We start from the raw sequence: 72089 nt of genomic DNA on the forward strand, positions 1-72089 counted from the left end.
TCAATGTCAGTCTAGATCTCATCCCCGCAATCATTTTCAACGGCCACAATGTCCAACGTTTCTTTGGACTACAGCCATTCCTGTTCAGCATCCCCCTTATTCTTATCACCATGGCAACCCTTCCATTAACATCTACCTTAGCTCCAGTTGAAATAGCCTCATCTTGGTGGTCTACAGTCCATTATGTCTTTGCTGTATCAGTCTTTGCTTCCTGACTATCATAAATCCAGTTTACTTTTTTTGGCATCATTACATTCCTTCTCCACTTCACTGTCATTCGCTTCTCTGTCATTGACGGCAACGGTTCCTCCTTCCACATCTTCATCATCTTCTTCTTCTCCATCCTCACTGTCATCTCCATCACCTATTTCCACGGATCTCTCTTCTTGGCCATCGCTGGCCCCCTCGATGGGGCTTCCTGTATCCTGTCCCCCCTTCTGCGCCCGTTTCTTTTGGAGTCGATGCCGCTTGTGGCCCTTCTTGGCGGCGAAGTCCTGGATCCTTTGCTGCTTCCGCCGCAAGTAGTCCGGCATGTTGTCGAAAGGTACCTTGTGGAGACCAGCGAACTCACTTGGGACATTACAGGAGCCTGTCATGGGATTGTTAAGGAGAAAGTAAAGAAATGACACAATAATACTTGTTGTTGAAATGCTACAAATTGACTGCGCATGCGTAAAACAGGATCTCATATACATTCTCGACCGAGAATTGCGTGATAAAATAATCTCATATACTTAGACAAAAATCAATCACCTTATCTACTCTATGCTGCAGTTTGTGTTTTTTTTGTTTTGTCTTTTTCATGGATTTTCCCTAGGGTTCTTACCCCCCTTGACTTGTCCTTTATAGGGTATTTTTAATAACCCTAACTAGGCTGGAGTTTGTTTCATAAAAGTCTTGTAAGAGACTTTTTGCTCATAAGACACACCTATGAGAGATAAATAAAATGGATGTTACTTCTCCTTGAAAGTCTCTCATAACTACATAATGAGTGCCATTGGGCATTCTGAGATTTACATATGAAGTCTTATATGTGATGCCTTTATGAAACAGACCCCTGGTCTATTTTAATACAATCTAGGTAGATGATACAGCTGGTCATCTTGTCACTTGCACACCTTAAAGGACAAGTTCACCTTCATAAACATAAGGATTGAGAGAATGTAGCAATATTAGTAGAACACATCATTGAAAGTTTGAGGAAAATCAGACAATCCGTTCAAAAGTTATGAATTTTTTAAGTTTTTGTGCAGTACCCGCTGGATGAGAAGACTACTGCAGTGTATGAGTAACTTAGATGTCACATGCGTACAACAATATAAGGAAAATATAAAGAGAATTTCACAAAATTCCATCTTTTGAAAAAAGTACACATTCCCCTGACTCGTTACCGACAAATGTTATGTGTAATATTATTCCCCCTGCCTTTAGAAAGAGGCAAGTCAAGTGCTCTTTTATTATGCCAAAAAAGTGAAAATATGTTGAATTTTCTTTTACATTTTTCTTATACTGTTGTACGCATATGACTCACAAGCTGTAGTAGTCTCCTCATCCAGCGGTTCCAACACAAAAATTAAAAAAATTCATAACTTCTGCATTGATTGTCCAATTTTCCTCAAACTTTCACTGATGTGTTCTACTAATATTGTTGCATTTTCTCAATCCTTATGTTTATGAAGGTGAACTTGTCCTTTAAACTCTAGTAGCTCCATCCCCCCCCCCCCCCCCCCCCAACGATTGCAAAACAAAGAGATCCTGATAAAAGGCGTGGCCTGTCATTTGAAAACCAATTTTCATCAAATGAACTTTGAATCCTTCTTAAAATTGCATGCTCTCTCATATTTCATAAGAGGTTTCTCATTATCTAACTTAGGAATGTTATAAACCTGAATCCTCACCTCAACCACTGCTGTACAGTCCCTTTAATCTTATTACATGTTTGTTTTGTTTTTTCATTGAGGTTAAAACGTCAAATGTTTAGTGAAAAAACACATTTGAGTGTGTACTGTTTGTCAATGATTTTCTTGAAAATTTTTGGGTCTGGGATGAAAGGTCAAGGATTTAAGGCCAGGTTAAATGTTAAGGTTTTATTTGTTTGTACAGTGTTTTCATCATATTCATATTCATAGCTAAATGCAATTTCTTATAATGTTGTTTATGAGTTTTGATGGTAAAATGAAAAATTTTAGCTTTTGAGCTGCATGTTCTTGTTTGATTGTGAATAAACCTATATTGAATTAAATTGAATTGAATTGAATTGAATTGAATTGAATTGAATTGAATTGAATTGAATTGAATATCCACCAGCCACAAATTGCAGGAAAGGGAGTCACTTTCAAAATAAAGGAATTTTACTTACATTTCAGGAATTCCCAATCTCCTGGACAAGCTAGCTTATCCTCTGATGATGCTTCCAGGAACTGAATAGTTACAGATGAGAGACAAAACAAATAAGAATCACACTACACAAGGAACACACATACAGTGGAATCTTGTTACAGAGAGGACGGATACAGCATAACAAAACCCTCTAGCAACAGCGTGACTTTGCAGGACGATCCAAACTCTTCACATTTCTTTTTGCACCCTGGTATGGTGAACTATCAAATGAAACAAGGTGATTTTCAAAGTTTTCAGTTCCTTGCAAAAACCATGTTCCCCTGAAATTTTAACAATTATTACAAAATGTATCTATATAAGCAGCATCCTCGCCAAAAAATGAAGTACGCGTGGCGGAAAAGTGCCGTCAGGTAGTTTGAAATATTTACGCGTGGTGGGTCAAACTGAACACGTGGTCGGGTCGTCGGGGGAAGAAATGACGCTTACACACCGACATGCGCGTGCACGAGAAGCATGTCAAAAAAAAAGGGAGGAAGGGACAAAACTGGTGCGACATCGTGCTGTCGACGCTGTGTTATAACATAATATAAGACGTTTTAGCATCACATTAACTAGATATATCGCTACGGCTACTGATATGCCTCCGCCATAATGCATGGTTCTCCTAATAGGTCTATAGTACAATGTCTTGACAATGTGTGATGACAGTTTCACACAATTGGCAAAATATTAAAATGACAGGTTTGACACAAATGTGCTGAATGTTCACTTTCCTAGAACTAGGTTCAATTGGATGAATGATTAAAATGTCAGAGTGCAGGCATTTGGGAAACTGATGATTTTTACTTGACTTTTGACCCTTTTATAAGTTTATGCATTGAGTAATTTTCAAGGTATTGAGAAAAAGTATAATTTCAGTATCAAATGGGAAAATAGCATTATCTAAACCTGGCCTTTGACCTTTGACCTCACAGTTCCAAAGAGAATCACTGTTAGGTTGAACATGCATAAATATGTAAGTTTCATGATGATACCTTGAGTTACTTTCGAGATATGGAGGAAAAAGTGCAATTTAGCACTTTCACTTGACCTTTGACCTTTTGACCTTTGACCTTTTGGCAAGAAACTTCCCCAAAAATATATATTGGGTAATACATGCCATACATCAAGTTTAAAAAAAGACCTTCAGGCATATTGCATTTTAAGGAAAGTAGTGATATTTTGAGGAGTTGACCTTGACCTTTGACCCCCCTCACCTTTGACCCATGACCCCCAACTTCCCTAGATAATCACTGCCCATCGGTACAAGCATATATACTAAGTTCCACGAAGATACCTTGAACCATTTGCGAGATATGGAGAAAAACATGAAATTTCAATTTTTTCACAAAATAACCTGTGACCTTTGACCTTTGACCCTGTGACCCTAAAATCCACACAAAGTATTATCCCCCAAGTATATACCCTCATACCAAGTTTGATGTAAAACCACCACACGGTTCTTGAGATATTGACAAAAACAAAACGGGACGGACGGACGGACGGACGGACGGACGGACGACCCGAAAACATACTGCCTCCGGCCACTTCGTTGCGGAGGCATAAAAACGTATATTCGTGTCCGATCAGTTTTCACTGTGCAACATGAGAGCATAGGCTACCATTGTTAGTAATGGCTCTATAATACATTGTATTTTGTCTCATCTGCAGACTCCAACCCAAAGCACCTTCTGATCTGGAGATTCTCCCACCTGAAACCCCTAGCAAGTTGATGTGTGCGAAGTTCCTAGGGTTCTAGATGCTCTCTGGTGCTATCTAAGGCTTATTTTTTCAACATACCATAGCAATAAAGTAAGAAATCCTTTCCAACGGGAGACACACAGCCAGGGCGGGAGAAATTAAATCTCAAGCGGGAGATCAGGAGATTTTGCAAAACTGGGTTTTCGGCGGGAGAGTTGGAGTCTCGGCATCTGTTGCGCGAGCGCTTGCTGAGTGCGCGAACACTTGATACTGCACTAAGTACGTGTCTGAATTCTCTTGTAACAACTCATGAGCGCACAAACATCTTGTAGCATGAACAAGTGCAAGTCACTCCTTTTGCAGTGCAGAGTCGACTTAACAGTCTTGTAGAAGAACAGTACACGTCGCACTTACATACCATTTCTGTAAAATACTCAACTTCTATGCACGTTTTGTTCACAAAACATTGCCTTAACAACTACACGGCCTGCCCAAATGTCAAAAACTGATGAAAACTAAAAGAATTTCTACCTAAGGAACTTAATTTGAGGGGGCAGGTGAAAAAAGTGTTTGTTACTGGGCTGCAGGGAAAAGAAATATCCATGAATTTCAATACATTAAAAAAATAAGTCTATTGTGTGGATACCTACACTGCACCTCAAATTTTGTACAAGATTTACACAGACACCCCTTGTAAACATATTTTTTTTCTGTATTTTACATGACAGAAACGGTCTATTGTGTGGATAGCTAACTGTATATCAAACTTTGTACAAGAACTACACAAACATGCCTTCTCAACATGTTTGTTTGTTTGTTTGTTTTCTTAATATTTTGTTGTTCTTGCTGTCCCGCTTTCCCGTACCTTCAACTTTCCGTCCTCGCACGTCTCCACCCGGTAGACGACGATGGGTTTGGTCGGGTCAGGGAGCAGGATCCATAACCTGCCGTCGGGGTCAAAGGTCAAGGACCACGGCGGATGGGTACACTCCAGTCTTACAATCTCCTCCATCGTCCATTTACCGTCTTGCTGGCCGACAAGATAGACTGGAACAAACGGCTGCCTGTAGCAGTATTCATGTAATGATGAGGTCGGATATACAACCCTCTCTCGTTATAATGAACATGGACTTTATGATTTACAACAAAGGACAAAATCAAGTCCCAAAATTACTATATATTTTTACATATTTTATTTGTTCTGCTAAAAAAAAAAAAATAATAAAAATAAAAATAGAATTTGTAACGACAGAAAACTGCCGATTCTGAGGACTTCCTTTTGACAAGAGTCGCATGTACCTGACAGAGGGTGGAAATTTTTTCAGGTCCCTCTTCTATGATATTAATTTGTTTTTATCCCTGACATAGCAAGATACTTGATAAAACATGGAAATTTCACTGGTCCCATCCACCTTGTTTAATCAAGGTCCCCCTGTACAAGCGTTGACAGGAAAAATCCCTGGTACCTTCACTCAACCACTTAACACAACACAAGTGCAACTTATAAGACTGTATTATTTAATAGACTCTTGCTGCGCACTAAAGGGGGGGGGGGCTAATCCAATGGCGTATTACTCATAAGGACTCCAAGAAGAAAAAAAACTTGGTCTACCACTCACGTAATATTGTATTCAAATTGTTTAACATACATTTTGTATGCATGTTAACGTTGGTATGGTATACTCTTCCTTCTTCTTCTTTTTTTCCTGTAATTTTGCTGTGAAGTACGCAAATCAACCTTGCCTATAAAAGTCAAATGCAAAGGGACAGGAAAAAACTATTTGACTTAATATGTAAATTTTGACTTACAAAACAAAATTATCACATGTTTATTTCCATCTAAAGTAGAGTGTTTTTTTTGTTTTTGTTTTTGTTTTTGTTTTTTTTTTGTTTTTTTTGGGGGGGGGGTTTACTAAGGCAATTTCGGGGCTTGTATGAGGTTGAATTAGGGGAGGGTGATTGTATATTGTGATGGCTGAATGCATACTGTATGTCAGCAATACATTTTTATCATTAGGACTTCTAAAAAGAAAGCAACAGGAGTGAAGCTCACTGTAGTATTGTCATGGCAACGAGACTGTGCCTGCAGCAGCAACTCAGGCAGGCGACTGTCGCATCCGTCTTTTCTCCCGCGTCAGAATCGCCGGCTTTCGCCCAGTTGAAGGAAGTTCTGCACAGTTCTGTCGCTGCTCTGTAGTCCCACAGCCTGAGACTAGAGTCCTGTCAGTATGGAATGGTGATTTATAATAAGCCGGTGTGAAGTTAGCTCATGTGCACACTGGTACAAATGACCTTTCTGGGTTTTTTTCTCAGTTATCTAGGCAGGTCATTATTACAGTAGAAGCTCTCCCGTATTGGAAATTCAACTGAAATAAGTGTTAAAGAAAGACGGGGGGTGCTTCAGACTTCTGAAAGTCTAATGGGGTGTTGCAAGAAAGTTGCAATCAATTTCAACTTGCAACTGATTGTCACTGGCCAATCAAAATCATTGTTGCATGCATGTCTTCTTCAAAGGGCAGACCCTGAGCCAATCAGAATGGTTGTTTCAAAATTAGCAATTATTTGCAATTGATTGCAACTTTCTTGCAACACCCCATACGACCCGCTTATTAACGTGATCAAGGAGAAGACAGATCATTCTGCCAATGAAGGCTGTGGCGTAGACAGCTAAAAATTCTAGAAGTAAATATCTTGTATTGAGATAAAAAGTTTAACACCAATTCTAGTTGGGTCATGTTTAAAATATCATTTTGCAGAATGTGTCAGAAAGAAAGGGACATTAAACAGGAAGTAAGATTCCTCACAATAACAATATAATAACAGGTGATACACAGAGAGTGTTAATGCCAAATTATTACTTTTTTTTTATTTATTTGACATTAGGTATCTGTTATTTGACTTAGTCAGCATGGGAATGCAGTTTTAAAACAAAACAGCTGGAACTGATGACTCTGCGAACATAGAGTTGTAGCCCCACAAGCAAATTAAGCTTTGGGTTGGTTTGATTTGGTTTATGCTACGTTAACATCATGTTCCCGGCGGCCACGGCTGCTCCTTTTCAGGCCACCACGGACAAAACGGGATGGACATGAGACAACACGGGGGGACGAGATGGGGAAACGTGACGAGCTATGATTACCATGGATGTCATGTCAGATTTTTAATCTGTCAAAAATTTTGCCACAGCAGTCATAGTACTGCCAATAAACCTACATTGTAGTAAACCATAATTAAACGGGCAAACGCAGTAAAACTTGATGGCTCGTAATAGGCCGCAACAAAACTTGAAGGCGGTCTGTAGTAGGAGCTGACAAGAAATATGTATAGTCTATCCTGACCAGACGCCTTGAAAACATCATCTGACAGCGAAAAAATTCACTGGAGTGAGGAATGGAACAAACATGAAGACTACATTACGAAGGGACAAAAGGGAAGAATAACTCCCCTACCCACGACACATTAATATTAAAGCGAATAAAACCGAGTGGACACTCACCCCTGCTGCTGATACCAAGAGATCAAAGGAGGGCAGTATGACTAGCCTGTTGACAAACCTGCAAAGTACCAAATACATTTTTATGAAATTATTTAAAAATTGAAGGAAAGCAACACCAATGGAATGTAAACATATCAGAAAAGGTAAAAACAGATTGGAATCACATTTGCAAAACTCTATAAATAATAATCATTTCTTGGATTTCTCTTCACAGACATCATAGCAATGTTGTAGATATATCCATAGGTGTATGTCATTAAAGAAAAAAACACAAACTAACAAATAAACAAAGTCTTCCTAAGCCCTGTTGAACCTTTAATTTTGGTGGCCTTCCACTTTCACCTTTGACCTTTCACCCCTGCCACAACAGGCAACTTGGGGATCATTACGTTTAATTTCTGATCTTCATATTACGTTCAATTACTATTGAACATTATCAGCTGGAGTAATCGGTGGAAAACAATATTTTCAATCAAAGTACAGTGACCTTTGACCTCACATTTGCCCTCTTCTCACTGCTGCGTACATGTGTCTGCAATTGGTTGTCAATTCATATTCACACAGTCCATCAACTTATATCACCACTGGGCTAGTTGTACGGTAGGACTGGGATAATGATTTCATGTCAAATATCTCTTTATATCAAATTCTTCATACAGGTAATAACAATGGTGATAAAAGTCAGCAAAAAATGTTTGCTGCATTTCCATTTTGTAATTCCCCCACCCCCCATAAAATGTAGGAGTGCAAGCGATGTGCACTGATATGGTTGAATGTGACATTTAGTGGAAATTTTTATGTTAAGTTACTGTAAAAGTGGAAATTTTCGCGCATTTCGCACAACCAGAAACCAGTGCGAAAATAAAACCACGCAAATATTTTTGCTTGCCATATGTTCCAGTAGTTGATGTCTTGATTCTGTGGAATTGAAAACATGCAAACCTCTTTTTACCCGGCCGAGCGCGAAGGATTAGTCATGCAAAAATATCCACTTTTACAGTATACGGATGGTTGTTACAGATTGATCTTAGACTCACTCTGTGTGCCCAAGGCAGAATGTGTGGATGCTATAGGCATTTGGAAGACAGCTCACCCGAATCTTCTCATCACGCTCAGCAGTGATGATAAATTGATTATCAGGTGACACAACCTATAGGGTAAGAGATGATTATGAAACCTCATTCTGAAGATGAGGGGATGGGCAAGGTGATGTATTCCTTTCTAAAGTAAAACTTCAATTCAAGTTGAATTGAGTACTCCAATACACAGGAGTACTAACAAACAAACAAACAAACAAACAAACAAACAGAATAGCGAACATACTGTTGAAATCAGACCAAAACATACCCAAGGTATACAATTTTCTTGTTTCTCAAGATTGCACACAACAAGCAGATGGCATTGGTACTTTTCATGAAAAAAAAAAAAGTTTTTGTTGAATTTTCCTCATGTTTTCATACATTATTGTCCATAACGATGTCAAAAAGGGTAGTAGTCTTCTATCTCATCCAGTGATGATGGCACCCAAAATTTTACGGTCTTATTTACCACATGGCGTAGTGATTTCGAAAATGTTTGGAGTTATCACATTTGATGCATATGTGTGTAAATCAGTCGTATCACAAAACATCCTACCATATAAAAATTTTGCAACGAAGCCTAAAAAATAAGGACATATCACTATTTTGGTCAATAAACCATAACTGTAGATGGTTTATTCTAGAAACAAGTTCATTATAACTATTGGTCACATTTTGCAAATACTTTAAACATTGATTATACTGATTACTATTTTAACATTGGTTGTTTCTATCACTAACTCAAATTTTGAAACTATTTTGAAGCACTAAAGTTGTGTTTCTGTTTTATCTGCAAATGGTAAACAATGCCTTTAACAATTCAAAATTTACAAACCTAGTGTCTGATTTTTCTCAAACTTTTACAAGTGTGTTTCATAATCATTGCTGCTTTCACTCAATCCAAATCTATATTTGGGTTTTTGTCTCCTTTATGCTGCATTTACACCATGTTCTCAGCGACCACAGCAGTCATGTTTCAGGCCACTGTGGACAAAATGGGATGAACGTGAGACAACCCAGAGGGACAGGATGGGCAGACGTGACAGGCCGTGATTGCCGTGGATGCCGTGTCATATCTTTTAAACTGTCAAAAACTTTGCAACGGTAGTCTCATTGCGAATGAGAAACCCTGTAGGTCATAATAAAACAGGGTGAACACAACAAAACGAGACTGCACGTAACAGGCCATAACGAAACTAGGAGGCGGTCTGTAGTGGAACGCGATGGAAAATACCGCGTAGTCTATCCTGACCAGCTGCCAAGAGAATGGCGTCTGATAGCTACATGTTCATCGGAGCGAGGACTGGAGAGATGAAAACTAGACTACAAAGGGGGAAAAACAGGAGAATTCCTGTCTACCTATTGTGCACTACGTTTCGTGCAAATGGGGCTGCCATGGCCGCTGGGAACATGGTGTAAATGCTCCATAAATGTAATAGAAGTACAAACCTTGGTATCTTTGTCTAAAACACACTCTCTAAAGAGAAAGTTTGTCAAAAACATGGGACTTACCACGTCTAGGAGCATGGAGACATGACCCAATATCAGAACTCCATCTCCAGCTTTATCCCTGATGTCAAACCGATAAACATCGCCTGCCTTGTCTGCAACAAAGAGGGCAGCCTCATGCATGTCAAAGGTCAATGCCATGCACCGTTTGGCAACAACTCTAAAACACAAAAGGGGAAACAGGCAAAACAATAAAACACAAATACAGAGAATAAGTCATACCTGTGGGTTTCAAGGAATGACTGATCAATGCGTTAACCCATTGAGGACGAGTCCCGAGTATACTCGGGCAGAGGTCTTTGGGAAATGTTTGTTGTAGCAAGATTAGTCCGTCTTCAACGGGTTAAGGAATTACATGGTTAATCCGTCATCAACAGGTTAGGGAATTACATTGCTTAACATTCATTATCTCATCTACAGGAATGGATAAAAATAAACAAAAGTCAGTGATTATTATTAAAGTTATTGATAACAAGTTATGCATTTAGAATGATCACCCAGTACTATGTTTTTCCAGGTGTTGTGTTGTTGTTTTAAAAACAAGAAAAGACGAAAGAAAAAAACTGGGACGCTACTAAAAAAAATAATAATAATAATACTTATGTAGCCCCAGACAATTCACATAAAATCAGACCAGGTGTAATGAATACTTGGAAAATGAGATTGTTCTAAGCACTATAAGACAAGTTCCTGAATTGTCTATTTCCTATTCAATACAGCATCTTTTCTTCCTCACTGTGCAAGATATGTACATAGTACATCTGATGTATTTTAAAACTTGTAGGACATGAAATGCTATGAGAAGGTGATTAATCATTAATCCATGAGTAAAAAAAAAATTGATATGCACTGTAGGTGGATCTCTCCAGGCCCAAAGAGGGAATAAAAATTAACACTGACAACAAAAAGAATGAATGACCAGCAATGATGGCATTTGTCCACAGCTGCCATCATGAAAGACCTGGTAGGTTGGGGATTCACACATAGGGGGGTTGATTCATTTGCTGTCACCCAGGCCATGAATATTTATGTGGAAAGCTTATTAGAAAAAGGACTCATGCACCTCAGTGCAAGCCTGCTCAGACTGCACTTGAATAAGCACCTTCATAAATGAAAATTAAACCAAGAAAATTTGTGTGGAACGTCCCTTTGAAAATAGACTCATGTAACTTGGTGCAAACCTGCTCAGATTGCACTTAAAAAAAAAAAAAAAAAAAAATGAGTGTGAATTGGGCCATGCTAACTAAACAGAAAACACCTCCATAAATGCAAACTAGACCAAGAATATGGCTAATGGAAAGTTCCCTAGAGAAAGGATTGATGTACATTGTAACAACGTGCAATTCTGCTCAGAGTACAAATAAATTTTCAGATGTAAATTGGGCCATGCTCACTTTGTCCACATTTTGGTCCAAGAGTTCTCTACGTCCCACAGCGACAGCTCCTTCTGGTCCGTGCAGGCAGCGAAGTGGCAGCCACTCTTGGAGAATGCCGCGGTCAGAACCCGTCCTGTCGAGACATGAGGGTCCCTGTGAAAGTGGAATGAATAATTACCCTGGATGACTTTGCATGGATTTTATGGAAACCTCTGTGTAGTTTAATTTTCATTCGTACAGGAAGAATTTCAACCATTAACCGCAAAAGGGCGGGGGAGGGGGGATCCATCCCCCCCCCCCCTTTGACGTTTCACAGTATAATTCTGTAACGCAAGAAGACCTCGTCACGAGGTTCTTGACTTTCTTTTTTCAAGTCTCATGCAACTTTTGAGACAAACTTTGCAGAATCCGCCCCCCTCCGGTTTTAGCAAAGCCAAAAAGAGCCCGGCCTGATTAGGGTTAAAGACTAGTCCCGAGTATACTTGGGGGAGGTGTCTATGAGAAATGTGTGTTACAGCAAATGCATGTCATTCTCAATGGGTTAAATTCAAAACTAGATAATAATCATTCTAATCATTTGGGATACAACATATGTTTGAGATTGAAGCTGCTCATATGAAAATAAAGAAGATCATTAAAATAAGTATGATCATTCTAAAAATATCTTCACAAATATTTGTCAAGTAAAGGGTGCAGTACCACTGAAAGATCTTTTTTTCTAATTGATGGCACTAACATTACTTTCAGAAAAAAATGAAAATGGAATTTATCCACCTTTACATTCACACTTTTTATTCATTCTTTCATACGTAAGCCAAGAATAAATCTGGGCACTACAGACGTCCCAAAAAAAATTACAATCAGATTTTCACATTGATAACACCCAATACAACTAAATTGTCTAAATGCTACTTCAGGGTCTTAAAATATAACATCTTAGCTCTATTTTGCAGAAAATTCCATTCAATTTGGTTAATCGGTCACAGAGAAATGTGGATTGTTGTAAAAGCATGTCGTGAGTTTGATTCTTCCAAGTTTGGCACTTGGATGCTACTGTGCATGAACACAATAGCTAGAACTTGGAGGGAAGAGATTCCTGACATGCTCTACAAAATTCCTCATTTAATGCAGCAAATCGAATGGGCTTTTCTGTAATATGTGGGCAATGAATTATAGTTTCGTACCCTGAAATTGTGTTTGGATTGATGCACAATTTTTACAGTCATCATTGCAGAGGGGCCTGTTGTAAGTTTTTTGGGGAAATACGGTATAATCTACTCAGTATACTCCATTCATAAATCTACTTGCTTTCACTTACATCTCAACAAGAGTTGTGTCTTCAGATCTCCTCTGCTGTTCCTGCTTCGATGCATTCTTCGACTTTTTCTTCGCATTCTGGCCCTCCGGCTCGACGGTACTCGCCCGCAGTTCAAACTTGTGCACTGTAGCGGGATCTCTGCAGGCCCAAAGAGAAAATACCAAATAAAACAACGACAAAAGAATGAGTGAATGTCCATGCAGTCATTCAGGGCGGTCAATTTGAAAGACCTGATGGCATGGGAATTCATATAGGTGGGTTGATTCATTCTGCCCGTCAGAGTACATTAAAAAACCAATAATAGCGCCGATCGACAAATATGTTCACTGAAGTGTACGTTCATTGGTAATGGCCTCACCAGTCTAGATCAGTGATAAAGCTGTATAGAATTTGTTACAGGGGTTCTCAAATGTATCCGAGCCGAACCAACCTCCCCACTCCATGGTACAATATCTCCACACCTAAGGTTCTTTACAACAGAAAGACCTGTGGTCTATTTCATGAAGTCATCATTTGAAAGTATTTACATAAATCTCTGAATGGCCAAAGTTGCTCATAGTATATAGGTATGACAGCATGTCAAATCCATTTCATGAAGCCTCTCATAAGTGTGTCTTATTTGAGCAAAACTGATCTAGATTATGGCAAGCAATCACTGAGATGCTGGTGTATCAGATGCATCACACAAGGTCAAAATATCACCCTCATCAGGGGGGGCTTTGGTATACTATTTTCAGTTGAAGAAGGAGTTTTTCTTCAGTGGAAACTATGGGAGCAGAACTACTGTATTCTGCGACATTCACTACACAGTGTTTGACATATTCAATCTCATATTACAGAACAGGGCAAGTCCATCCCCTGAGCTATCCCATCATACATTTAAATCACTGCTCTGCACACAACACCTACATAGTAGGTATTGGTGATACCGAGAATTGAAACTCAACGCCAAGCTCAACAAATGGGACTTGCTTGATAATGTATGAGCTTCTTGCCAAAAAGTCTCAGGAAGTATTATCAAACGACAAGTTCACCTTCACAGACATATAGGTTGAGTGAATGCAGCAATATTAGTAGAAGACATCAGTTGGAGTTTGAGGAAAATCGGACAACCCGTTCAAAAGTTATGAATTTTTGAAGTTTCTGCTCAGTCACGGCTGGATGAGAAGACTACTATAGCTTGCGATGTCACATGTGTACAACGATATAAAGAAAGAATAAAGAAAATTCAATATATTTTCACTTTTCTGGCATAACAAAAGAACACTCAACTTCTCTCTTTCAGAAGGCAGGGGGACCCACATGATACGTCAGTAACAAGTCAAAGAAATGTGCACTTTATTTACAATGTAAAGTTTTGTGAAATTCCCTTTTTTCTTTTTCCTTATAACGTTGTATGCATATATGACATCATACACTGTAGTAGTCTTCTTATCCAGCAGTGACTGTGTAGATACTTTCAAGTAATTTTCGTAACTTCGGTACGGATTGTCAGATTTTCCCAAAACTTTCACTCATGTGTTCTACTAATTATTGTTGCATTCACTCAATCCACATGTATATGAAGGTGAACTTGTCCTTTAAAGTTGGAGGAATTTAGATGTTAGTAATGCCTCGATTAACTTCATGTCCCTAAGAGTGCTGACTGGCACAGAAAACTCTACACACTGCATACAAAGTCCCAAGCACAGAAAGAGGTAACGGTCACCTCAAAGCAGAGACCCGAACTTCTGATCCACTGATGGTGACGACGTAATCTCTGCTGCACAAAATCTTTGCCATGTCCGTCAGTCAACATTAAGTGCAGTCACAGTGCCCAGATCAGCATGCCGTCTACAGAGCAAGACAAAATGAAAATAGTCTCAAGATAATTTTACTTGCCTCAGATTTAAATCCCGAGGACAATAAAGAGTTGGTGAATAATTATATAGATATAATATCATTATCATTTGACAGATTAGTATTGCCTTGATAAAGTCACAGACATCTAGAAGCTGAACAGACTGCATAATAACACAGAGTTATTTTGATGAAAATCAGAGTGGAATGTTTCTTCAGAATTCAGCTTGTCACCTCACATATCTTCTCTCAAAACCTGATAGAGGTCAAATCCAAAAGCAAAACATTAATATGATTGTCATAAAACAACAACATGCCTGTGATATGATCAAAATAGTATCAACCTGGACAGACCATAATAGTAGTAACTGCACAGGGATCAATTTAAAAACATGCTAATAATAAGATTTTAAGAATATTACTGGGATAGAATGTCTAGTAAGATATATGACTAGAATTCTAGTACAATGACTCTATGAGTGTGGTTCTTTAGAACTCACAGAGGGGTTTGTACGCCAAGGTGTAAACCCAAAGTCAAGTTTGTCATATTATTCAGAGATTGCAACACAGCTTCAGGAGTGCTTTTGGAAAACATTCCAAGGCCATAAATCTTTTAACACACGATCAGAAATGCAGCAACCTAAATGCTGGTCACTGTGCGTACATTCCCAGCTTCAGCAAAGTTAAAAATGCAGATAATCTTGCAAATGCAAGCTTTGATTAAAATCTATGTGAACTCGACTCGAGTTCTCACGTTAAAATTAATACATCTAATTTAACTTACTAAGTAGACTTTGAATTAATATTAATTTATAGTCTATGGCTAGTAGATCTACAATTATACCAACAAATGGTAACATACGGTTTCTCGTCGGTTACGATAGTTTCTACAGTGTAAATGTAGATCTACTGTGGCATGCAGGCGAGTGGCGAATTGCACCGTATATCATGTAGTAGTTTAATGTACTTGATGTACATGTGCCGTAAACTTACTGTAGCTCTAATTGTTACTTTTTACCTCTGCCAAGGGAGGAGGTTATGTTTTCATTACCGTTGGTTTGTTTGTTTGTTCGTTCGTTCGTTAGTTAGTTAGTTTGTTCGTGTGCAAAATAACTCAAAAAGTAGTCAACGGATTGGGATGAAACTTGCAGGAAAGGTTGAGAATGACACAAGTACCAAGGTAACAAACGATTAACTTTTGGTAGTGATCCGAGAATTTGGGGGAATTTACATGTATGAAGGATTTTTGCTATTTTGGCAGGTAGGGTCAGTATAATCGTGATATAGTCCCCACCACAGGCCCCAACGCAGTGCGCCTGCACCCACGGACTAGGGTTAGGGTATAGGGTTAGGTAGGGTTGTATTTAGTATGGACATGCAGCGGTGGGGACTATATCACGATTATACCGACCCTACCTGCCAAAATAGCAAAAATCCTTCATACATGTAAATTCCCCCAAACTGACTGTTTTGGGTGCACCAGGTGGGTTGGGGAGGATGGCCTGAGGGCCCAAGTCATTTAGTTGGCTCTTTCCAGACCCGGGCTGCCCAACCTGGTGCACCCTTACCACTCCAGTGTATGTTCTGATTTCGAAATATGTTTTATGAAATTTGTAAATGAAAGCCGAATAAATAATAATAATAATAATAATAATAATATGCTGGTAGGGTCCATGAACTTGGGAGTTCAGGCTGCGCTATTTGAGGCTTGCCTCCGTGCACTAAAGTGCATGCTCTAATTTCTGCCGGAGCGTGGCGCGCTGTGCAGCTGAGGGTCTATGACGTAACAAAGGCTTCTATTTTGGGAAATCGGGCCGCTTTCAGCACACAACGCTATAGAGTAAAATATCCCGTTTGCGGCAGTTTAAGTATTGTTAAGGGTTTTTCCAACTTGTAAACAAATCAGGCAAATTATTTTCAACCATTTCATGTATCATAGACAAGATTATTTATTAATGCAATTGTTTTCATAAAAGAAATTTACCATTGACCAACGCAGTTTTCATGATTTACCAGGGCAAAACCCAGCACAATTTTCGCCGATAAGGGCGATATGCGACGTAGTATTTCTGCTTGCGGCACGATGTACAATCCCTTTAGATGCAATACGCGCGTGCTCCGTGATCTTTAGCCGATCGCCTTCACATGTCTCGCGAACATTGCGTAAGCCCCAATTCCCATTGCGAAAGCACGTGAAAATAGCGGGCCCACATGCATTGGCCGCAAACAAGATCGCAATTCTGGCGGTGTTGTTGATGTTTCTCGTGTTTTTCTGAATTTTTTCGATGGTAACATCCACTTTCCGAACAAAATGGCGGCCCACATCGGCTCGCGAAAGTTCTATTTTATGTGAGGATATGTTTTCAAAATCCATGAGCATCGGGAAAACGACAAAAAATCAAGTTTCTTGGACCATTATTTCTTAATTGTTATGTTTAGAAGTACCGAAAATTTTATTTTGGATGCGATATGTTGTCATTCAGGTGAGAAAATTTCACTTTCGTCAGAGATCGTGCCCATTTTATTGGTTGGTTTTTGTTGATTGCTAGTGTGTTAGTATATGTGTAGTGTGCATGTAAAAGTGCAATGCTGTGTTTAGCGGTATATTACCGTGTATGATGTACCTGCCGCTAACGGCTGCACGGCCGCTTACTGACGCAGTTACTCTAGAGTCTAGATGTCTAAGTACATATACCAGTGGAAATCACTGATATCTCTATGGAAGAACAAGATCAGTGGTGGAAATAAGCTGCATGCTTGGCAGAGGTTTGACCGAAAGATCGGTCTGTATCTGTCCGTCGGGGAATGCTCCGCGGAGACTGCGTCTGGCTTCACGGATCCCCTCCGTTTTACGGAGGACGGCGTTAATGGCAAAAAAGAGTCCTCCGGACAGACGGATCTTTCTGTCTAGGCAGAGGTCTGCGCTCTCAGACTCTTGCAGAGTGCTTTTCTAGTATTACTATTACATAGGCCTAGTATTATTGTCACAGTAAAACTTAGATGCTATTGCGTATTTTAGCATTGCCATTGTGTGATTAGGCGGGCGGGCCATCCTATACTATATAAATTTACCAGTGCACAATTGCCTAATACGGCCAGGGCTAGCATCTTGTATTCTAACTATACACAGCCCATCGCTGTATAAACAGCGACAGCTGTGCTTCCACATATGCACAGCGTCTGGTCGGGCTACTTGTATACTTGTTTTAATACAGTCAGTGTCAGTAGCATTAGACCGTCTCTAACGTGTTAGCGGTAGGCGCTGGATCGCGAGACTGAGGTTACAGGGCCACACGAATAATAACGCCTGGGACCATTCATTCGGATTCACTACTGTTCATTCTCTCACCGGCCACAACCGAAATTTTCACTTCATGAGATCTATAATAATAAAAAAAAAATAGTAACGTATGCACACGTTTACCTGCAATTTTCAAAGAAAGTATACAAGGACCAATTACTGGAGAATAGCCTGAGAAAGTGGACTGTTCGTAAAACGTGGATGGAGACGCAGACAGTCCAGCTATGCTAGACTTCTTTTGTCGTAAGAGGGCGCCTTGTTTCACATTATCAGTGTGTTCTGCACTGTGCCTATTCGAAGTACGAGCAGACGCCACTCGGTCTGGAAGCGCCAGATAGTACCACTTCGGATTACTGAGTATAAAACCAGCAAGAAAGCAAGGAGCTCAGATGAAGTCATATCACATAGAGAAGTCGCTACATGCCTGGTAAATCAGAGAATGGCCAAAGTCGCTCAGGCTTCAGAGAATGGAGCTATGACAGACTTTTAAAGAGCTACAAATGCATTTCATGAAATTTCTCATAAGACTTTTTAACGGACCTATGGAACCAAATTGAATTACACCCAAAACGATGCGATTCGATATGAGATGCAGACAAATTTGGACAGTATCACATAGGTCCTACGTATTTTTTGTGAGGACAATCCGCTTAAATATTGGGAACTTTCACCATTTTGATCAAATCTGTACCGGGAATCTCCTGTGCCCCGTCATCGCTATAAGAAGGCTATTAATATTAGGCCTACACGACATATTTACGAGTGGAATTAAGGTATGGTGTTGAGACCTGGCTTCACGCAGGTTTCGAACTTTTTTGGTGAGCTTTGAGAAACATTTCGTGAAAATTTCACAGATCTTTCTCCGGGAGATTGTAATTCCAAAATGAATTCAACGTTAATTTGATGAAAATTGGTTTTCCAATGGCTGAGATGTCACAACGATATTGAATAAAAGATGGGACCCACAACCTTTTGTTAGGATCGATTTGTTTTAATTTGTTTTTTGATATCTCAGCCATTTCAAAAGCGATTTTTTATCCAATAAACTTTTAATTTCTCTTACAATGTGTTGCGTTCTATAAAATGCCAATCCATCTCCGCCTATATTCATCCCTTCAACAACTGAAGGGTTTGTTTGCAAAAAACCGATAAGTCCATTTTTTAAGATTTTGAAGTAAGATCTCTGTCATAAAGCACAAAATAATACCTTTTAAATGACATATTGGTCACTACTATACAGGTATATTCTTTAAGTTATGGTCAAAAGAAGCAAAACAAATCTTATTATTCTTTTTATTTTTCTTGACCTTTAATCGCAAATAATCGGCGATTTCTAAGATTCTTGAACATTTGATATATTCTCGTGTAGTTCTTAAATGAATGTAATATTTTTTGTGAGTCTCAATTTGGATTTAGGAAAAAACACTACACGCTGTGCTTGCTTTTGTAGATAAAGTAGCCCACGCTATAGACGACTCATCACATACTGTTGGTATATTCCTGGACCTGTCCAATGGGCCTTTGACACTATCGATCATGGTATTTTGTTATATAAACTCTCACTTTATGGGATACGTGGAGAGGCCTTAATTGGACTGGTTCAGGAGCTATTTAACTAACAGGAAACAGTTTGTAAATACCAACGGCTTTAGTTCCAGTCTAAAACACTATCTTGCGGGGTTCCTCAAGGATCCCTTTTAGGCCCACTTTTGTTTATTCTTTATATAAATAACTTTAGAAATGCATCTAATGTTTTGTCTTTTCTTCTTTTTGCCGATGATTCTAATATTTTCTTTTCACATCGAGATCCAACAACTCTTTTAGAAGTAGTGAACAGAGAATTAATATGGGTTCAAATGTGGATTCAAGTAAATAAGTTATCTCTTAATGTAAACAAAACTGTTTATATGTTATTTAATTTTAGTAGCTCTGTTACGCATTTGCTTGGCGATATAAAAATGAATAATGATTGCTTGACTCAAGTTGAATCGTCTAAATTTTTAGGTCTTTATATTGACCATGAATTAACATGGAAATATCATTTGAGTATATGAATATAAGAATGACCCAAGTCCATGGAAGATCATTTCGAGTAAATTAAAAAAAACTTCATATCTTTTTTATTTGTCCAATAATATTCTATTTAACTGTGGTGGGAAGGCAACATTGTATATACAAATTAGAACATATATTATTATGGCAATTAACATTTACATTAATTGTGGAGAGGATATTGGGTGTGGTGGACTTGGGTCGTTCTTTGATTCATATGGACTTGGGTCGTTCTTTGATTCATATACATGATATTCTGCTATAGAGATGGGAGAAGGATGAGAGAGGGCGCTATTATATGAATGTAAGAATGACCCAAGTCCTTCATTCTTACATTAATATAAGATTTAACTCATTCATTTCAGGCACTTCCGGGGGTAATTAGGATTTATCATTTGCATACAAGATGAGTCCATGCATAAGCTACAATTTCCCATGTCAAACTGAATTTGGCCAAAAATTGGACTTGGGTCGTTCTTATATTCATATACTCATTTGTCAAAGATGCTTTCGAGAAATACTGTGATCTTAAATAAGTTAAAACATTTTTTCCCAAGTATATTTTTAAAAATTTATATTCAACGCTTGTTTTACCCTATCTCAGTTACGGTATACTTTCCTGGGGCAACTTGTGCCAAATTACACATTGATAAAATGTTCAAACTACAAAAACGGGCTATTCGTTCAGTTAATTTAGCCGATTTTTATTGTCAGTGTGACACGAATCATTTTTTCTTAGAGAACAGACTCCTTAACCCTATAAAGCCCATATTTTCGTTTGCCACTCCTACACCCTTTACCCGATTTCAACCAAATTTGGTGACTTTTCCTAAAATCTTATTGCAAACATTTTGGCGTAAAATTTACCTATGTCCCATATTGCTGGTTGCCATGGCAACCGTAAACTGACAACCATGTTCGTCAGATTTTGCATGATTCTTCTGTTCCAATTTCAGTTAACAATATAATAATTGATGAAATGGGAGTTTTCTTGGCTGTAATTTGCTGAAGGACCAAATAATGAAGTAATTATGGTTGTGAATTACTCTGAAATGGTTTTCTTATTATTTCCTTTATTTCTATATGACATAGGCATCAAACAATAGATATAATAGAAATAATTGAAAATACAGCATTTTTATTTTTTATTTTGTGTTATCTTCACACAAGCTTTACCTGTAATATCATTTGTTTATCATATTATCAATCTGGAAACTCAAAATTTCAGTATTTTGGAAACATGAAATGTGATAAAAATATAATGTATCCATGCAAAGCAATACATCATAGATTTCATAGATTTCTTTATACTGTAATGAATAGCGCCTCCATATGTTGACCTTGAGAAATTTTAACCCTAACAAATAGTGAAGGTTGACTTGCTTTTCCTTTGTGGTAAATATTAAAATGATTAATATGAAATAAAAACATATATGCTGGGGATAAAGAAATGCAAAGAAAAACCATGATTTCAGCATATTTCCTATGTATTTTGTTATATTTTGGTAAATAGCGCCCTCAGTGGGTGACCTTGAGACCTTGACCTTGACAAATTTCAAATGTTGGGTCATGTAGAGTATGAGTTGTTCTATCCATGTGCCAAATAATTATGACGGTCATACATCATATGATAAAGAAGTTAAATAGGGGGGGGGGGCACAATGTGCCCCCCCCCCCCCCCCCCCGGGCCTGGAAGGGGTCAAAATAGTTTGGGCTCTATAGGGTTAAGGTTGCTGATTTGTTTTTATATAACTTTTTTTTAATTCACATTCCATATTCCACATTTCGTACAAGTTTTATATTCCATTTGATTTGAAGCAGAAAAGTTTTTTTCACACAATGGTCAGTTTGAACCAATAATGCACAAATGTATAAGGACATATAATTAACGTGTAATATGAGGAACCCACTAAAAAGTAAAGCTTGTAGGATGTGGGTTCCAAAAATATAACATGGGGTTTTAGTACAGTGTATCAAAGTCAGAAGTGACGTAACATGCAAAATTCAAAATATCGAGAATATTACAATGTTTACGGGATGTACAAAGTATAGTATATAATGTTTTATGATTAACTTATGGTATAAATGCTTAAAAAAGTAGCAAGTTAATCAAACTGGTGAGGTCATCCGAGCGAGGCATCATTTAAGTATATGCAAAAAAAAAAAAAAAAATTACCCACATGTTTCAGAAAAACTATGCCGTCCATGCTTCCAACAAGACAAAGAGATTCATTTCACCTTCCACGTACTCGTACACTCCTTGCTCAAAAAACAATTGTTTTTACCGAACCAAAATTCTGGAATGATCTTCCCACCGACTTAATCAATTGCTCTAGTATGTTTATATTCAAACAAAAATTGAAATTAAAGTTAACAAAATACTAATGAATATAACCTGCCTGAATAGAATTTTTCTTTGATATGTTATCTGCAGTATCCTCATTTAATGTATAATCAACCTGCAGTTTATGATTGTTTACTTCTGGTTTATGCTCCCACACTGCATCCGTACCAGTAGTAACATAATTATTGAACTCGTTATGAATTTGATTCTAGATATGTGTGTGTATATACTTGTGTATCTATATGTTATATTAACTTTTTTACCCTGTTGTTATTCCTTAGGTTCTTGGCTTTTTTTTTCCTTTTCTTTTTCATCTCTTTTATTTTCCTTTTTCCTTTGTACCTTGATAATTTAGTTTTTATATAGTTTCGTCATCATTACTTTGTGTCCTATCTCCATTGAATGCATATCAAAATTTACACTGGTATATTTTCTTGGAACCTGCGTTTACAAGCTTTGCTTTTGCGGTTCCATCATAATTTCACAAGTTATAGACAATTGTCTTATGTACATTATATACGCTGACACACTTTCTGTCCATGATCCGATTTATAACATATTTTGTATCTTGCTTGGTTTGTATTCTTTTTAATGTATTTCGATGAAATGTATCTCATGTGAAATATGAAAATAAATATGCTGGAACTGTTTACTGTGTCTCGAGTGTAAGACCGGTGCAGTTTCAGTTATTCAATTCAATTCAAATATCTTCATTTGGCAAATATGGACTTATCGGTTTTTGCAAACAAACTCTTCAACTGTTACACTTCCATCTTCATGAAAAGTACCGGTACGCAATAAAATTCTCTCGATTGACATAATCCAATTTATAAGTCTATAGCGCTTTTTGCCTGCAAGCCTCGAATTTTTAAAAGTCACTACGTGCTTTTTCGTCATAGAAGCTAGATAGTATTACACCTTATTACAAAATCCGTTTAACCCCCTGCGTGCCACATGACATTTCCCCTCCATAGGTTTGTGTGTGAAATTTTGTGCGCATTAACTGGACTCATTGGCATTATAGAAAGGGTTAATAAACTGGCCTACATTCGCTGCATAAGAATAGATAATGCGTGTTCTGCACTAGATGGCTCTTGCAAATGAAATCGAATCAGATGAATAGATTTCGCAGATGTTTCACCGAAATCGGACGATATGGAGTTCCATTCTTTTTAATTTGATATTTGCGAATATGTTTATATATATGCCCTCTGTTAAGAACCAGGGAAATGATTGGAAAGTGTTTGATAATTAACACCATAACTTTGATAAAGCAACAATGAAGTGAGGTATCACTGAAAAGGTTTTATCCTCATACTCTGTGAGGATAGATGTACTTTAAAATGAATACCTTGAATTTAAACCTTGAATTGCCACACCCCATCTTCACGTAGATAGATTGTAAGTGTGGCAGAGTTTGTCTACAGGGAAACAATTTGTAGCCCATTAACCCAAATTGGACAATTTCTATAGAATTTCCAATGGAGAGTTACAAATAATATCTGGTAATGAGTAAAAAAAGAAGAAGATGATAATGTTAATAATAATACTAGTAATAATAATAAACACTTAGGATTAACAGGTGTATTTCGTCACGTCACAATACAGTACATGGCCGGTGGAACCGTGGGGGCCGTGGGGGCTCGGGCCCCCACACTTTTTGTGCATCTTACAAAGGAATACATAAGGTGTCATCACTTTGGGCCCATATATTTTTTAACCCGGAAGTACGTAAGTGGCACTAAATAGAAATAGATAGAGATGTTGAAGTGTGAGCGGAGCGCGGTAAGGTGATGTTTTCCAATGAAGACTTTTTTGTGTGTTTATTAGCTGAAAAAAAAAAAAAACGAAAATGGAAGGGGAAGGGGAGAGATGAGCTGACTTTTTTTTTTTTTTTTGCTTGTGAGCTGAAGAAACACGGAAGTGGAAGGGGGAGAGACGAGCTGAGGTATGAGGACCTCTTTTTTCTTTCTTTCTTTCTTTTTTTGGTGGGGGGGGGGGGGGGGGGGCTTGTTAGCTCATGAAACCCGGAAGTGGGCTCCAACACTTTTGAAAACGCTCCGCCGGCTCTGAGTATTACGTGTATATCATGGACAATGAAGAATCATAATTACTTACTACCTCCCTGATTAGACCACCGCTATCAACATTGCTTCTCTTATATTTTCACTACTCTGATCTAACTACCCAGGTCGGAAATACCATAGAACCAAAAGAAAACCAACACAGCATTTCCGCTGGTTCCTAATGGTGTCTATTGGTTTCTTTTTTTGGAATCTTTTACAGTGGAGGATCCAGGGGGAGCGCATCGTCATGGCGCGTCCTTTATTTGTTTTTGCTTTAACAAAAGAAATTAAAAGAAAAAAATAAGGGGGGGCGTGCCCCTTTAATTTTGTACACCCTCCCCCCCCCCCCCCCCCCCCCCACGAAATTCCTGGATCCGCCCCTGTATTAATTTCTATTGGTTATAGTTCTTGGACCAACAGAAGAAAAAAAAAAGAAGCAAATAGAGTTCCATTAAAGAACAAACGTTTAATTACCTCCAGCAGATTCCAACATGTCAAACAGAAACATACATAAGGTCCTATCAATTCTATTGGAACCCTAATTGGAACGAATAGATCTCAGACCACTGTGATTTTAATTTGTTATTTTTTATTGTTTTTCTTTTTACTGGTTCTGTTGGTTTTTATTGGTTTCTGTTGGTTAGTTTTTACATTTATCATGAATAATCATCTTAAATTTGAATATCAGTGGAATTACAGCAAAAAAAGAATAACAACATTTACAACCCACACATTAATATCTTCAGTATTTATGTCAAAATGAAACTTTGAACTTTATTGTTTCAATTCAATCTTTATTTCCGATTCAATATACAGTATAGATAAAAAATACATATAAATAAGAACACATTGTGCAAAGGTGCAGAAATACAAACAAAAACAATGAAAACATTGACAAAACAGGGAAGTATTATGAAAAAAATAAGGAAAACAGATAGAATATAGGTACAATAAAAACAAAAGCTCATTGACACTGTGTATGTGGTTAACCAGAAAATGGTATGCGCGTAGAAAGCCAGAATAGACTTGTTATGTTGCACATACCCCGTAATATAATCGTTATAAAAACTAACTCGAATGCTATTATGATATGTATGTACCTAAAATCAATAACAGCAATGGATATACTTTATACAACATACAAATAAAAAAGAAGACTAATTATCCACATCCAAAAATCAATACTTACTAATCAACATCTTCTTATACTGTCTTTTAAAAGTATTATTAAATTGCACATTAAGTTTGCTCAAATCTAGCGTGTTCCAAAGAACAGGACCAGTATGGCGTAACGAGTATTTACATTTGTCAGTTAAAAAACGCCATCGATGAAAATGAGTTGAGGATCTCGTATAATAATTATGTACATCAGAGTTAAAAAAAAAAAAACATTTTGTATATAAGGCGAAATAGTTTTGGCATGATAACGTTGCATAAAAGAACATATTTGCATTTTATTCACATCTTGCAATTTAAGGGTGTGTAATAATTTAAAAAGTTTAGATATTGGAGCTCTATAATCTGATTTTGTACAAATTCGAATTGCTTTCTTTTGAAGTAAGAGAAGTCTTTGTGTTTGGCAAGAATACGTATTTCCCCAGATAGAGTTACAGTAAGATAGAACGGATAAAATATAAGCATTATAAAGAGTGAACAAAATGTAACCTGGCACATCATATTTCAGTCGATTTAAGATGCCAATAAAACGAGAAATTTTTGTACACACAAAATCAATATGATCATTCCAACTCAACTTACTATTCAGTATAATACCTAAAAAATTTACAGATTCATAAAATTTCAAACGAGTTTCACCAATTTTCAAAATTATATCATCAGTATTGCATTGCACATCTCCGCGTTTGAAAAATACACATTGCGTTTTACTTATATTCAAAGTAAGCATATTGCACTTGAACCAGTTATGTACTTGAAAAAAGACTTTTATTTAAAGATTCAGTCAAAACATTAATATCATTATGTGAGGCAAGAAGTGAGGTGTCGTCTGCATATAAAATGAAATGAGATTCATGGCAAGAGCTTACAATGTCATTTATATAAATTAAAAACAGTAAAGGTCCAAGAATGGATCCTTGTGACACACCCGTTTCAATATTCTTAAGAGACGAGCTAAAAGAATCATACACAGTAAATTGTTTTCTTCCATATAAATAAGATCTAAACCAATTAAAACACACACCTCTAACACCATAATATTGTAATTTCTGTAATAAAATTTTGTGAGAAAGACAGTCGAAGGCTTTAGAGAGATCCATAAATACTGCTAAAACATTTTTACCACCATTAATTTCTTGAATTATTCTGTTCTGTATTTCTATGACGCCATATCTGTAGACAGGTTTTGCCGAAATCCATACTGACTTTCATATAATAATTCATGCTGGAGCAGAAAACCATAAAAACGAGTAAAAACTATTTTTTCTAATATTTTTGAAAAATATGGCAGAATAGATATCGGACGGTAATTTGTAAATATTTTGGGATCATCTTTTTTAAAATCTGGTATAACTTTTGATACTTTCATTTTAGATGGTACAATACCAGTACTTAACGAAGAGTTATACAAAAAAGGTATACAATAAAAGGCAATTGAATCTAGGGTCATCAAAACCACAACTTTTTCCAGATTTCAATGCCTTTCCAATATCTAAAATTTCATCTACTGTAACTGGTTTAAAAAACAAAGTATTAGTGACAGGTTCATTCATATAAATAAGAAATTCCTCATTATTTGTATCAGTTGTATAACCAGCGGATATATTTGATCCAGTATTAATGAAGTACTCATTAAAATGTTCAGCAATTTCACTGGCATCATCAATATCAGTCCCGTCATACGAAAACGTTTGTTGGTCATTGGTGTCAATCTTTTTTTCCCAAAAACAGCATTGATGAATTTCCATGTCTCTTTTGTATTACTTTTAATCAAATCACACTTCTTCAAATAATAATCTTTCTTTGCTTTGCGTAAACAAAGAGTAGTTTTGTTCCGTATCTTTTTATATCTTCTATTATTAGATTCTGAGGGAAAATTAACATAAATCTTATAATATTCATTTTTCTTTTTGATATACCATGTCTTAAAAGTTCACGCGTGACCCATGGTTTTCTAATTTCTTGATTCCTTTTGTCCTTAATTTCTCTTTGGGGTAAATGCATATCCTAACGATTCATAAATATATCACAAAACACGTTATACGCCCTCTCCGGATCATTATCTTCATACACTCTTGACCAATCCGTGAGTGCTAGGTCGGCGGTAAAGGTAGCTAAGTTGTCTTTGGTAATTTTTCTTATTGTTTTTAACTTCTTTCTATTATGTTTCTCCTCTGGATATAATGAAATATGAAATATTGGTAAGTGATCAGAGATATCTGTCATCAGGATGCCTGACAGGCTGGGGGCGGTGTTATCATTTGTAAATACATTGTCAATAATTGTGGCTGACGTAGCACTGATACGAGTTGGTCTATCTATCAATGGGTGAAATCCAGAAGAAATGATTGTGTTCAAAAACTCCAATATGGGTGAACTTTCATCTTTTTTAATCAAGTCAATGTTATAATCTCCCATCAAATATGTGACTGTGCACCTCAAAAACGAACATAAAGTCGCACACACTGATTTTGCATGAGGACTGAAAATAAGTGAAATGGGTCAACCTAGCCGAACTTGACTTTTTCATATTTTCTGAAAGAGGAGGTCTTTTTCTACATAATGCTAAAATTTGGTATCATAAAACGGGCAGGAAAGTGTGTTGTTTTAGCAGTTTATATCGAACATTTTTGTAGAATAGTGTGATTAGGTGTGTCTTTAGAATCCCTTTTTCATTTCTGAAAAACCTTGTCCACACTCTTCAATTTTAACTCTAATAACTTTTGAAAGGATAATGCTACTGATTTGAAAGTTGGAATTAATTATGGACAGAATGTGTTAATGAGGCATGCTTAATTTCAGTTTAATCTGATAATCCCTTCATTGTTGTTACTCTGGTGTTTACTTCCTGTTTTTTGGTCCCTTTCATCGCACAGCCAGCACGGTTTGGTAAAGAATAAGCGCTTGAATAGACACTGTACTTCAGAGCCTCTTTTCTCAGTTCACACTTTTCCTGCGTTTGTGCTTTCTTTCCAATATTTAGATAGGTTAGGAGAGTCCATTTGATTTGAGTTATACATCATTTTAAAGCTTAAAGTCTGCCCTTTCAGGATATGGTCTTAACTAAAAATTCATGTCTGGCGACTTTTTGTTTGTTTTGAGGTGCAGTGTCACATATACACATTATGTTTTATATTGATTTCACTTATTATCTTTTCAAAATAAGGAGTGAATGCAGAAACTGAATAGTTTGGTTGACGATATATCACTCCGACCATAATATTTCGAAATTATTTACAATTAACTTTTATGAATAAATGATCAACTCCTTCACAATACTCCGTAGGCTCGTAGAGTGTAAAGTTCAACCCTTCTCGGATGAAGAGGCCAACTCCACCTCCACGACCGGTTGGTCGGTCAACATGGATGAATTTGTATCCTTCAAGAGTAAAAGGAGCATGTGTTGCTGAATTTATCCAAGTTTCAGATATAACCTATCACTGAAAACTTAATCTTAATGCATGAAAGGTAAGTATGAATCCTATCAAAGTTCTGAGACATGCTCCTTGCATTGAAATGGATCATACTGAAGTTTTTAGCCATTGAGTATTTTGCTACGGCTTCATTAAATTCAGAAGTCAAATAATATTCAATTGGGATGGGATAAAAAATTTCATCTTCATCTTGGTACTGATCAGAATCTAAATGTAGAAAATTCAATAATTCATGTTTGGATTTTTTTATCGGCGAAAATAAAGACTTAAATTCTGAGTCTCCAATTTTTCCAAAAGGTAAACAAGTCAAATGATTACTTTCATCGTTCAGATTTGAGCATAAGATTGTATCAGTTACATTGTACAGCTTTATATTTTCATTTTGTTTAATACGTAGGTCTTCTTTTCTCGCAAAGTCGTTTGACATTTCTAAAGAGTGAAAACACAAAACGGAAATGAATAACAGGACAATTGTGAAACAAAGAAAATCACAAAACAGTAACGCACTGGAAGGAAAAGTGAAGATGAAAAAAAAAATACAAATATATATATCCCGCCTATGATCAAAAAGTATCAAGGAGGAAAATTAATGAGAAAAGAGAAGAAAGAAAAAAAAAAGGTAAAGTTATAACGTATACATTTTTGGAATGCGTCAGTAGTGATATGCATGGTTTCTAGTGACGTCAGAGTTTGTCCAAGTCTGTTTTGCTGTGTATTGTTCTTCTGATCGTTTTTCCACTCGTGGCAGGTAACAGAACAACGATTCTTCCATCAGTGAACCACGCTTACTTCACCTTGTGACGACCCTTTGCGGCCGCAAGAGTTCCTGATTGGTGCTCGTCGAGCCTCATCTATATGCCCATGCCAGTCCCTTTCAGCTTCCTCCGAGCGCGAAGCACCGCAATGCGCATGTGTGTGTATTGTATTACACATTAGAGCGGTTAACCCCTCAAAATCATGAGCATTGTGCAAAATTTGACTAAAGTATGAAACTTTCACTAGTGTTAGCACATACCATGAGATCCCTTTTAAGATCGGGAGGTAAGTCTGATTTGACCTCTGATGACCTCCAGAGGTCAATGAACTTTAAATGTCAGAATATTGATGTTTGGTGGCATTTGTGAATGATAGGCTTTATAGATCTTGGTTACGCTGCACTAAATATACATTTGTACTACAAATCTTCTGATTCCACAGGACATTGACAGGTTTCTACCTTTGACCTCTAATAACCTTTAGAGGTCAACGAACTCAAAATACCATAACATTGATCTGTGATGTTATTAGTTAATGATAAACATGGTTAAAGGGGATGGCTAGTAACTGATCAGTGGGAATCAGTGGGAATGCTGGAGGATGATTGTTCCAATCATTGTGGGATTCATTTAAGAGTACATTATTATATCTATTGTTGTGTGAAAATTATTTGCATCAGAATGGTCTCATATTCAAGTAATGTGCAGTTTAATGTTTCCAGGTTAGCGTGCCTGGTCAGTGACGGGGCATTAATCTGCACATTACTCGAATATGAGACCGTTCTGAAGCAAATAATTTTCACACAACAGTAGATATATAATGTACTCTTAAATGAATCCCACAAGGATTGGAACAATCATCCCTCAGCATTCCCACTGATTCCCACTGATCGGTTACTAGCCATCCCCTTTAAAATGTGCAAAACAAGCATATCTGTTTTGCAATGAAACTGTCTTCATATTCCAAAGAGGAAAGACAGGTTTCTAACTCTGACCCCTGGTGACCTTTTAGAGGTCAATTACCTCAAATGTCATAATATTGATCTGTAGTGCCATTAGTTAATGATAAACACGGTTAAGATGTACAAAACAAACATACCTGTTTTACAAGAAATTGTCCTCACATTCCAAAGAGCACAGATAGAGCTCTACCTTTGACCTCTGGTGACCTTTAGAGGGTGTATAAAACAAACACAATTGTAGCCCAGATGGCTAGTAGCACATGTTTATAATAAAGAATAGAATAGAATAGAATAGAATAGAATAGAATAGAATAGAATAGAACAGAATAGAATAGGATAGAGAGTCAAGGAAAGCAGAACACTGCAGTCGTTTTCCTAGACACCCTGTGAGGTCAATATGCTCAGTCTTTTCCCCTTCTTTGAGTTTATGAAACCGTTTATCTTCCTTCCAGCTATTTCCTTTCTTCTCCTTTTTTGTTTGTTGTCAAAACCACCTCTTCCAAAAAAAGTCTATGGTCATAGGAATTTATGAGTTTGATGTTGGCTACTTTCACCGCTAGTGGTTAGCACTCTCCATCCCCAAAGCCCCGCGCCAACTTACGGGGAATGACGTGATGACGTGTTTTTACCCTCTGATCCCCAAACATAAATGACCCTCTGAGCTGGAAGGTGGCCCTCCTGCCACTTGTCCCTCTATTTTAGCATTTATTGTTTAGTGGAGTGGGTCACACAGGAACTCCAAAGACAAATTCAGGGGTAATGACCCAGAACAGCGATGACGTTGGTTGTCATAAGGACACTAATATTCATTTGGTTTATCATTTTGATATCCAAGAAACAATAAAGTCTTTACCAGTGGTTACAGAGAACAAGTGAATGAAGAAACTAAAAGACAGTGGGTGAGTTAATCAGAAATAGAGATGAATCATAGAAAATTGAGTTTTCACAGAAACGAATAGGAGGAGCAAATTGAAGATTTGAACAGCAAGGAATCAATTTCTAATGAACACCACACCTTAATATAAGATTGAGCCAATGAAATGCTTTAGGGAAAGGAAGTTTGTTAGTAAATTAGTTATAAAAAAACATGTCTCAGCCGAGAAATCAGTTAGAGTGGCAAGCACAGTGGGAGCGGCTTCACACTATGTAGTGATGCAAAGGCTGCAGAGTATTTTGGAATTTTGAGGAACTTTGAGAATAGTTATAAGAGACCACAGAGATAAAGTCAGAAGTTCCCCTTTCTTGATACATCATGCCCCCCCCCCCCCCCCTCCAAGTCAACCAACTAATCTTTATCGACGCTGAATGCACCATCGACCTACGCTGTGAAAGCGATGAGGATCTGACTGTCATGACTGAACTGGCGAGCAGCAGGACATTAGGAAAAACTGTGAGTCACGCACGATACGACAAAACTTTGGTTTACGCCAATTTGGAGGGCAATTACAAACTCCAAATGGTCAACTGGTGTCATCGGAGATGTTGAAGCGCCCTGTCAGACTGATACAAAGTGGACAGAGATGGTGACGAAGAGTCTAATATTAATGACAGCGTGACGGCAGACCGCTCAACGGACGGCCAAGTCACACTGACGAGATCGACAATGACATGCAGACGAGGACCTCATTCGTCGACGGAGAGTAATCATTTGAGAGGAATGACTTTAATTTACGTTTGAAGACATTTCAAGAGATGTAGTAGTCTGATGTTACTTGAGGGGCAAATCATTCTACTGTTTGCAGTCTTCTGAACATACTTGTATCTTGATAGCTCGAAAACTGTTCGAGTACATGGACAGTGATAAGTAGGCCCCTATATAAAACACTCCATCAAGTAGATTATATGAACCAAATGGCTTCGTTTGAACATTGTATTGTGTTGAAAAGTTCTTGGTATAAATTCTTTACCAGGCAAAATGTGTACATGAAAATTCCGAAGTTAAAAGCATGTGATGGGAAATGTAAACAGTATACGTGCGAATGCTTTGTTTCCTGCTAAACTGGTTTGTTACTGGGGAAAAGAAAAGAGAAGAGAAGTCTCGCTCTACCACTATACATACCTCAACGCCTATTCACATAACGTTAGTGGGGAAAGAAAAAATAAGAGAAGTCTCGCTTCATGACAGATGAAAGATCCCGCTCTACACCACAACGCCTACGGATGAAGGTGGGTTTGAATGTCTTCATAGGGTCAATAGAGCGCCAACAGTAAGTGCAGATTAATTGGCACGCCATCTTTTGAAGAGAAACAATAGGCCTACATGTTCTTTGTTTCACATAAGATGATAGCAGAAAGACAACTGATAATCATCCACTCATGTGAAATCAAGCAGAAGTTTTTCAAAACATTTTAAGGTGAGGCATCTTGGTGAGTTACAGTCTGTTAAACCTGCCAATATACTGTGAAAAACAAATTGAAGGCCACCTGCAATATTCCACCTGCAATAGGCCATCAGGTCCTGCAATACAGCCTCGCATTTTCCGACATCACAAAAAACTTTGATCAACACGTTTCATAATACTCGTGATGGAGAGGGAAAATAATAAACAACAACTTTGCAAGATTGATGCATTTCTGTCAAGACAACAGACAGGAACTGATTCCACGTAAAATACATAAACATGTATTTTGATTTTTCCATGCATTTTCCCATATCATTACACACAATAATTACACACGTATAGGTCCTACTTGATATGGTGGTCAGCTCACTGTGTGCAGACTGAGCACGACCCGATAATTCAGAACTTCTGCCTGAGAAACGATTGTAGCCACTGGGGTAGCCAGGGGGGGGGGGGGGGGCGATGGGGGCGGTCGCCCCCCCCCCCCCCCCCCAAGATTTGGACCGGGGATTTGGGAGTGTTATGACCAAAATCACTCCGAGAATGATCGCACAAAAAAAAAATCAACTGATGTTCAGGCGGTTTATTAACAGTGATATTGTGGGTACAGACTGGTAATCGGCGTCACATCAATACAACAATGATCAATAGAAACAGTTATAAATCGATAGTGGAATCACTTACACGTATTAAATAATCCTTTGAAAGTGTCCAAATACGATGTTCGATGCACAGACGAATGATCCTTGACGCACTGATGAATGATTCCTCCGACGTAACTCCAGAGGCGCAGGTTACGATAGTCCACGGTATAGATCCGGGGTAAAATCCACGATTATGTCCACGGCGAAACGTGCAGAGTCCAAACGTTGTGACGACCACGTCCAGTTGATGCGTTGAATGATGATTCACTTAACTCGTTCCATACTAAATTCTGAAATCCCCATAGACTTAATACACAGGCCACCATGTTCCCGTATGGAACGGGTTAATAATGTTCAGCTAAGAATCGAGCCCATCACAGCTTTGCCGTAGCAATGTCCATTGACACAAACATGGTGTCTATCTCCAATGAGGGCACATTAATTCTCTGCAGGCAAAATGTCTCCCAGGCCTTATCTCCACAAACATAACAGGTCAGCAGGTAACACAGGACTGACTATAACAAGTCGCTTCAGAGCCAGAAGTGACGTAACTCTCAGAGCAGAGGTGTTGGGTACTCTGCCTACTGCAGAATTTCTCTAGCTTATATACTATCTATTTACCCCTTCTAGCACATTCTGTAACTCTCTCCAACCTGGGACCACACATTCTAGCTAGTCCAAGTTCCACATATTGAAAACTTTCGCCCTAATTCACGCAGAAAATCCGACGTAGCAGACGCTGGAGAAAGTGAGTGCGTGTGGGGCGAGTGGCTAGTCGACATGTTAATGGGGGTGGCCTGCAGCACCGTGCGTGGAGGGACATCATGTTCACATAATTTCACGCGTAGTGTGTTGTGTGTAGGCGGCAGAAATCGGGTTAAATCTACAGTTGAGATACAATCTAGGACCTTATCATTCCTTTACAACATTATTTCAGTTGATTACCTGTGCACAACACGTGTTTATAAGCACCCGATTGCAGACAGCAGATGGCAAGCGACCGTTGCAACTACTTACATTATTACCACCTCCGAAGAAAATGCACCAGTCCGACTAGAGCCATCATCGAAAAATGAGAAGGAATGTGAAATATATTTGGTTGTTTTTGCTCCCAATCTTAGCAGTTATGTTGCTCATAAGGCTGCTACGTATCTAGATAATGTCTCACATACAACTGTATCTTGATATTGCATTGAAAATGATATTTGGCGAGAAACAAAAGCTTGAAATCACAGGAATTCACACTGCTGACGACGGCAGACAGTGAAGGTCAACGGCTCAAATTTTCGTTGGTAGTCTCGTCACGTGATAGCTCTGTGTGGATTGTACACGTTCCCTATGACAGCAATTGTGACTGGGTAGTCTAGCTTTACTGCTTATTTGCGTCAGGACTGCTCAACCAATGAACAAGATTCTTATATCACAAAAATGGGCAGAATCTCTACTTTCTAAAACCGTACGCCCCAAGTTCGTGCGACCTTCCGTTCTCGAGATATTCCGTGTGGAAGAATTGCAAGACGGCAAAATGTGCTCAAATTCGTCACTATTTGGACTCATTAGTGTTCGCCATAGACAAATCTACTCATAAGGTACTTTTCTGATCAAATTTGCGTCACGACTACAAATGTTACAATAATGATATATACACATAAATAATCCCTAAAGTGTCTACATTCAGAATCCGAGCGCCCCAAGTTTGCTTCTTAAATAGCTTAAAAGTTATGGCAGATTTTGTGGAAAAATGCGTCGATTTTTGACCCGTTTTACGTGTTGTAGCGTTCGCGCGGAAGCGCGGCTTCGCAGATGACCGAAAGTTTTCAATATGGAATCCTGGATGACTCACTGCCTAACTATGTACAAAACATCATTACCAAGAATAACTACCAATCACATTGGGCTACAGGGACAGTGCCTCACTCAGCCAAACATGTAAGCACTTCCCAGAACTTTCTGGAATGGGTGAAATCATTCTAGATTGAGTGAGCTATAATGTATTTCCTGTTACATGCATGTACTGTATAGCTACATTGTATACCACCTAGAAAATTCTCCACTTATCTGGTCAGCCTGTATGTACTATATCTATAGGTACCACATAGAATGTTCTCCATTAATCTGGTCAACCTGTGTACATACACATTAAAACAACCATGCATACAGTACATCATGCATCTCATCAGACGAGCAGACGGAATCTTTTTATGCCACTCTTAACTCCCAGATTGACCGATTTCTGCCAACAAAAATGACCAGAATACACTGTCGTGACAAGCAATGGGTTACTCCTGTCATCAAATCTATGATTAAGGAAAGACAAGCTGCTTTCAATAGTGGTGACAAGAAACTTGCCAGGAAACTTGCTAATCGTGTTCAAAAAGAGATACGTAAAGCCAAGCACAGTTATTACAACGACCGAGTGAAGAAACATAAAAAGGCCAATCCTGCAGAATGGTATAAACAAATAAAAATTATGACCAACATGAGAAATGTCAACTCACACATAACTGTTCCTGGAGTTAACAGAGATGACACCGCCGTCATAGCGAATATGATCAATGCCTTCTTCACCTCGGTCGCTGAAGATGTACCTGCTATGGACACTAAAGACTTACCTGCATACTTACCTGATCCTTCTCCTCCTCCCCGCGTTGAACCATGGGACGTCTATCTGCAACTTAGGAAGGTGAAGGTTGGGAAAGCGGTTGGTCCTGACATGATACCTTGCCGAATCATTAGAGAATTTGCATTTGAACTTAGTGTCCCATTGGCCCATATCTACAGTACTTCACTTGCTGAAGGTGCCGTCCCGACGATGTGGAAGAGAGCTGTAGTTGTCCCTGTCCCTAAAACCACTCCTGCGAGAATTGATAAACTCCGTCCAATCTCTCTGACTGATACTTTCGCCAAAGTCTTTGAGGGTTTCGTCTCGAAGTGGCTGATGAAGTCCATTGGATCGCAGCTTGACAACAAACAGTTTGGTAATGTGAAAGGATTATCCACTACGCATTACCTAGTTGACTTATTGCATCACCTTTATCAGCACGCAGAGACCAGTAAAGCTGTATCTACACTTGTCATGACCGATTTCCACAAGGCTTTCGATCGAATCAACCACACTGTTGCCGTCCAAAAGATGATCTCTCTGGGAGTGAAACTTACGCTGATTCGCTGGATAGCACACTTCCTTACGGACAGGAGCCAATGCGTGCGCTACCGTGGTGCCACATCCATGTGGGCGACTCTAAAGGCCGGAGTACCTCAGGGGACCAAACTTGGACCAATTGTGTTTTTAATCGTCATCAACGATGCGCTACGTGATAGTGATATAGCATATTGGAAGTATGTCGATGACCTTTCCATTGTTGACTCAAGATTCGCCGGAGAGCAACCCCTTTTATTGGAAGCGACTCTCAAGCGTTTAGCCGAATGGTCTACGTCCAATGGAATGTCTATTAACCCCGCTAAATGTGAGAGTATGCAAGTCTGTTTCATGAAAAATCCCCCAAACCCATGGCCACTGCAAATTGACCAAGAACCCCTCATACAATCCACTTCTGTAAAATTGCTGGGAGTCCACATTCGTCATGATCTAAAGTGGAATGATCATGTTGATTTTATGATTAAGCGAGCTAACGCACGGATATATCTCATTAGGATTTTGAAAGGATACGGATTATCAATTGAGGATCTCTGCACCATATACATTGGCTTCATTAGACCCCTTGTGGAGTATGCCTGCCCTGTTTGGAATGGTGGCTTAACTAAAGAACAAGTATACTGTTTAGAAAGGGTGCAGAAAAGAAGTTTGAAAATAATCTTAGGCACGAATTATTCATCATACGAGACAGCTCTGACTCTTCTGAACTTGTCATCCTTGGCTGACAGAAGGAAACAATTATGTCTGACTTTTGCTGAGAAAATGGTCTCAAATGATAAGGTCTCCTACCTCATACCCCCTTGTAAGAACATTAGAAATCTACGCAAATCAAATGTCAGAGAACAATTAAGATGCAAAACAAAGAGATTCCGTAACAGTTCAGTACCGTATTTCATCGATTTGTTGAATTCATGTTAATCAGGCTTATGATTATATATTGTAAAACTAAGTTGCATATTGGTTGTATGTTACATAATTCATATTTTATTGTTCGGTTGCACTATCCACGAGGCATTATCTCTTTGGACCTTTATACCTATCTCGCTCTCTCCTCTCCCTCTCGTTCTCGCTTCTCTCTTCCCATCTCTCTCTCTCTCTCTCTCTCTCTCTCTATCTCTCCCCTATTCAAACCACTTTTTTGTGACATAGTGCAAAGTTTTGTAATTACCTTACAAATATGGTTCTCATTGGTGTTCAGAGTACATTGGTTATCATTTGAGATTTGAGAACTTGTTTTCAAATGATAAGATTCCCTGCCTCATACCCCTATGTAAGAACATTAGAGATTTACGCAAATCAAATGTCAGAGAACAATTAAGATGCAAAACCCAGTGATTCCGCAACAGATCAGTACCGTATCCCATTGATTTGTTGAATTCTTTTTAATCAGGTTGGTAATGATATATTATTTGTATGGTATTTTGTACAAACTAAGTTGCAGATTGTTTGTATGTTACATAATTTACATAATTTATATTTTATTGTTCGGATGCACTATTTATGAGGCATTATGGCAATGGGCTTTTATACCTATCTCGCTCTCTCCTATCTCTCTCCCTCTCTCTTGCCCTCGCTTCTTTCTTCCTATCTCTCTCTCTCTCTCTCCCTCTCTTCAAATTACTTTTACGCGAAATAGCGCAACGTTTTAAAAATCGCCATCTAAATAATGGTTCTCAGGGGTGTACAGAGTTTATTGGTTGTCTTTAGAGATCTTTCTGCAATATTCATACCTCTACATCAAAAGAGTATACCAAGCAATATGACAATGTCCGTTTGATACGGTTTCATGGGGCGCCCTCCCCGTCCATCAGTGGTCATAATGATAATCATGCGATCGAAATTTAATAAGCCACATTTTTACAATATTTTTGTTGTGCAATAATTATTCCTGAATGTTATGATATTGTAATATTTTCTGTGAGTTTTTGGAATGTTTTTTTTTTCTGATCCATATATTTTGTGTGTATTTCACATCTGCATTCATAAGATTGATATTTTATATCTATTATACGATTTATATGGATAAGGTAGTTTGGTTTTTATCTAATTTTGATCAATAATGATGTACAGTATTGTTAAAAAGATAGCAAAGTTAAGAGATTATATGGATTGAAATGATGATTTTGATAGAAATAGAAGATGAAAACAAATATATTTGATATTTTATATCTTTTTGCATATCTCTTCCCTAGTATTCTCTTCTGTCTCTTTCTATCTTTCTTGCTATCTCCTTTTTACAAGTACCCCTTCTGTGTTTCTCTCTCTCCGTCTCCATACACAAGTGTTTGATATCTCTTGTTATCACTGCCCCCTTAAATTATTTCTCAGCACATGTATAAACAAAATATAAAAGTTGTTGCAGAAGTATAATGATTTGTGTGTTTATATATATATATATATATATATCTCCGTTTCCATACACGAGTGTTTGACATCTCTTATATGTTATCACTGCCGGCCTATTTTTTTTTCAGCACATGTATTTGATGTAAACAAGATGTAAACAAAATTTGAAAGTTGTCGGAGAAGTGTAATGATTTGTGTATTTTTGATATATTTTTGTCTATACGTTTGTGTATGTATATGATGGTGATATGAGGATTATGTTTAATTTTCCTAGCATATTTCTCAATGTGTGTGTATAAGTGTATTTGATTAATTCTGCTATTTTGGTTATCAGGTGGCTTTCTATATGTATGTATATAATTGTGTAGTTTTATCTTTTAATCGTAGACTGATTGTATGATTATGTATGTTACCATAAAATGAAATATTACACTGTACAAAATTCTGCAATTCAGCCATGTTCATGGTTGCAAATGAATTTTTTTAAATAAACCATTACCATTACCATTACCATTACATAACTACTAGTGTGTACATTTGTGACACCATCCCCCATGGGAAAAAGAAAGCCTTGCCGTAGCAAGGGTTTCGTATTTTACCTTCACAATGTCTCATTATTATTTATAATGAATGTGAGGTAAAATCCAAATCAAGCTACAATAATCACATACTATCACATGCCTTTTGGATAGCTGTATCAATTCCATGTTGTCTTTTCATGGATACCATTTACAATGATATTGCTTGGATTCTCGGAGCTTATACAATCATATTACACTGTTTTGCACACATTAATGAATATGCTAAACACATACACTGGAAATGATATGCGGTGAAAACTTTTCACCTTTGATACTCTCTTCATGTTACACTCTTGACAGAGCGTCGGCAATTACATTGTTTTTGCCTGCCACATGTTTGATTTTGAGTGCATATGGCTGCGTCATCATGCTCCATCTGAACAACCTGTTGTTCTTCATTTTGAACCGGTCTAAAAAGACCAAGGGGTTGTGGTCAGTATAGACCGTGATCTCCCCTTTGCTATTTGTCAAGTACACTTCGTATTGCTGGAGGGCAAGGATGAGACTGAGAGCCTCCTTCTCAATTGTGGAGTACTTCTTCTGGTATGCGTTCAATTTTTTTGAGAAGTAGCTTACTGGTCGTTCAGTGCCTTTTTTATCTTCTTGGAGCAAAACCGCTCCCACTCCTACATCGCTAGCATCTATTGCCACCTTGAATGGCTTTGCGAAATCAGGAGCTGCCAAAACAGGCTCATTAGCAAGGACTGCCTTTAGTTTCTCGAAGGCTCTTTGACACTCATCAGTCCATGTGTACTTCGCCTTGCCCTTCAGCAGGTTTGTTAGGGGGTGACTATAGTGCTGAAATTCGGTACAAATTTCCTGTAGAAACCAGCCATGCCCAGAAATCTGAGCAACTCCTTCTTGGATTGGGGGATGGGAAAGCCTAGTATAGCCTCTACCTTGGCTTCTCTTGGCAATACTTGTCCCTGACCGACTACATGCCCGAGATACACCACTTTGGCCTTTGCAAATTCACTCTTTGCCAGATTAATCACCAATCCGGCCTCCTTGAGTCGATCAAAAAGTTGCTGCAAGTGTGTAATGTGCTCCTCCCACGTGTCACTGTACACTAGGATGTCATCAATGTATACTACACAGTTGTCAAGTCCGGCAATGATTTGGTTTGTCAGCCGTTGGAAGGTGGCTGGAGCATTTTTCATGCCGAATGGCATTACTTTGCATTGGAACAAGCCATCTGGTGTAGCAAAGGCAAAAATCTCTCTGGCTTTGTCGGTCAAGGGCACTTGCCAGTATCCCTTTAGAAGGTCTATTTTATACTGACATACGCAGAATTTCCGACCCTGTCAATGCAGTCTTCTAGTCTGGGAATGGGGAAAGAGTCTGTTTTCGTCACGGCATTCACCTTTCTGTAATCTATACAGAATCTTTGAGACCCATCTGGTTTGGGCACCATGACAATTGGGGAGCTCCAACTGCTTTTACTCGGTTCTATTATGTCATTGTCTAGCATGTACTGAACCTCTTCCCTTACTTTTTGCAGTTTGCTCGGGTTTAACCTGTAAGGGTTTTGCTTGATAGGGTCAGCATCTCCCACATCAACATCATGTACAGCCAGAGGGGTGCAACCTGGTTTGTCTTTACACAGTTCTTTGTACTCATGTAACAGACTAGTCACATCTTTCCTCTGATTTTCAGGTAGGTAGTTCAGTGCCTCATCTACTTTAGCTAACATCTCTGAGTTAGACAACCTGGCACTAGAGGGCTCACTTCCATTCTCATCTTGAGCTTCTCCCTCTTCATCTACTTCTTCTTCTACCACCTGAGCTACGCCTACCGGCTGACTAGCCTTTCTCTCATAGTACTCTTTCAGCATGTTTATGTGACACACCCTCTGATCTTTTCGTCTGTCTGGCGTACTGATCACATAGTTCACATCATTGAGTTTCTTTTTGACATAGTATGGGCCACTGAACTTGGCTTTCAGTGGTTCACCTTGTATGGGCAGCAGTACAAGAACTTTGTCACCTGGGTTGAAAGTTCGGGCTTTGGCATTTTTGTCTGCCTTTCTCTTCATAGAGTCTTGCGACACTTTCAAGTGTTCCCTAGCTACCTCACAAGCCTTTGAAAGCCTTTCACGAAACTTTGACACATAGTCAAGTAGGTGGACCTCATCATCCTCAGTCATGAATTTCTCTTTGATGAGCTTCAGTGGGCCCCTGACTTCATGACCGTACACCAACTCAAATGGGCTGAAACCCGTCGACTCATTTGGAGAGTCCCTTGTTGCGAAGAGCAGGAAAGGGATGCCCTTATCCCAATCCTCGGGATACTCCTCACAAAATACCCTAATCATTGTTTTTAGGGTCTGGTGGTAGCGCTCCAACGCACCTTGGGATTGGGGATGATAAGCTGACGACTTCAGCTGCTTCACACCCAAACGATACATCACCTCTTGAAATATGCCTGACATGAAATTTGACCCTTGGTCAGACTGCACTTCCTTGGGCAACCCATACCTAGTGAAAAACTGCACTAGAGCATCTACCACAGTCTTAGCAGTGATATTTCGCAATGGAATAGCCTCTGGAAACCGTGTAGACATATCCATGATTGTCAAGAGGTACATATGACCCGACCTAGTCCTAGGCAAAGGTCCAACACAGTCAACTAGAACCCGACTGAATGGTTCTTCAAACGCAGGTATCGGAATCAATGGCGCCGGCTTCACTGAATGCTGTGGTTTACCAGCCACCTGACATGTGTGACAAGTCTTGCAAAACTCAGCCACATCCACATTCAACCCTGGCCAATAGAAATGCCTCATGATCCGATCCTTTGTCTTTCTGACGCCTAAATGGCCGCCAACAGGTAACTCGTGAGCAATCCTCAAGATCTCACCGCGGTAACAGGGAGGGACAACCACTTGACGGACCACCGTCCAATCCTCATCAGCTGGCCTATGGGGAGGTCTCCACTTCCTCATCAAAATGCCATCTTTGACATAATAGCACTCAGGGACCTTTTCAGCCTCAGCCTCAGAACATATGCCGTCTGAGACAAGCCTTTCAACTCAGAGTCTGCCTGCTGTGCTTCAACCAAGGAAGACTTGCTAAACAGCCCATCACTGTTAGCCTCGGAGCCTAATACAGCAACCCCATCATTCAAATCCTTGAAAAAGGTTTCTGCCAACCAAACACCGGAATTCTCCTCCACATCAACAGAATCCGCATCATCTTGAACAGCTCTACGAGCCTGAGACCTAGTCACAACACAATCTGGGAAAATCCCAGGAAACTCCTCCTGCAACTGCTCAGTTTCAGCAACCACCACTGGTTTATCCGAAACAACTGGAGACGCAACCACCTTGTCCCCAGCCAAGTCATTCCCCAACAAAAAGTCAATGCCTGCCATGGGCAACTCAGGAACAACTCCAACAGTAACAGGACCAGAAACTAGGTGACACTTCAAATCCACTCTATACAGTGGCACTGACATATAACTGCCATCAACAGTCTGAATCAAGACTTTTGCATTCACTGCACTATCTGGTGGAAAAGTCATACCACCATCCACCATCAACGACTGAGAGGCCCCCGTATCCCGCAGGATGACCACTGGCTTACCTGCCTCACCAGAAGTACATGGGGTCACCTCACCATCAAACAAAAAGTTACGATAGCTCTCATCCACCTGCTTCAGCCTATCTTTGAATTTGGGAGACTGACTTTCAATGGCCTGTGTTTCACTGAACGGGACACTGTTTTCGGGTAGGACAATTTTTGACATGACAAATCCCAAGTCCTTCTTTGTTTTGTTTTGCAACTTCCAACATTGTGACTTTACATGCCCTGTCTTGTTACAGTGAAAACATTTGATGACATTTGCACTTGTACTGGACCCTTTGTCAGATTGAGGCTTTGGTGCCGATGAAGTTTCAGAACTCGTGCCTTTTTCAGGACCAGCATTCTTTGGATTGCTCGACTGATTTTTGTCTCTCTTGATTCCAGAGAAATTCCTGAAAGGTGGTCTGTTGTCATTTCTGTGGGTCAACTCATACTCATCAGCCATCAAGGCTGCTTTATGCAAACTTGTCACTTTGTGATCATCCAAATGTGACCTCACACTGAAAGCAACACTCTTTTTGAATTCTTCCAAAAGAACGACCTCACGTAGGTTATCAAAGTCCTGATCCACTTTCAGGGACCTGTACCACCTATCAAACATCATTTCTTTTTCACGAGCAAACTCAACATGTGTCTGGCCTGGTCTGTGGTACGAATTTCTGAACTTGTGTCTGTACGCCTCTGGCACCAACTCATAAGCATTCAACATTGCTTTCTTGACTGTAGCATAGTCACGTGATTGCTCTTCAGAGAGAAATGAGTACACATCGGCTGCTTTGCCGACAAACACACTTTGCAGGAGCAAGGGCCAAAATTCCTGTGGCCAGTTCAAACTGTTAGCCACCTTCTCAAATGACACAAAGTATGCATCAACTCTGTTTTCTTCAAACTTTGGCACCAATCGAATGTTCTTGGCCAAATCAAATTCAGAGGGAGCCCTTTCACGATTTCCAACAGTTTGTGCATGAGTCAATTCCATCTCACGCAATTTCAATTGTTGCTCCATTTTCTTCTCTTCAATTTCAAGTTTCTTCATTTCCAGTTCTTTTTGTTCTTTCTCCCTCTCTAATCTCATCTTCTCTTTCTCTATTTCCAATTTTGCAAGCTCAAGCCGTGTCTGATCAGAAATTTGAGCTTGATCTGGAATGTCGATTTCTTCTTTGAGCTCCATGTGACCAGCTACTAAGTCAAGAATCTCTGCCTTTCTTGCACCTTGTGGAACATCAACATTCAAATGCTGTGCAATAGCAGTCAAATCACATTTGCGTAACCTTTGCAAATCTTTGAGGGACAAATCTGTCCTCTGAACAAATGCCTGAACATCCATTGTACTGATTGACATTGTGACAATGTGTAACACACAATATACAATTGAACAATCAATTCAACTGGTATCATGTCTGTACCAATATTCTAAGTTCCGGAACGTTCCAAATTCTAAATTTTGGCTTAAATTCACTTCTCGGACACAAGCCCCCAATTTTGTTACGACCAAAATCACTCCGAGAATGATCGCACAAAAAAAAAAAACAATCAACTGATGTTCAGGCGGTTTATTAACAGTGATATTGTGGGTACAGACTGGTAATCGGCGTCACATCAATACAACAATGATCAATAGAAACAGTTATAAATCGATAGTGGAATCACTTACACGTATTAAATAATCCTTTGAAAGTGTCCAAATACGATGTTCGATGCACAGACGAATGATCCTTGACGCACTGATGAATGATTCCTCCGACGTAACTCCAGAGACGCAGGTTACGATAGTCCACGGTATAGATCCGGGGTAAAATCCACGATTATGTCCACGGCGAAACGTGCAGAGTCCAAACGTTGTGACGACCACGTCCAGTTGATGCGTTGAATGATGATTCACTTAATAATGTTCAGCTAAGAATCGAGCCCATCACAGCTTTGCCGTAGCAATGTCCATTGACACAAACATGGTGTCTATCTCCAATGAGGGCACATTAATTCTCTGCAGGCAAAATGTCTCCCAGGCCTTATCTCCACAAACATAACAGGTCAGCAGGTAACACAGGACTGACTATAACAAGTCGCTTCAGAGCCAGAAGTGACGTAACTCTCAGAGCAGAGGTGTTGGGTACTCTGCCTACTGCAGAATTTCTCTAGCTTATATACTATCTATTTACCCCTTCTAGCACATTCTGTAACTCTCTCCAACCTGGGGCCACACATTCTAGCTAGTCCATGTTCCAGGAATCCTGGATGACTCACTGCCTAACTATGTACAAAACATCATTACCAAGAATAACTACCAATCACATTGGGCTACAGGGACAGTGCCTCACTCAGCCAAACATGTAAGCACTTCCCAGAACTTTCTGGAATGGGTGAAATCATTCTAGATTGAGTGAGCTATAATGTATTTCCTGTTACATGCATGTACTGTATAGCTACATTGTATACCACCTAGAAAATTCTCCACTTATCTGGTCAGCCTGTATAATTATGTACTATATCTATACCACATAGAATGTTCTCCATTAATCTGGCCAACCTGTGTACATTATACACATTAAAACAACCATGCATACAGTACATCATACATGTACATAACTACTAGTGTGTACATTTGTGACAGGAGGCGGAAAAAAATGCGTGTATACTGTATGCATGCACATGAAGCGGGTCTCCTTTGCAACCTTTCATCAAATAAGATTTTTTTTTTTTATATTTCACTCAAAGTGTGCACCAGATCGTTGAATTTCAATTCAAAATATGCAAAATCTCTCGTGCTTGGGAGGGGGTATCCCCCTCCCAAGCCCTCCCCCTCTGCGCCTCTTTCCCTAGCTAAGTACACTTTGTAGATTTACAAAAAATTATGAATAATTCTGAGTGCCCAAGACTTATCACTTATATTCCGAAAACTCAAGGTTCCCTTATGTATAAAGGGAATTTCCCCTTTTAGTTTCGACCCTTTCCTCCCTCAGCCCCCCCCCCCATCAGTTTTTTTTTTTTGTGATTTCCCAAATGTTGATTCCATCAAATATGCGTATACGAGATATCTCAATTTCAACCTTAAAAAGGAAGTGAAGGGTGGAGATAACACTCGCCCACGCCTTCTCCCTGCTCGCCCCCCCCCCCCCCCCACCATGCATAGAAGTAGACTGTGGCTATACCCAGATCGCTTTATTTCAATTCTAAAAACGCAAAAGCTCCACGAGCGGGAGGGGGAATCCCCCTTCCCCTAAGCTCTACCTCACTAGACTTTATACATACACACAGATGGTGCATATTCGGAGTAAGAGCTAAATTCCATGATTTTAACACTTCGATGAAAAAGTATGGCACCAAAAATTTGCACCAGATCGCTGAATTTCAGGTCTGAAAACACAAAATTACCTTCGTGTGGCAGGGGATCTACACCCTCGTGTGCATGCTTTTTCTGTTTGATTGCTGAACAGACAGCGTTCATGATATTCAGTGTAAGAATTAATACAAGAAGACTAGTGTATTTAAATTATACCATTTTATAGGCTCGTATTGTTCAATAATAATCTACACTAAAATATACTGCAACCTTAAACAAGTGGGACTGTTTCAACTCGTTAAAACACGCAAAAACATGCATCAAATTGCACCATTTGCAACATCAAAATGCAGAAAGTTCTCACATGGGAGGGGGGACACCCCCCCCCCCCTCCCACACCCTCCCCTCCCCCCCTCGCTCGCTCCACCCGCTCGGGTTCAGTCGCGTACATGATATTCAGTGAAAAGAATTAATACAAGAAGTGTGTTCAAATTAAACCATTTAATAGGCAAATTGTTCAATAATAATCTACACTAAAATATACTGCTACCTTAACCCTATAAAGCCCAAGGGAGGGGGGGGGGGGCACATTGTGCCCCCGTACCAGATTTTCATTTGCCACTCCTTCGCCCTTTATCCGATTTCAACCAAATTTTGGTGACTTTTCCTAAAATCTTATTGCAAACATTTTGATATATAATTTTGCTATATTTGATGTCGATGGTTGCCATGGCAACCATAAACTGACAACCATGTCAGTCAGATTCTGCATTTTTTTTCTGTTCCCATTTCATTTAACAGCATTACAGTGTATGAAATGGCTGTTTCTTGGTTGAAATTTGTTGAAGGAGCAACATTTGAAGCAATTATGGTCCTGGAAAGTTTTTCTTATTATTTCCTTTGTTTTTATTTGACAAAATCATAAAACAATAGATATAATAGAGATAATTGAAAACAGTTATATTTTCGAAAGATTGCCCTTCTATTTTGTGTTATTTTGATTCCTTCACCAAAGTTATGCCTCTAATATCATTAGTTTATCATATTATCGATTTGCAATCTCAAAATTTCACTATTATGCAAATATGAGATGTCATAACTATACATGTACCCATCCCAAACATTTCATCTCAGGTCTCATAATGTATTTCTTTATGTTGATATGGATAGTGCCCCCATGTGGTGACCTTGAGAAATTTCAACCATAACAAATAAAAAAAATCCACTTGCTTATCATTTGTGGCAGATATGAAAATGATTGGTCCACAATAAGACATATATAATGGGGATAAAGAAATTATACAGAAAAATCATGTTTTTAGCATATTTCTTATGTATTTCTTTATATTTTGGTAAATAGCGCCCTCCATGGGTGACCTTGAGAAAATTCAAATGTACGGTCATGTAGGGTATGAGTTACTCTACCCATGTGCCAAATATGACGATGATACATCCAATAATGAAAAAGTTATATAGGGGGGCACAATGTGCCCCCCCCCCCCTCTTGGGCCTGCGAGGGGTCAAAATAGCTTGGGCTTAATAGGGTTAAACAAGTGGGACTGTTTCACGTCGATAAAAGGCGCAAAAACATGCATCAAATTGCACCATTGCAAAATCAAAATGCAAAAAGTTCTCACCGTGTATGGGAGGGGGGAAACCCCCCTCCCACACCCTCCCCTCCCCCCTCGCTCGCTCCACTCGCTAGGGTTCAGTCGCGTTCATGATATTCAATGAAAAGAATTAATACAATAAGTGTATTTAAATTATATTATTTTATAGGCAAATTGTTCAATAATAATCTACACTAAAATATACTGCTATATACCTTAAACAAGTGGGACTGTTTCACGTCGATAAAACGCGCAAAAACATGCATCAAATTGCACCATTTGCAATATCAAAATGCAAAAAGTTCTTACTTAACCCCCCTCCCACACCCTCCCCTCCCCCCTCGCTCGCTCCACTCGCTAGGGTTCAGTCGCGTTCATGATATTCAATGAAAAGAATTAATACAATAAGTGTATCTTAATTATGCTATTTTATAGACAAATTGTTCAATAATAATCTACACTAAAATATACTGCTACATACCTTAAACAAGTGGGACTGTTTCACGTCGATAAAACGCGCAAAAACATGCATCAAATTGCACGATTTGCGATGGTTTCAGTTTAAAATAGTTAATAGAATTTTATATACAAATAAGATGTTGAATAGAATTGGATTGGTTGAAAGAAGTGAATTTTCATTCTGTAATGTGAATGTTGAGACTTTAATACATTTTTTTAGTGAGTGGCAATATGTTGATAGATTGTGGGTTGAAGTAAGAGAATGGATTGATATTAACACGGGGTTAGAAATAACATTTACGACGGAAAATACATTATTTGGTTTTGGGGGTATTAACAATTCGGCATTGAATTGTATTACCATGCTTGTGAGATATGAAATTTATGTTTGTAAAATAAGAAAAATAATACCTCGTTTTGATTTATGTAAATATAGTATAAAGGAATATTATGATAGAGAGAAATTTATCGCAAGAAATAATCATAAGTTGCAAGTGTTTCAGAAAAAAATGGTGTCTTTTTAGACACCTTTTTTTATGTATATTGTATTGAATTTGAAAAAAAAAGCATGATGTTATTTGAAGTAAGTTGTAATATGTGTATAGATGAAAGAGAATAATAAATATCCCAGTGATGGAAAAAAAAGAAAAAAATTGCACCATTTGCAATATCAAAATGTGGGAGGGGGACACCCCCCTCCCACACCCTCCCTCCCCCCCCCCCCCCCCCCCCCCCCCAAGATGAAATCCTGGCTACGCCGTTGATTGTAGCCTATCCCGCGAGTCAAAAAGAAGCTTTCTTATCTCGTGCACCATGTACTCTATAATGTGCAATGCACTCATCATAGAGACAAGCTTGCCTTCACCCAAACTGTTTAGATATTGCCATTGGAAGATGATCGCACACAGTGGCTGTGCACCTAAGAACGCATAGCTGGTCTGACCAGGGAGGTGTAAGAAAAGGAGAGACAACTCCTGCTCTCCTTTGAAGGATGCGCTGCACCGCCGAGAAGTTATGCGCTTAACTACAGGCGGAAATCAGGTGCTTTGACAAAAGAGAGCATCGGGACTAGCGCTCTCACATCTAGAAATACTTGCCCCTACTGCATTTCGCTCTCTCTCTCTTTCAATATGATGGCAACAATGAATTTGACCCCGTTTACAATGCGAGGCTTGGCCGCGGCCGAGCCCACCTTCATTTCAGTGTAAACGCGCAAAAGGCCAAATGCGAGGCCAAAATTGGCCGCGCATTTTCATTTTCATTTTTCTATAAGTTTACAACACCATAATAAGGAGACAAATCTAGCTCATGTATAGAAGGCACGAGGTCCTTCCTCTTGCACTGTCGTCATTCACTCTTTTTGCGTGTACGTCACTTATTACCGTTATAACACATAAGACGATAAACAGATGAAAATGAGTTGATTTCATTGCAATATGCTGCAATTCATATTCACTTAACAAAGAGGGGCCTTTGTTATAAACCAATAATTATACAATATTGGATGGCCTTGCGATTAATACAAGGAAATATTGGACGAGCTATGCACAAATATTGGATGAGTCGAAGACGAGTCCAATATTTTGCTTAGCGAGTCCAATATTTCCTTGTATCAATCGAAAATAGGACATCCAATATTATTATTATTGTCCTACAGAGGATTTTGGCAAAGAATATTTTCACTTACCTTTTCTGTTTCCGAGTGCTGTATGGTCTCCTACTTAGCTACTGTACTTGATCCTGACATGGGGTATGGTACACTCTTCAGTGCAAGTGAATCTACTTCATTCCCTGATAAAACAGTGATCTATGTATCCATGGTAGCCGTCATGTTACTGTTAGGCCGAGATCAAGCTAATTTACACCACAATTAGATGTTCTTGATATCCGAGATCTGAGACACAATTCACGTCACATCTACCGTAGATCATGAAAGATCGAATTACTCGTACTGTAGTCCTATGGTCTACTGTATACTATACACAATTACATAACGTAACATGCATGCAAATGCCAGCGACGGTGGCCAGCAACATGTATTTGTATATCGCGCGCGGGCTATCTAGCAGTAGCTCTGAGCTGATCAATCGTCGCCTTCACACACACACACACACACACACACACACACACACATATGCAACTTGTTTTCATTAAACCTAAATCTAATTTCCTGGTATGACAGTGATATTTTGAAAAATTGTATGCAAAACAATTTCAACTAATTGATATATGAAATTTGTTTGTATAAACACAGAATTTAAGAAAGAACGATATCTTAGTTAATTCGTGATTGACCAATCACGGACGTTTTTACATTATATTTCAGGTCATCTTGTATATATCTCAGCCAATCACGGTGCAGTTTATAAAAACTTTGGGAATCCCCCTCTTGCCGTCCAATATTTTAAATATTGGTCGCCTCGGCAAAAGATATTGGTCGAGTTCAACAAACTTTCTAAGTGGGTCGGAGGTTATGATGTTCGTCGACAAAATAACACTTGTATTTGGGCTCTAAAAATCCTCTGTATGGATAATAATTTCTGATAAGATCCGGGCGCGGTTACATTAAAGTTGTCAGTCCTGACAAGCTGTCAGTATCAGACAATATTACTATATAGGCTATAGGTGCAGGGAGGTGCTATATCAATAGAGAAGGAGAGGCAACTACTGCTCTCCCTTAAATTGAAGTCATGCGCGGCACCGCCGAGAACTTATGCGTTCAACTACAGGTGTTACCCATGTGCTTTGACAAAAGAGAGCATCAATAATCAGGACTAGCACTCTCACATCTAGAAGTACTTGCCCCTACTGCAATTTGCTCTCTCTTTCAATGTGATGGCAACAATGAATTTGTTTACCTTGAATTGGAGCAGCGAATCAAATGCAGTGTAAAACTGACAATTTTAACAGCAAATAGGTTAAAAGCACGCTGGAACACGCTTTAGCGGAGTACTTTACTTGAAAGATCAAAATATCCCAGATTAAAAGATAGAAAACTAACATGCGGAAATGTGCGCATTATAGAAAAATATTAGGTTTTTAGAGGGCCTAATTTTCATTTCATTTCGATTTACGCATTACGAAGAAACTAGAAATACATGTTTATAATATTGTATTCTTTCCTAAACTATTCTAAATCAATTCGAGTATTTCATTTAAAATTTTACGGTGAAATAAAGCTTGTAATAACCTTATTCAACGTCTCCGAACTTCGTCTTGCAACTATATACGGTGCCGAGCATGACTTCAAAGCGTAGTGGAATGCTAGACATCCCATTGTAACGCTTTGGACCCAAACATGACTGTGCTTGCATGAATTACGGAGTAAGGAGTGTGTAGTTGAAACCCAGACAATGGCCCTGAACAATGGCAAGGATTGGAATGTGCAATTATTATTCATGAGGAATTCCACTATCTGCTAGTCTTTATTCATTCTGAAATGTGGTGTATATACAAGCACATGGAAACATGTGCTTACTTTTTTCATATGCATGCATTTCACCCTTTGCCATGAATTCAGACAAGCAATACCCGGGGTAATCCACATGAATAACTGAAAAAGTATTCATGTGCCTTGGAGCAGAACTCTGAACAGGTGTTATAAGCACACACTCATATGCACATTAATTGTTCCTGTGTGAAGTTCAGGTTTTGTATACAGAGGGTTAAAATGTGACCAAAATCTGGAACCAAACCTTGCAATTAATCATGGATTTCATGAAACTGATATAGGTTTTCATATTTAAATCACCTCCAACTAAATTGTACTCTATTCAGGTATTACTCATATTAATGACAGTCTTATCTGACATGTATAGTTTTCGAACTATCATAAGCATCAAACGTGGGAAATGTTTTTTTGGAACACCTAGTATCAGTCGTTTTAGGTCGATCCATAGGTCCATGGTAACAAGTCATTGACCAGAGCTTTTCAGCCAATCAGAACCCAGGGTTTTACTGAAATTATGAATGACTAACAACTTGTCATAGCTGGCAACTTTCACCAAACGGTGCCCTGATCTGTCCTAAGAGTGTAATTACAGCTTATTGTCCAAACAAGTATAACAATAAATGCTAGTTTTCAAATGAAATGTTCTTAATAGACGTAGAGAGCGCCCTGCGTGGTTGCCTCTTTTCTGTGCTCTGAGTTTCTTTATGATTTTTGTGTTGTTCTGTGATATTATTTTTGTGTCAGTGTGCCAACTGTATTGTATATGTGCTTTGTGAATCCCCTGGACCATTTTTGTGGTAATAAAGTAATTCGAGGATTTGGCTGAAAATCGGCAAAGTGGATTTGGGGTATGATGTCGATTGTACGGGAGCCATACAGCCTTCATATTCAGGTATGTGTTTGTGCGCTCCTGCAAGCCTTTTTTTTTTTTTTTTTTGTTAAGCGCGTAGAAGTCTGCATACCCGTGTGAATGCGCTCAACTCAGTTGTTTTCACTGGATCGGCCTTGTACACTACCCCCTGTTGATTTGTACTTGAATGAGCTGTAGCTTTGTATTTTTTTTTTTTCACAACGCAGTATTTATGGAACGAATGAGGTGTATGTTTATTTTGAGTCTAATACTGACTCTTTTGTCATGTATGTATTGTTGAACTATTTGTAGTATACTTCCAACAGTTACTGTGAAGAATGATAAGAAGATAACTGTCTAGTGGTATCAGAGTCAAAGGCTACCGTACTCAAAAGCATGCATTTTGTATTATAAGAATGCAAGCTCTACTTTTCGCATGTCACTGCTTACCAGCGGGGATGTTGAAATCAACCCAGGTCCATCATTTAGTGTGTAAGGTACTCAAAGATCATGTTGTTGATAACAATACAAGACGTGTATAGTATTTCGGACCTTTTACAACTGAACCCTTACAATGTTTAACGTTACTCAACTTCACCTTCTAGTAAGTGCCTTAGGATTACTGAAGTAACATGCCAACGAATTACTGCACTACACACTAACAGAGTGAAAAAGACTCACAGAGGTAAAAGAGCAGTGACTGAGTATAAGACAAAATTATATGGAGATCAAACTGTGAAGTTGTTGCATGAAAGAAGTTATGTGAAATCTAATTTTTCATGTATGAATTTGAAATTTGCTATATTAAATGCAAGATCTTTGAAAAACAAAACCGCTGATTTTGTAGATTGTATTCTTGATCATGAATTAGACATTATTGCTATTTGTGAAACATGGCTTACACATGACGCCTAACGATGCTGCTCTGATTGGTCAATTAACACCATAGTCCATGGGCCAAGACCCGAAAAATGGGTTGTTGGTACCATCTGAGGTGGCACAACCTTTTTGGTGTCAGTTTGTTTGTCGGGCATAGATATGCTTATCAAGCTATGATAGCATTTCCAAATGAGTAGCTTAGTCATAATAAATGAATTTTTAACCAATTCGGTCTCGTATTTATATCCCTATACTTCTGAATCGAAACTAAACCGCTATACAAAGAAGAGCACTGCCTTCTGTATGTCCACAGGTGTTCTGTTGTAAACGCGGTGCGCTTAGTCTTTATTCAAGGCAGCGAAGGGAATATCCAAAGGGTTATGATGTCCACAGCTGTCACGCGGTGCGCTTAGTTCTTTATCTAGACCAATGTACCGTTATCATATCTAAAGTTCCTCATAAAAGGGATTATCCATACTGTTTTTATACTACCCTATCAACAACTACATCAGTTTTAAACAAAAATCACTCTGTTCATTTACAATATCATTCATTATGATGTATCGTAGTGTACCGTTACATTGTTTTTGCATTATCTTATATTGTTGGAGGGAAATAAAGCGACATTGGCGTGGTATCAGCGTTTTCACCGTAGCGTTTTCACCGGAAAATGATAAATGATTGAAAAATACGGTAAAATTCACTAGGAATTGCTTTTGTTGTTGTTGTTGTTTTTAGATAAAGGATATACACTGTATCATACGCTTTGGATATTCCCTTCGCCGTCTAGAATAAAGACTAAGCGCTGTGGACATCATAACCTTTGGATATTCCCTTCGCTGCCTTGAATAAAGACTAAGCGCACCGCGTTTACAACAGAACACCTGTGAACATACCATAGAGCTGCATTTTACAGCTCTATGGAACATACAGAAGACAGTGCTCTTCTTTGTATGGCGGTTAGTTTCGATTCAGAAGTATAGGGATATAACAACGAGACCAAATTGGTTAAAAAAGTCATTTACTATGACTAAGCTACTCATTTGGAAATGCTATCATAGCTTGATAAGCATATCTATGCCCGACAAACAAAATGACACCAAAAAGGTTTTGCCACCTCAGATGGTACCAATATCTGGCCTGGCCCATGGACTAGCCTACCACATGGCTTCACGTTTAAGCACATTCCAAGAGTTGGCAAACGAGGAGCAGGAAGAGCTGTGTTGTTTAAAAGTCAATTAGATGTCAGAATCTTAGATTCCCCGAATGTTACATCATTAATTTGAAAGGATTCAGTAATGACTCTGAATTATATGCAAAAATCGTTGCATTTTATCAATGTATATCGTCCACCTAGTTCAGTACAGTTTCAGATTTTCTTGGATGAGTTTTCTAATGTTCTTGATAGACAGCTTCTCTGCTCGTCTGACTTGTTGACTGCAGGTGATTTCAATATACCTGTGGACTCATCAACTTCGAATTCGAAGTTGTTCTCTGAATTATTGTAAGCCTTTAATATGGTTCAACATATTAATGAGCCAACTCATAATCGAGGCCAGGCATTAGATCTGCTTATAACTCATAAATGTAGCACTGTACAACTTTGTGATACTGGTGTTGTGGAAGGTTATATCAGATCATTCAGCAATAATGTGTGAAGTGAACCTTCCTAAACGTTGTATGAAAAAAAAACCGTTTGTTATTACACGGAATTTGAAATCTGTAAACCATGCACAAGAGTGCGTTGCTGATACTCATGTTAAATCTCTTATATCAGCTGGATCTCATGTTAGTAATGTTGATGATGAAGTGAATTAAATTGTATAACACCTTACTCACTGCTACCCTTGATAAGTTGCCACCTGAGAAACGAATCAAGGTCACAATCCACCCCAATACTGAATGGTATATCCCAGAAATAGCTCAAGCGAAACTGCTTCCCAGACAATTAGAAAGACAGTCAAGGTCCACAAAACTGGAGATTCACAAGCAGATTGTATCATGCACAAAGGCGATGTGTAAATACCTTGATTAAGGATGCTATGTATACAATATCATTCAAAAAGAGTTACGGATTGTGTGAAAGATACAAAGAAGTTGTACAAAGTTGCTAATGCCTTTTTTCCCGAAAGCAGTGATCTCCTTTACCAGAACATCTCACTCATGGCGATCAAGTCGAGCTAGCAAATGGTTTCAATCAAAATTGTGTTAATAAAATTGTGGCAATCCAACAGAGTTTCCCAACTTGTCGTGAACAGCCAAAAGACATTATCTGTGAAGTCAAGTCAGAATTGAGTGACTCAGTTTCAGTCTGTCACTGTTAATGACACTGTTAAGCTTATTAAGAACTCACCAAACAAATCATGCGAACTAGATCCAATCCCAACAGATTCGGTTAAGAAGTGTAGCACAGTTTTAGCACCCGCTATCACAAAAATCATAAATGCTAGCCTGAGATTAGGTGTACATAGTTCCACAGAAAACAGACTTGGATCAGGAGTGTCTAAAAAATTACGGCCCAATTTCAAATTAACCCTTTTTTAGTAAATTGCTTGAGAAGGTTGTTTTCTCACAATTGACAACCTATCTGCAAGATAATGACTTGTTTGATTCATTTCAATCTGCTTACAATCCTGGTCATAGTGTAGAAACACTGTTGGTCAACCTGACAGATATATATATTGTGTTCAGACAATTAGATAGTGGTAACATTACTGCTCTTATCATGCTTGATATGAGCTCAGCATTTGACACAGTCAATCATGCTATTCTGATTCAAAGGTTGAGATATTTGGGCATCAAAGGAACTGTCCTTGATTGGTTTATATCCTACTTAATGTGAACGATCTCATTATGTCAGAATTGGTGATTCTACCTCTTGTAAAACTATGACAAAGTTTGGTGTACCTCAGGGTTCTGGGGGGAGGCCCGCTTCTTTTTTTCTCTGTATACAAATGTAACCAATCAGTAAAGTATTTCGCAATCATTGTATTGGTTATCATTGTTATGCGGATGATATACAACTTTATTTGTCTTTCAAACCCACTGTGTCTTCATTGTCATCCGCCATTGCAAAACTTGAAGCATGCTTGCAAGAGCTTACATCTAATGGCCTTAAACTAAATGATGATAAATCTGAGTTTTTGTTATTTGGGTTCAAAGCATATGTTAAGTAAAGTTGATTATAGAGCTATAGGACTTTCTACCGGTGTCTGTGGAGTTTCTATTGGATATGGTATTTGACCAACAAGAAAATTTCTGTTGGTATTCTATTGAATCAATATACCACTTCCCATATTAAAGGGGAAGGCTAGTAACTGATCAGTGGGAATCAGTGGAAATGCTGGGAGATGATTGTTCCAATCCTTATGGGATTCATTCAAGAGTTCATTGTATATCTATTGTTGTTTATGAAAATGATTTGCTTCAGAACGGTCTCATATTCAAGTAATGTGCAGATTAATGCTCCGTCACTGACCAGGGACGCTAACCTGGAAGCATTAAACTGCACATTACTTGAATGTGAGACCATTCTGAAGCAAATCATTTTCACACAACAATAGATATACAATGAACTCTTGAATGAATCCCATACGGATTGGAACAATCATCTCCCAGCATTTCCACTGATTCCCACTGATCAGTTACTAGCCTTCCCCTTTAAAACCGACAGGCGTGTAGGTTTTGATGGTCCAATAGCCTATTGGAATTTCGACCTGGGTATATAGTTTACTCGTGCCAGTCCTTTTTTACTGCTATCATAATGTATATGATCCAACACGTTACGAATATTAGCTCTGTAAATGACTATGTAAGCATTTTGTTGATTTGTTGATTTGTATTGATTTTGAAATGCAGAAATAAAAACTGAATTGAACTGAACTATTTTGTTGTTGTTGTTGTTGTTGTTGTTATTGTTGTGTTTTGTTGTTGTATTAGAATCATCATCGGAACATTAACTTCACTGTCTTTCACCACAACATCGCAGGAGTGGAAAGAGCTCATACTTCGACGGATTCCTGCCTACTTTGACAACCGGTGATACTTTTTACACAATATGATTATACAAGTAGAACAAGACAGTCGTATAAAGAGTGATTTACGGTTATATCGAGACAACGGAAACCAGTACTAAATCACCATTGAGAAAACAACAACAACAAAAGATCTCGTTTTATAAGGTCTATAAAACAAGAGCAACATGAAAAATTAGAAAATAATTCGATTTTGATCATATATAGAACAGTATTTTAGGATAGACATTCTTGGTCCGATGTGATTTGATTTGATTTGATTTGATGATTAATGGTACAGTTGCTGAAACAAACATGCAAAGAAGCAAAGTAGTAAATTTCCATTTACATGTTCTATGCAGGCTGGAGGTTTGTAACGGTCAGAGCAATCTAGATGTGAGCAAAAATGACTTCGAGGGAATGACGAAAATTTATGCTAACTGTTGAATACATTGTTGTTGTTTTTGCTTTTTTTAGGCTGCAACCCAGTGCAACAATAATGGGCAAAACTGAATTCCAATTATAGGGGATTCCAACACTTCGCGTGATTCAAATTTTCCATCCAGCCAAAGGCAGTTTCGTATCATGCACGGAGTGAATGTGACATTGAATCAGGCAGTCGGATTATATATACATATTCATAACACTTGTCTCTTTTCAATCTACCTCGCCCACCCTATACCACTCCCCCCCCCCCCCCCCTCTCTCTCTCTCTATCTATCTCTATTCATTGTCATCTCTCTTAACTGACAGTGCATGTAGCAGTTACACATCTGTATTCAATTTTGCTATCAATTCTTTAGTGAAAAGAATATAAAATACCATCCCAATAATTTTCGCGCATGCGCATGATATGAAACTCTTGGTTAAACTTGGCCATTCCCTGGATGGAACTGTTGTCAAAAAGAGTGAAAAATCTTCCTGTAATGGAGGTTTGTAATCTTTGTCACGACGACTATCTGTGACTAAAAATTTCCATCGCTATAATCATAAACTCACTTGTGAATAAAGAGCAACCGCGTTGCAGCTGATTTAACAATAACAATTGCAAAATTTGTCCAGGCGTGAAGACATGCCTTCACATTATAGTACGTCTCTGTTTCGCATACTAATGGTATCGTGTTGTTCAATAGTTTCTATATATACATAAGATGCATTTTCCTTCTTTATTCCCATACATGGGCCATTCTCAGATTAAAGGGGAAGGCTAGTAACTGATCAGTGGGAATCAGTGGAAATGCTGGGAGATGATTGTTCCAATCCTTATGGGATTCATTCAAGAGTTCATTGTATATCTATTGTTGTGTGAAAATGATTTGCTTCAGAACGGTCTCATATTCAAGTAATGTGCAGATTAATGCTCCGTCACTGACCAGGGACGCTAACCTGGAAGCATTAAACTGCACATTACTTGAATATGAGACCATTCTGAAGCAAATCATTTTCACACAACAATAGATATACAATGAACTCTTGAATGAATCCCATACGGATTGGAACAATCATCTCCCAGCATTTCCACTGATTCCCACTGATCAGTTACTAGCCTTCCCCTTTAAGTGTTCAATTCCATGTGAGTAAAACCGAAAAATCAACCACAAAGTAATATATTCAAAGATGTGTTTTCGGAAACTTCAAAACCGGTCAAATACGAAACAAAAAGTGGAACATTCTAAATGATGGCCATTCATTGAGTAAAAATGAATTGAAATAGAGCATAATATATGATTTTTAATCACCAATCAGATACGTTACCGCAAATTTACATGTTGTAATGGACTCCTAACTCTGAATTAAATTTATTGTTTTGATCCAATTTCTGTTCAGGAAAAGACATCTGTCCCCCCTTAAGATATTGGGGTTTTTCAAGAGGTAAAGATGTTGTCATCCCTTGCTAATTGGTAGAAATTATTTCTGTGTGGTTGGTTGAAATATGCTTTTTGCTGAAATGAAACATAACCTTAAGATTCACTTTGTATTTTTAGCAAATTTCGCTTACAAATAAAGTTTCGAATCCCACAAATCATGCAAAGGGAACGATCCGATCTGGAATTTCACAGGAAACAAATATGAATTGCTTTCCTGGGGAAATAACTATTGAAAAACATCGAATCACCTTTGGTAACGTATCTGGTAAAATATAAGTAATAATTTTAGTTGTGTATGAATTAATAAATATCACCTGTTTGATTATTTACCTCATGAATTGATGTAAAAATGAATGATGTAAGCCCAAATTAACCATTTTAAACATTGTACGTAATATTTAAACTATGAAATGTAGTCCTAAATGTGAAAGCTGAGTTCTTCATTCACAGAATATTCTCATCTTACGTCTGAATGTATTTATCCATCTGACTATAAATATTCATTAAGTTTTGATGGATGATGCAAACAAGGTTTAAAAAATATATTTTTGCAGGCACTTAGAAGGAAGTAGGTACAGTCTCTATGAACTCGATATGCTAAACAGTTGTTTGACCTATGGTAACGTATTTGGCTCATCCCTTTTAATGAAAATGAATAAATAATTGATCAACTTATCAATGAATCTTGAGTAGTTCTTCATATGTTGAAAAACACTAGAATAAATATGCAACAGAACACTGAAACTTTTCTCGGAAGCGTTTCATAAACTACTTTTTACTCTTTCTAAGTTTGGTAACGTATCTGGCGTACCGTAAATGAATCTGTCGGTGAAGTTACAGAGCAATTTCTACTGAATATTCTTCATTTGAACATAACTTTAATTTGTTATGGAAGCGTAATTCTATGCAGAATTGTTTTTAGAACACTTTGTTTTACATAACATTATTTGTCACCGTGGGTGCCCTGAATTATACGTAACGTAATCTGCTAAATCTGAAAAGCAAAAAACTGATATGCTGAATCTTAGCTTCGTCTTGTAAAATAAACGTTCAAAGTTGTTGCATAGAATATGAAAGTGGCTGGGTTTTATAGAACAGAACTTTGGAGTTTATGAGCACACAACGATTTGTTTGTAAAAACATTTACAATTTCTTTTCAGCATTTTGATTATGTGGTAACGTATCTGTCGGAAAAGTTGGCCTTAAGTTGTGAGACACTGACGCACAAAGAAAAATCATGTGGAAGTGTTGATCTTTTTCACCTCTCTGTCATGTTGGTGTAAGAATATAATCCTGAGGTCCAACAAAACGAAGCATGTAATGTGTAGGAATGAATTTTGACCAGATTTGATCCCCAGAAAGCACAAGACCAATGAGCAAAATTCGGTCACGTATCTGGGGTAACTTAGCCCCACCGTTGGTACGGGACTATCCTTAGCCCACTTTCTGTTTACACTCGTTTTTGCCAAAGTGGGCTAGCCCCACCGATAGTACGGTACTATCTGGCCCTGCAAAATAGCAGGGGTTAGCACCGCAATTGCGGTGCTAGCAATTGCGGTGCCAATATTGCGGTGCCAAGCAAGTGAGTGTAAACAGAACGAAAAAATAATCCGGGGCTAAGCGACCGAGACGAAGTGCGACCCTCACTGACCAATCAGAAACGAGGTAATCAAGTGCTGCCGGTGCGTGCGTGTACGTGTACAGTACACAGCGTAATTATGAATATTCATGTGGTTTGGAAAGTCCAGGGCTAAGAAATACGAGTGTAAAAAGGTCAGTTTTCTCCTTAGCCCCGGACAAGAGATAGTACGGGACTAATTGGCGAGTGTAAAAAGCTGAAAAAATTGGTACGGGACTAACGATAGTCCTGGGTCAGAGAAAGTCCGGGGTTAAGAAACACAAGTGTAAAAAGCCCTTTTGACTCCCGCGCGTGATATATCTAATTATCAAAGTTACAAGTGCAAATACATTGTGACCGTGCATCACAAAACCAACCAAAAGGCACACTCCCTGACTTTACACGAGGACTCAAATAGGTGAAATTGGTAAACCTATGAATCAATCAATCTTGAGTTTGTAAGCTTTTTTTGTGAAGAACAATTCTTTTGAAGTATCACGAGTTGTATAGGCCCTACATCATCCTATAGATAGAGTTCGGTATCATCAAATAAGCAGGACACTGTCTTTTAGCAGTTTTTTTCATAACACATTTCTATGTATAGAATAGTGTGATTCAATAAGTCTTAAGGCTCCTTTGGAACCCTTTACACAATCTTCATTTTCAACTCGAATACCTGTATTTATAAGGATGGTGTTTTTTTTTGTTTTGTTTTGAAAATTGATCTCACTTTCGAATATCTGTGTAAATAGAGCAAGCTCATTTTTAGGTTAATCTGATAATCTTTTCATTATTGTAGTTTAGGGCTATACATTATCGTTTGTTTGTTTTTTAATCTCATTTTTTTTTTCACAAAGCACGGCTTGATGGATTTAGCATTTTGAATAGTCCCTTTAAAAACAGCCTACTTCGTACCATTTTTTTTTTTTTTGGTCATTAACATCTAGAGTGTGTCCTTATCTCTTTCCAATACATTATTGTATAAGAGGGTTGTGGTGAAAATATATGATTACTTTGGTAATATTGTTTCCTACATGGCAAGAAAATGAATAAATTAAAACAAAAATGATGATGGTTTTTTGATGCCATGACACCATACGAAAATTATACTTTGAGCGAGTGGGATATATAGCTACGGCAACGTCGTAAAAATCTCGAAAATTTGAGATTCCTTGATGTTATTTTACATTTTGGTCCTTACAGGAATATAAATTATGATGAGTTTTTCGTGACGGTTCAACGAGTCTGCCCGTATATTAATCGCCCGGAGAAGGTGATCTTGAATGAGCAGTCACGTCAACCTTTCTTCTTCTTTCTCTTCTTCTTTTGGACTTGGCACATTATCATACCGACTCTTTATACACAGCCCAGTCGCTGTAAGTTATACCGAATCGAGAATTTGATTGATGCTTGACATAATGTAAAATAACGCCCATCTTAATATGTGTATATTTAACAGATATCTACATATTTTTCATCGTTTCTTTTTCATTTTAATTCCATTTCTTTTTTTTTCACGCTCGAAAAATAGAATACTTTGGAGTATCTGGTTTTCACAAGGTTCTTACAGTACGTTATTCCCAGAAAGATATGAATGGCTTGAATGTATGACACATGCAGAAAGAAAGAAAGAAAGAAAGTAAAAAAAAAAAAAAGCTTTGCACTTTTCATAACTAGTTTGTTCTGTCATACACGCAGCAATAGTCTGTGCATCATAAAAGTAAGAAGAATAACACCAGATTTTCGACGCAGGTCATTGATTTTAACCAATCAGTAACGAAATTCTTCCCTTTTATCGTAAAGAAGCATCTGAACCCGAAAAGTTGCATGCAGGATGAAGAAGCAGAGGAACACGTGAATACCGCGGACTTTGGCGTGCGTGACGAATGCGTTCAAGGGACGTCTATAGGTTTGTTACCCTCGCCAAGGAATTCTAAGGAGGTTACGTTTTCATCGGCGTTTGTGTTCGTTTGTTTGTTTGTTGGTTGGTTGGTTGGTTGTTGTAGTGTTGTTTTTTTTCTGTGTGCAAAATTACTCAAAAAGTTGTGGGCAGATATGGATGAAACTTGCAGGAAAAAGTTATCATGGTACCAGGAACAGATGACTAAATTTTGGTAATGATCCGGGAATTTTTTGGATTTTGACCGATTTTGAATATCTTTACAGGGCCCCGTTGCAAGAAAGTTGCAATCAATTGCAAATAATTGCTAATTTTGAAACAACCATTCTGGTTGGCTCAGGGTCTGCCCTATTAAGAAGACATGCATGCAACAATGATTTTGATTGGCCAGTGACATATCAGTTGCAAGTTGCGTTTAAACGCAAAGTTTCTAGCAACGGGGCCCAGATAGGATATCAATGAACTTGGGAGTTCAATATTAAGCTGCGCGTATACCGAGGGTTTGCATAATGATACGCGCGCTATAAAAGCGCATGCTCTGCTAGGGCGATCAATCGAAGCGCCGCGCTGCTGGAAGCTGATGATGACGTAAACAAAAAGATTATAATCTTTGGGAAATTGGACGATTTTTCAGCATGTGATGTGCATAGATGCTTTGCGGACGTCTGCGCTCTCCGAGTGCTTTTCTAGTTTGTTTGTTTGTTTGTTTGTTTTTTTGCCAATTTAAGCGAACTGCACTAATAAGTGCTGGCTCGCTCTTTGTAGGCCTTATCATATCGTAACACCCGATACGGTGATCATAAAGAGTCCAATAAGGAACTGAGCGGGGATATGATTCTTTAAAAATGATGCAGCCACTTTTGTCTTTCAAGTGATTAGAGATAGTGGGTAGGCCTACTCCTCATGATAAAATTATGACGCATGGAGCTGTCCCGGGTTCATACCGTTTGCTGCTATTATTATGTCCTCGATCGTATTGTGATAGTCGTTGAAATGAATTGAATTTATTTCCACATGACTTGGAACACTGCGGCACTGAGCTATTTCCATAGGGATGAACATCCCAGCTAACACAAGGACGTTTTCTGAACGTTCTTGAAACATTCCAAGTTCGTTATTTGGACGTGCTGTCAAAACGTTTACAGAACGTCTTTCTGTGGAAGGTTTTCGACGTATTTAAAAGGTTTCAAATGGACGTTTCTCAAACGTTTTCGAAAAAACCTGTGCTTTGCGGTAAATGCTAAGTCCCCAATTTGACGTTGTATGTACGTTTTAAAAACATCCATTTTATATGAAGACGGACGAAACCAAAAAAACAAAAAAAACAAAAACGTTTAGGAAACGTTCTAAAAACGTTCTGTGTTTGCTGGGATAAGAATAATAACATCAAGATGGAAAGAATTTTAGTATGAAGAAAACTACCGTCAGTATATTCTGGTATACGACGCGCGACATCTATAGCGGTCTATAGCAGGGTGTCCATTTGCAGGGGACAGGACCCAGACATACTCTCTAAAAAAAAAAAAAAAAAAAAAAAACGAGTGAAAATATTCACTCTAAAAAGAGTGAATTTAGAGTGGAATTCATTGGAGTGAAAGTGTTCATTTTCATTCATTTTAGAGTGACTTCAGGGATCACTCGAAGATTGTGGAATGATCCCTGAGGTCACTCCAAAATGAGTGAAAATGAACATTTTCACTCAAAATTCACTCCAATTTCACTCTAAATTCTCTCTTTTTTTGTATTCACTCCTTCAAGAGTGAATATTTTCACTCGATTTTTTTTTTTTTTTTTTTTTTTTTTTTTTTTTAGAGAGAGAGAGAGTATATAGGCCCTAGCTGTCGGGCCATCACTTGAAGAAAGTATTATGTTTTGGGCATCAAAGAACGAGTCAGTGTCTAAAAATTGTTTTTAGTTTTCTCATCCATACGAAGTGCGATCGAAGGGAGAAAATCTCGCGGCTTATGTGCTTGGAGGACTAATTTCGGCTGCGTGTCCAAGAGTTAAAATTGCCAGATCGCCTCTGTAGCCCTCATTCATTTTTTTTTTTAATCAATTCAATTTGAATAATTTACGGCCATCAATTCACCGAACTTTTTAAAGCTAACTTTTATCTGCAAAGCTTATAGCAGAACTATAAGGATAGCCCTATATATGTTACGTTTCATGAAATATGTGGTGTTTGGAAAAAGGTTCCCCAATCCAATATGGGATAGGCGTAACATTTAGTGAACGTAGTCATAGTATAGGTTTCCTATAACATGGGGATTGCAAATCATAGCAGGTGTGATCGATAGGTACAGTGCCACATTCTGCAATCATGAGAATTACGAAAGAAAAACATTATTTTCCGTGTATGTTTTTCTTCATTTTCCGGCCATCATAATATAAATATATTTGTTTCCATCCATGCTACCTTGCTGTACATACACCGATGACTAGCATCGACAAAAAATAAAAAAAATAAAAAAATAAAAAAGAAAAGAAACGGAGAGAGGCACTTCTCTTGTATTACAAATGTGAAGCAAAGCTTACTAGTAATATGACAATAAGTCTATGACCCATTATAAGTGTTTTCTTGAAAGTTCGCGTAGGTATTCATCAAACGTGATCTAAAATACACCTGTAGTGAGAGATCCCGTTTATCCGCCGTAACAATTTTGGTTGCTAGATTAGTACATGTGTACGATCTGGAATATTCTGCAAACATATCAGTACCGGTGAAATAAACTTGACCTGCCACGAGTAAGTTCACGGGGGAAATTTCTATCACTTTGAGTTAGACAACCCAGACGACTGAAGCCCCAACAGACTTAGACTTGATCAGTGGGATCTTTACAAAACAATGCAAAACAGATCAATCATGATCACGTCCAAACACAACTTTTATGACTACAACTGTACTAGTAATTTCTCCAAGGGGACACTAATTCGTACACGTGTACGCTCGTCCGCTTCAGGATGAAGATAATAAACAGGTTACTGGTACGCATCTATTTAATAAAGGGGAAATACGTGTTTACAGAGGCCCTCCATTGTGAGTTTATCCTGAAAAGTACGATCACAAACTCACAGAACTCCGTTTTCCACTTTGTATACCTACAAAATATGCATGGTAAAAGTAAGTTTTATGACAAATGTACGTTAGATTGTATTATGTCATACCCACTTATTCTTTTCCTCCCCATGCACATAATGAACTAACCCATGGTGCGACCCATGGACTGTTACGTGCGCATGCGCACATTGGAAAAGGTCAATGAATGAAAACCACGATTTTCGCGTGGGTTTGTTCAGCGAGGGTTCAGCACATCGTGGGTAGAGGTTCCCTCCAGAGTGTCTGCGCTCCGGCCGCCTCATCACCTGCCCTTGGCCCACGACCGACCTAGCAAGCCCCATATTACATGCACAGCTGCTTGCTCGCCCGGCATACGTGCTGCATTTATCTTCAGCAACACGCTAGAAAGCTCCTGAACGCTCTACCAACTCCGAGCGTGAAACACCTTTTTCGTTGTCATTGCCGGGTTGAAAAACAAATAACGTGACAGGAATCAGCTATATTCTCGCCCGCATGCAAGTACGGGACATACGGATTGGAGATATTCCTAGTGTAATGACGTGACTGATGAGTGATCAAATGAGGCGAGGTTTTCATTACCAACTGTAGACAGTAGTGTTAGTAGCGACTCCAACACTGTGTATCTCATCTTCTCCAGCTTAGATCATATGATGAAGTATTACTGCTAATACTGTCTACAGTGTACAACGAATACCAATTGGCGTGATTATCTCTGAAATACTGATTAATTTATCATAAAAACCAAAAACGACCAGTCGATAATCCATCTGTTCGTCGCTGATTTACCGTACGTTACTGAGAACTCGAGCTCTACTTCTACCCGTTCGAGCTTCTGCTGTCATTCACTCATTGCAAACCGACAGAAATTCAGAATTGTGACGTGTCATATTATTACATCTAGAGTCTTCTTGATGAGCGTTCACATCTGATACCACAAATTGCACTAATTCAAGCGGAAAGGTATCGTTTTTACCAATTTTCATCCCAACGGTAGTCATCCGTTTTGCAGTGACTGAGAGAAAGTGAAATTTTCAATATTTCCCGTCATGGCATCATTCACGGTAGACAGCCCTCGTGTACGATACACACCGAGTCACATCGAATCGAACTACGTGTACCAGACGACAAAAGTGGAGCAAAATGGCCATGTTGCCAAGGTATGTAGGGCCTACTTCTTCATTTTCCACTCCGACTGTTTGCTGTCATGTAGCTTTATCGGAACACTACTACACGACTTTATAGAGCACGCCTCGCCTTCGTAAATGGCCTGGCTGGGTACAAAACCTCGGGAGTTTACCTGACCGAGTATCGAGTACGGCTTTGCTCTACTCTTTCACTGCCTAACGTTAGTTAGGATCGCATAGTCTGGTTACCTTTATCCACATGCATACACACGCCACATGCACCACTGAAACACACTGACAACTTGGAAGTTGTATGGCTTCCCAAAATAGGGCAGGGTTTATACTGTCAATCACAGTAGGTTACAAATATCGTCGCACGTGGGTGAATGGGGATGGGGGAAGTCCCGAGTTTCTTCACAGTGGCGCCAAGTGCTCGACAGTCGAATTGAGGATTTTTCTTGTATGGTCTTTTTTTGCTATATTAATTTTCAAGATGGTGGGCTTTGAGTACCACTACCAGTTCTAGGGGGGCTTGCCCAAATCACTTGACAAGCGCTGTATGTATCAGTTGACAGTGAGTGGTAATGAATATTGTGTGGACTGCTATTACTAGTATTAGGCTTTTTCCTTTATTGCAAGATAAAATTTACCAAGAAACCTCAATATGAAATAGTAAAACCTAAATATCAAATAGTAGTAATTTAGTACAGAGCATTGCCCCATTCTAAGAGGAATTCAAAGTTTGTTTGATGAAAATTGTATTTTGGGAATGGCCGAGACATCTAAAAACAAAGTAAAACAAAGTGATCATAATAAAGGTAGGTCCCACCTTTTATTGGGATTGCTCTTTACTGGATATCTCAGCCATTTCAAAACCAATTTTCATCAAATAATTAAAACATTGGAAATCTTCTTAGAATTTTAATACATGTTCTCTCACAAAACTATTTCATAAGAGGTTTCTCATTATCTCAACGAGAAATGTTAGAAACCTGCTGGAGGTGAGGTCTCAGTCAAAACTATATGATCACTTAAGCTAGTTTTACGAGAAGTTCTGGACCAGTCAAAGTTATCAACAAACTAACTTTAAAGGGGAAAAAGAATTCAAGCTGTCAAGTGCAGTACGCATAGATGCCAAGTTAAAAAAAAAAAAAAAAAAAAATTACGAGTGAGATTTTCATTACTCGGCATCTCGGCGCGGGCATATGTGTGTGAGCGAGGGAGCAAAGCAACTGAGCGAAGGGAGGGTGTGGGAGGGGGTTGTCTGCCCTCCCATGGTTGGGAACTTTGTCAATTTTTAGCTCTTAATGGTGCAAGCTGGTGCATACTTTTAAGTGACTCTTTTTTACTTATTTTGAAAGACAAAAGGGAAATACAGTGTATGCCTTTTCCACCTAGCTCTCACTTTAATCCTGTATTATAAGCTATGCTCCCAATTCGTGAGAAAAATGGGTGTCATGCGTGAGATCGTGAGACAGACCTTAATGCTTGAGTCTCACTCACAATGCATGAGACTTGGTAGCTCTGAGTACATGTTACATTCTATGCATTTTATGTACGTGCCCTTGTGGAAATTCAATGAGAGTAGGTTAGACGAAAACAGATTTTAACATTTCTTTTTTTTTTTTTCAAAATAGTTCTTGAACGTGCAATTGATATGAATATTATTACCAGAATTACCTATAGGTAATTCTGGTAATCATAGATGATTATTATGCCCAGTTAGTCAAAGGCTTGATTTTTGCCTCACTACTTTCCATAATCATAATATATCTAGCATACATGTACATGTTGTAGGTCTAATTATTGGAACTGCAGATTTTAAACTGCTGCATTGGCATTAAAAAGTTTGAAATTTCTAGTTTTTGTTTGTTGGTTTGATTTTGCTCTCTTTTTTTTTTCAAAATGAAGCTATGCTCCAGTCCCAAATCCTATGATAGATCTATGGGCCTGTAAGACTGATCATTGTTTTTGTAGGTTTATTCAGCCAGGAATAAGAACATCATGGATATTCTCATTTTTCAATTTTTATGTTTTAACCATAAGTGGAAAGTGGTGAGGTAAAGACATCAGCACATTCATTATACAGGTACAATGTATTTTTGCATCAAATGTTAGAGAATTGACTTGCAAAAATTATTGGAAGCTTTGAAATGTCATAACATTGAAGTTTTCATCCAGTCGAGTTAACAAATTTTTACTGAGTAGGCCTACAATGTTGTGCTTGTAAAATTGTACTATTTCTTTTCGTATTGAATTTTGACAAATCTTTATGAAAGCAGTGTTCAAAATTAGTAGTCAACAGGATTCAGATAAGTTTGTCACACTGCACACAGCCAACTTTTCGCTATTGTGTGCTCTTGCATGATGTCTGCCTGTATGTGAAACATTTCACAGTCAACAATACACATAGCACCATTTTTATGACAAATTATATACAATGAAGACTGTAAAGGATGTATTTATAAATTAAAAGTATTTTAAAAGGAACAGGTAATTATGAATTTATTGTAGGCTACCCCTAGAGAGAATAGACCCCCCTATGAAATCTGTTTTCACACAAATGCTGTGATATTTTGTTATTTCCGTCATTACCGGTGAAAGTAACCTTGCATTTTGGTATCATTTGTTTGTGTTTTGAACATTTTTTTCTTCTTCTTCTTTAATAGGAATGAGACCATGTACAATGTAGATTATTAACATGGTACGTGTAGTATTGTAAGATCAATCACAGATATTTACAGTGTACATGTAAGGTATGGGAAGCCCACAGTTGTCAAAATTGCTCCTTTGTTTTATATTTGATATCAACTGTTTCAGGTTTGATATGTGAACAAGTTATCAAGGATAATGGAAGCGATATCATTAGTGCAGATTACAAAATGTATGTTGGCATAATAAAAAAAAAACAAATGCCATGAAAACAAATGCCAGGACAGACAAAGTTTTTTTTTTTTTTTTTTTTTGGTTAAAGTTTTTTTTTTTCCTACTATCACAAGGTGAGAAAGATAAGCTGTCATAGATTACTTGTGAAAAACTTCACAAGTAGTCATCATTTTGAAGAGTACAAACCTATGTATCTCAAAAGTGAAATAGTCTGACACAGTGTGCTATAAGAAGACTTAGAGGATACCTCCGGATGATTTTTCATTTTTTTTTTTACATTTGAACAACTATAAATTAGGTCTACTGAGGACAGAGTTTCAGAATTTGTGATAATTGATAAATAAATAAATTTACAACAAATTGCAATTAGAAGTAGGATGATGACATGGCAGAGTCACCATAAGAATGCATGAGTTGGGGCTCATGGAAGCAGAACAAAAGAAGAAGGCATGCATAGACAGGTGAACTCGCAAGCAAGCGGTATTGTGATGAAATTACACTGCTACATTTCTGAAATACGATTGTATGTGAACCTGCTATGTCATCATCCTTGTTCAGTGTAATTTGTTTAAGGTTTTTCAAAGTATTACTATTATTTCTCTGCTCAAAAACCACAATAAATTCCGTAAATCTATACATGGAGTTGTCGATTTATATGTACAATGTATGTACTACATGATGTGAAATAATGAAAATTGTCTGGAATGTTCCTTTAATAGCATTTGAGAGTGCACCTCTGATTATTTTCTTGAATAGCAAAAACAACAGCAACAGCAGCACACATTACAGTGATCATTTGAAGTCTGTTATTACATGTATTTACAACTCTTTTTTCCCCTTTTAATCCCAGGTCACACCAGTGGATGTCGAGATGAACTTTCGCACGGATCGACGCGTCCCCCGCCTCGGCGTCATGCTAGTTGGCTGGGGTGGTAACAACGGGTCGACCGTCACAGCGGCCGTTCTGGCGAACAAGCACAAAATGTCCTGGCGCACCAAAGAAGGCATGCGAGTATGTACCGGTACAGGGAATTTCACCCCACGTGATAATGTGGATTCAATTAAAGCAGAATCGTTGAAGGACTGAGGGCATTCTATTTGTGTGTGTGTGTGTGTGTGTGTGTGTGTGTGTGTGTGTGTGTGTGTGTGTGTGTGTGTTTTAAACTTTTAGCGATAGCGTGTGGCTTTGGTGTTTTTTGTTGTTGTTGTTGATGCCATTGTGTACAACTGTATGAGTACCCTGTTACCACCCCTTTTGGGCATGCCCTTGCAATTGTGTGTTAGTGCACAATAAAATGTTTATAGACATAGACACAGTGTGGAGAGTAGTCTCTTGTAGCCAGTTGTTTTAGTTATTTGTAGGTACATTGTACTGAAATTTGCCTCATGCAAATCAAAGCCATGAAAAATTAAAAAACATATAAATCCAATTAAACAAAGATTTGTCATGCAGATACTTTCTAAATTCCTTCAATCCCAATGTACTGAATGTGTTTGACAATTACAATAACAGGGTAAATTTTTAGCATTTCCAACATTCTGCATTGCAAGAAACTGCATTTAGTATGTACTTTAATAATATGGGAAATCTGGAATGGAATCATAATACATTTTTATGTATAGGGAACCAG

The 72089-nt window shown here is 38.3% G+C and overlaps 2 protein-coding genes across 2 annotated transcripts in view; one reads left to right on the forward strand and one right to left on the reverse strand.

The window, feature by feature from the left end:
• Positions 1–218: 218 nt before the first annotated feature.
• LOC139730081 (tRNA (guanine-N(7)-)-methyltransferase non-catalytic subunit WDR4-like) lies at positions 219–18237 on the reverse strand. The gene is made up of 11 exons (XM_071640989.1): positions 18122–18237; positions 14567–14691; positions 12859–12996; positions 11559–11693; positions 10168–10324; positions 8614–8726; positions 7577–7634; positions 6134–6300; positions 4928–5144; positions 2360–2420; positions 219–589 (listed from the first exon to the last, which is right to left on the reverse strand). Exons 2-11 carry the CDS (start codon positions 14638–14640, stop codon positions 219–221), a joined length of 1491 nt encoding a protein of 496 aa, XP_071497090.1. The 5' UTR covers positions 14641–14691; positions 18122–18237.
• Positions 18238–66738: 48501 nt separating this feature from the next.
• Positions 66739–72089, forward strand: part of LOC139730073 (inositol-3-phosphate synthase 1-A-like) — a 16864-nt gene continuing 11513 nt past the window's right edge. Inside the window, exons 1-2 of the mRNA XM_071640982.1 lie at positions 66739–67605; positions 71309–71470. Of these exons, the coding sequence (XP_071497083.1) occupies positions 67495–67605; positions 71309–71470 (273 nt within the window). The 5' untranslated portion in view covers positions 66739–67494. The remainder of the gene's footprint in view (positions 67606–71308; positions 71471–72089) is intronic.

The sequence above is a fragment of the Diadema antillarum genome, unplaced genomic scaffold (genome assembly GCF_040938485.1).
Source record: "Diadema antillarum isolate AM-2024a unplaced genomic scaffold, OU_Dant_1.0 seq00000290_RagTag, whole genome shotgun sequence".
NCBI classification, from domain to species: Eukaryota; Metazoa; Echinodermata; class Echinoidea; order Diadematoida; family Diadematidae; genus Diadema; species Diadema antillarum.

Excerpts from the sequence above, each read along its gene's own strand:
- LOC139730081 (XM_071640989.1), bottom strand. The coding sequence starts at position 14,640 with ATGGCAAAGATTTTGTGCAGCAGAGATTACGTCGTCACCATCAGTGGA. Across the intron at positions 11,694-12,858 it reads GACACAACTCTTGTTGAGAT|GGACCCTCATGTCTCGACAG; the intron begins GTAAGTGAAAGC and ends CCACTTTCACAG. Across the intron at positions 6,301-7,576 it reads TCTTGGTATCAGCAGCAGGG|GACTCTAGTCTCAGGCTGTG; the intron begins GTGAGTGTCCAC and ends CCATACTGACAG.